This window comes from Saccopteryx leptura, chromosome 1 (genome assembly GCF_036850995.1).
Source record: "Saccopteryx leptura isolate mSacLep1 chromosome 1, mSacLep1_pri_phased_curated, whole genome shotgun sequence".
NCBI classification, from domain to species: domain Eukaryota; kingdom Metazoa; phylum Chordata; class Mammalia; order Chiroptera; family Emballonuridae; genus Saccopteryx; species Saccopteryx leptura.
Window position 1 is genome coordinate 270,714,341 of NC_089503.1, and position 72,089 is coordinate 270,786,429.

Here is a 72,089-nt window from a genome sequence, read left to right on the forward strand (position 1 = left end):
GTGTTGGGCTGGTTGGAGACCTGAGGCTTTCAGAGCTCTCTTTTCTTTTTTTTTTCTTTCACCTGGAGTTCAGAAAGGTTGTTATCAAGGTGGCTGTTTGGAGTTACGGTCTTGGCGTCATTTGTTGGATTTTCCCTTTGTCTCACTGTGTGTTGGCTTGTTTGCTTAAATGTTTATTCTGTAGTGCTTGAGGACTTTATTCACATTTTCCTTACTTCCACTCCTGCCTGAGGCTTCCAGGGGTGCAGTGTTCATCCCTGTATCCCACCTGTGTGTACTTTGTCTTGGTCATTGAGGTGGGTTCCCTCAGCATGAGGATGTGGTTTGAGGTCCCATACACTGTGTGTGAAATATGTGTCAGCCTCTGTTTGCACTGTTGGGTGTGATTTCTTTGCCCTGGATGAGTGGATAGTGCTTTAGTGCATATGTTCTTTGTAGCTTGCTATCGATCAGAGAAGGGCAGGTGATATAGGCTTCGGAATAGAGGTTTGTTCCTGTCTTTAGGTTTCCAGCTGCTGAATGTCTTGATTCTATGTGTTTGTTTTCCCAGCTTTCCTTCAGTGTGGACGTCAAGGTGTTTTATCACTGTTCTGTGCTGGGTGCTGTGGAGTCCTTAGTTTTGGGTTAAACCTGTCTTTTGTGCAAAAATGTGTCTGACAGCTCTTGGTTTTCCTGCCACCAGTTGCATTACCACCGGACTTTCTCTCATTTTGCTCTTTGCAAGTATTGAGGAGTTTTAAGGTCGTGTCTTTTATTTGCACTTTGTTGGACTATAACCCCTTTATAGTGCACATTGGAGTATGCTGCAATAGGCTCTTTTGATAACCCCTGTAGTGAGTTTTTGGTTAAAGCACCTTTTCCATAAATGCTTGCTCCTCTCTTTATACTACTTGAGAATGACTGACCAGGGCACCTTAAGTCTTTCTCAGCTTGGGAGGTGTCACAAAGGTGTGCTGATGGGGTCCAAGGGTCATGGGAGCACAGGCAGTAATTTTTTCTTGGGAGGACATCTACCATAACTTCTGCAGTTCTGAGGTATGTGGGCGGTATCTGAACTCTCCTGTCAAACCTCTCACTACTTCTCTGAGTGCTCCCTGCCCCTCCCGGTCACGTTAGCATGAGATGCTGTTTGAGGTGCCTGTGCTCTCACCTATTACTCTGCTTTCCTCATTATGTCGGCCCTGGGTTAGTGGGAAAGGGAGTGGTGTTTTCTTGGGGGAAAATGTCCACGCTCTTTCTAGTAGTCAGAGATACACCTCCGAAGTGGTAGGGAACCCATGTTTGCATATGCTGAATGCTGGTGCGCTGAGGAAGGACCCTGTATGTCATCAGAGGTCAGGTGCTTCTGCACTTGGATCCACATTACCGTTTTCTTACTCGAGTGCCGCCACCTGCAGGACATGTTGGGGGTTGCACCTGACCTGCTCTCCTTGCTTGTGGTCCTGATCAATCATTTCACCTCCCTGGAAAGCATAGAAGGGTGTCTTCTCTGCCCAGAGAGGTTGGGATGAAGGTGCTCTGGAGGGGGACCAGTTCTCTCCTCGTAGCCAATGAGAATTACACGTGTATTGCCAGTAGTTTCAGTGCTTCATCCAGGGATTCCTCCACAGGGTGAGAGGACATAGCAGTCTAATGACAGGGAACTCCTGTATTCCCCAGAGAGGTGCATTGAAATAGTCAGCGCAGTAGGATGTGCACTGACCGCACATTCCAGGATTTCGGGGGGGGGGGTCCCTGTAGAGTTGGTGTGCCATCTCTCCCTTTAGGTCTGCCTGCCAGTACTCCTGAATGTGCCCCCTGGCCCCAGTGCTCATGTCCTAGGGCAGGTTAGCCCCTACGGTGAATCCGGGTTGGCTCCCATGTCAGACCTCCATGTTCTCTCGGTAATCCCTCAGAACTGCAGGACTGAGGTTCTGTGGCATCATCCACTACTCTGCCTTCCTGTAGTTGTCCACTCACAGTCAAAGGATGTGGTCATGATTTGTCACTGATGTTTTCCCAGGGAGCATGCTTTCCTATCCCCCTTGTGATCCAGTGACATTGTTGCAGGACGTGTCTTCTGAGTTCCTCACCTAGAGCACCCAACTCCATATATGAGAGCTGCAATTGCATGTTCACGTGGTGGTGAATTGGATAGACCGACAGACTGAGAGGCAGAGGACCCTGGGTCGAGACCCCAAGATTTCTAGCCTGAGCAATGGCTCATGCAGCTTGAGTCCTGGTTCCTCAGCTGGGGCTCTGTGGTTTGAACGTAGGGTCCTAGACATGAGTTTAAGATTGCGGGATTGTTCCCAGGGATCGTCAGCCTGAAGGTGAGGTTGCTGGCCTGAGCAGCAGGTTCCTTGCTGTACTGTAGGTCCCCGCCCTTCATGGTAGCTATGAGAAAGCAATCGATGAATAGGTAAGGTGCCTCAACAAAGAATAGATGCTTCCTATTTGTTTCCCTTTATGTTTGTCCGTATCTATTTCTTCCTCATTCTCTCTCTCTGTCTTTGTAGAAAGAAAAAGAATGGTACCATGCAACGCTCATCCTCTTTCATTCATTTCTAAGACTCAAAATGGAAGTGACAGGTGACCTGACTTTTTGGTGGGGATCACAGGTTAGATGATAGGGTTGTACACTTCCTGAGGTCATTCCTTTGTAACTACTAACATCATTCAGAAGTCCCATGACTGGGCTTTGTAGTCCTTGACAGTGTGATCTCTTCTCACTCTTTGACCTTTGCCGCCTAACTCTGTATTTTGAGAAAAGTGCCTGAGAGGAGGGCACCTGAACAAAGGAAACAGTTCTGGTGCCCTCTAGTGGACTCTTGAGAATAGCGCTCCTTCACAGAAAGTGTGCCATTTGCGGATATCCGTTCATGTGAATATGGAGATGTCCCTGAGGTTTCCCACATAGTGAAGAAATGATTATGGTGTCATTGTGTATGTTCAGATTTTGTGTACGATCCATAGTTGGACTAATAGGCTATGAGAGATTGATTGCTGTGACATAGCTACTTTCTGAAACTGCTGTAGTGCTGAAATGGAGGCTATGTTCTTGAAAAGGGAAGGAATACTTCGGGTCACTCTGTTTACTTTTCCTGTGTGGAACAGTAGAGTGTGTTGTGACCCCGGATCTTTCTGACCATTTCCTCTGTCTTAGGTCTTCGCCTTGGCTTCCTATAGGTGCCTGCTTGCAAGTATAGCTTCTTTTATTTGGTTTCCTTATTTTTTATGTAGTTATTTTTTATTCACTTTTGTACCTTTTTGTTTTCTAATGATTCATTTTCCCCTTTATTTATTTGTTTTCCCTTTATTCACTTATTAGATTATTTAATTAGTTAATAATTTCGATTCCCTTCCTTTGGTTGTTCCCTCACTACCCTCTTAGGTAGTAGTGAGTGTCTTGCCCCTGTGCCTGATTCAGCTGTTGCAGGGGGATCTACTCCTTGCTCTTTGTCTTTCAGTCTTTACCGTGTGGCAGACATCCTGTTCATAGCTGTGAGATCTTTGCCCAGAGCATATCCTTCTTGGGCTAAAGTGAATGGGGCAGCTTTTTTGGTGTGTGCTTTATTTTTTGGTGTGGTTCTATCTGAGGCTCTCATGAAGTTCAATTAACGTGAACTTCTATTTTTATATCTTGATGTATGGAACTAACATGAAGAGTTCCATCTCAGCGTGGGTCACCCTGTTTCTAAGTTTTAATTTCTGTGGCCAGAATCATGTACAGGGAAGAGCTTTAGCATCAAAGCCCTCGGTCCTCCGTTTGGCCTCGCAGTGCTCCCCAGAGCCTCCACTGAGCGTGTGGGGTCCTGAATTTCGCTGTGGAGCATGTTTTGTGTCAAGCCTTCTCCTGTTAGTCTGACGAACGAGAACCATCAGCTTGGGATCTTCTGTTCTGCAAGTGTAGGATCCCTTGTCGCACAGTGATGTACGCTGCCATGCATTCTGCATTTGGGGAATATCACTTGATTAGGGGTCAATGGAAAAGGATACATTTTTTTGCTGCCTCTTGTGGGGAATTGGGAACTAATAGCACTTCGCTAGAGGAAATTTTCTTTCACCCTTGCTGCTGTTTTGCAAAAATAGTTTTGAAGGGCCATTCCAACTTCCCTCTGCGGTGTCTGTGAATGTGTCAAAGGAAGGGCTCCAGCCAGAGAACATGGATTCATGTACATGATGCCATGCTGAAGCCAGTCACCGCATAGTTAAGTTGGATGAGCATTTGCCGAATCCAGTGACCTCAGGGTTTTGATGCTGGGTCTTTTTTTTTTCTTCTTCTTCTTCTTTTTTTTTCTTTTTTGTATTTTTCTGAAGCTGGAAACAGGGAGAGACAGTCAGACAGACTCCCGCATGCACCCGACCGGGATCCACCCGGCACGCCCACCAGGGGCGACGCTCTGCCCACCAGGGGGCGATGCTCTGCCCCTCCGGGGCATCGCTCTGCTGCGACCAGAGCCACTCTAGCGCCTGGGGCAGAGGCCAAGGAGCCATCCCCAGCGCCCGGGCCATCTTTGCTCCAATGGAGCCTTGGCTGCGGGAGGGGAAGAGAGAGACAGAGAGGAAGGAGGGGGGGTGGAGAAGCAAATGGGCGCTTCTCCTATGTGCCCTGGCCAGGAATCGAACCCGGGTCCCCCGCACGCCAGGCCAATGCTCTACCGCTGAGCCAACCGGCCAGGGCCGATGCTGGGTCTTCAAAGAGTCCCAGGTTCATGTACTCTTCACTGCATCACCACCTGGTCAGGCTGTTCTTCAACTTATTTCAAACGGTGAGGGGAAAATAAGACTGTGTTAGTAAACATCTTGTTGATGTTTTCATTTTTATCCCCCAAAATTTATAGACATCTTTGTGAAATTGACATCATTCTTTGTATACTTGTTTTTATGAGTTTGGTTAGATTGAAAGTTAAATCAGTAATAGTATTTTTAATATGTTCTGTGAGTTAAAGTCTGGCGGCATGGTGTTTCGAGAATGAGAAGCTTTTTGCCAGTGATATCATGTCCCCTTAGAGTCACCTGAGAGATACTGTCGGGCACTTGTTCAACATGTTAAGAACTGGGTCTGTAGACAATGGATTGTGGAAAGTAAAGGATGAAGAATGTCAGTTGTTAGTTCCATTGTAGCAACAGTAAGAAAAATTGAGTTATGAGGCAAGGACAGTTGTCTATAGGGGTTTCAGTGGGGTGAGGCATCAGATACGCTGTTCCCTAAGCAGGCAGGGGGTTTTGGATCTGCCCATTTGACCCACAGGGCACTCATGCTGCTGGTGGTCAGGGAACGCTCAGGATGGTGGTGTCCAGTCAGGTTGTTTGTGACACAGTGCTCGCTGCTTCAGACGGTCCAGTGTACAGTTGCTGAGGCAGTGAAGTGCATCTGAGCAGCCTCCCCAGAGGCGTCTGTATGGGGATGGAGCATGTGTGAATGCGGAAGAGAGGAGAAACTGAGGCAGAAAGACTGTCAGTCAGTAAGGGGCCAGTAGAGCAATGGGGCTGCACGTTAAGTTGTGTTGCTGTTGCTTATATTTCATTTATTGATTTTAGAGAGAGAGTATTGGGGGAGAGGAAAAGTAAACCAATTATTGTTCCATGTAGTTCTTTCTTGGCATTCCCATGGGTAAGGTGGATGGGACAGCGCTGTGTGCAGCCAGCCACTGTGATTTGGTTTCTGCACTTTAGGTCTCAGCCTCCAGGCCACTTCTTCCAAGACAGGCGTTCCCGGGTCATTCGCGTCTGCTCCTGACAGCATTCTGTTCTTTTCCTGCATAGTCGTTGCCTGAATGTACAGTGGTATCTTTATTTCTTTATTTTCCCCTTAGCCACTTAAGCCATGAGCCACAGGACATCCTGTGTGTGTTGTGTGCACATTCTATGCCGGTGTCTATGTCTGACCCGGACTGACCTAATTTACTGACTTAAAATATTGGCAAGTGAAGCACCTCCCTCAGCAGGGCTCCGAGTGGAAAATCCTTAAAGAAACAGTAGTGTTGCCAGCTGGTTCCAAAGTAGCTTTGGGGACAGTACTTCTTTTTTTTTTTTTTTTTTTTTAATAATTTTATTTTTTTAATGGGGCGACATCAATAAATCAGGATACATATATTCAAAGATAACATGTCCAGGTTATCTTGTCGTTCAATTATGTTGCATACCCATCACCCAAAGTCAGATTGTCCTCTGTCACCTTCTATCTAGTTTTCTTTGTGCTCCTCCCCCTCCCCCTTTCCCTCTCCCTCTCCCCCCTCCTTCCGTAACCACCACACTCTTATCAATGTCTCTTAGTCTCACTTTTATGTCCCACCTACGTATGGAATAATGCAGTTCCTATTTTTTTCTGATTTACTTATTTCACTTCGTATAATGTTATCAAGATCCCACCATTTTGCTGTAAATGATCCGATGTCATCATTTCTTATGGCTGAGTAGTATTCCATAGTGTATATGTGCCACATCTTCTTTATCCAGTCATCTATTGGCGGGCTTTTTGGTTGTTTCCATGTCCTGGCTACTGTGAACAATGCTGCAATGAACATGGGGCTGCATGTGTCTTTACATATCAATGTTTCTGAGTTTGGGGGGTATATACCCAGTAGAGGGATTGCTGGGTCATAAGGTAGTTCTATTTTCAGTTTTTTGAGGAACCACCATACTTTCTTCCATAATGGTTGTACTACTTTACATTCCCACCAACAGTGTATGAGGGTTCCTTTTTCTTGGGGACAGCACTTTTTGTCCTGCCTGGTGGAAGCTCTCCACACCCCTGGGACACCGCGGCCAGGCAGCCCTCCCCTGGAAGCTTCCTCAGCAGAGGCCTCGCTGTGGCGTGGAAATCCCCGGCTGTTTAGAGACGCTCCTCTGGACCGCTGCCCCTCCCGCGTTGCCCCCTCCCCTCGGCGCCGCGAGCCCCCCGCGCGCAGCCTGGATGTATCTACACGTCCGCTGTTGAGGGGCAGGGTCCTAAGGGCGGAACACGGGACAGCGCAGCTGGGGCGGAGATCTCGGCGATGGACACTCACATGGAGAGCACGGTGACCTGTAGCACGAGCAACTGAGGAGAAGGCAGCAAGTCCGTGACAGGTGACGGGGAGGCGGAGGAGGAGGAGGCACCGCCCGGGAAGAGGGAGGAAGGGCCGGGGCCTTGCCAGGGGAGGGTCATTAAGGAGGTGGAAGCGAACGCAGCCGAGGTCTGAGCAGGTCGGGGCGAGAGGCGCACAGGCCAAGGAGGGAGGGCAGACGGGACTGTCCTTGGGGGGCCAGGTAGACGGGGGTGCATGAGAGGTGCTGAGCGAGGAGCTCGGGGAAGAGGTTTAGGGAGCGTTCGCTCAGAGGCGAGAGGGGTCGGGGCGGATGGGAGGATTGGCTTTAAATGAGAGACAGCTCAGTCGTGTGTGCCGGGGAGATCCGACCCGAAAGAAACTCTCGTAGGGAGAAAGACGGGACACGAGATGTTGATGTGTCCACGGCGAGGGAGGTTTGAGGGTGGCAGAGTTTGGGGGTGAGTCTCCCCTCTGTTGCTGGAAAGGCCAAGAGAGCAGAGCACGCTGGGTCGCAGGTGAGTTATGGTTTTTTGGTGACAGAGACAGAGAGAGTCAGAAAGAGGGACAGACAGACAGGAATGGAGAGATGAGAAGCATCAATCATTAGTTTTTCATTGCGTGTTGCAACACCTTAGCTGTTCATTGATTGATTTCTCATATGTGCCTTGACCCGGGGGCTACAGCAGACTGAGTGACCCCTTGCCCGAGCAAGGGGCCTTGTGCTCAATCCGGCAACCTCCGGGTCTCGAACCGGGTCCTCAGCATCCCAGTCCGACGCTCTATCCACTGCGCCACCGCCTGGTCAGGCCCCGCAGGTGAGTTTAATATCCAGTCTTTCAGCTTCTCACGGGCGGGGCAGGGCAGGCACGAGGACGTGGTCAGGCAGGTCCAGGGTGTTGGCGTCTGCGGTGGCTGGGGTCCGAGACGGTGCGTAGCGAGAGGCTCCTGGCTCACCTCCACCTCAGTTTCCTTGTCCTCCGGTGTCCCTGGGGCGCGGTAGGAGGAAAGGGCTTTTCTTGTTCAGAGCTGCGTGGGAACAATTAATCCACGTCGTGTGTGTGTGTGTGTGTGTGTGTGTGTGTGTGTGTGTGAGAGAGAGAGAGAGAGAGAGAGAGAGAGAGAGAGAGAGAGAGAGAGAGACACCTGTGCCACCACTGAGGGTCCGTAGGTTTGAGGAAGGGAGCATAGGACCTGACTGCATGCAGGTGGGGAGAGTTATGAAAGGAGCTTCCTAATTCCCAGATCTTCGCTGTGCAGTTGCTGATGGTGGGAGGGGTCCCTATGTACCTCGCAAAACCTGTATTTGTTGCTACGTTTATGTCTTACCAGGTGTCACTTCAGCAAATGAGTCGTTTTCTGGGTTTATAAGGAAAGGGAAAGGCCTGAGAAGACTCCAGGGAGTTGTAGTTTCGGTTTCGGTCCATGGAAGGAGGACGCAAATCGTGGTGTTTGGATGCCGCAGGAGCCTCAGGTGTGTCTAGGGAGCTGAGGAATGAGTAAGGGATGACAGAGCAGAGATTGGTTTTTTTGTTTTTGTTTTTGCTGCTGTTTATATTTGGGAGCATTGTCACCATGATGACAATTTTGGACCTTGTTTGAGTAGGTTTTTTTTTTTTTTGTCCAAGGGCATCATGTATGAGTACACAGTATAGTGTTTTTTTCTGGTCATTTTATTTTTGCAGTGTTGAGTTGTGAGGCGACACTATTTTCATTTCCCGGAGTTTATAGTTAAAATAAATTGATGGTGCACGTGAGGCACAAGACACCCTGAGCACTCTAGGAAGGAGAAACTAGCCCATAGGTTTGGGGCGGGGGGGGGGGGGGGCGGTTAGGGAACAGGCAGGATACGGAAGAAGTTGTGGGAGTCCCGTGGGACCCGCGTATTCCCAGTCGTCTCACATGAGCGTGGCCTTGATTCCCTTTGGGTCGAGACCCCCGACGACTGGCAGTGCCCGGTCCCCACCCAGCCTAACCCCCTCCCACACAGCGGGACCTCCCCCTACACTCAGACGCACAGGCCGTGTAGCAGGTTGTCGGAGTACGGAGTGTGCAGGCGCCCCTCAGGAGCGCTTGCGTGTGCCGCCCTAAGGCGCCCCTCCCCACAGCTGGCTGCGTGAGGAGGCCACGGTTCAGGACATCCCCGTGGTCCCCTAGGCCAGCGTGGCCGACGTCGAGGCCATTGTTAGCAACTCTGCCTATGGCAAATTCCGGAAGCTCTTTCCAGAATGAACAGACGGGTGGCCTGGACCCTGTCGGGGGTTGGAGACAGGTCCGCAGGCCAGGAGTCTGTGGGAGACGGGGAGGGCGACAGGCGCTGCCTGGTCACCGCGTCACGTGGGCTGGCTCTCCTCCTGAGGTTGCAGTGGTGAAAGAAGGAGAGCCCAGTCCTCTTGGTTGAGACTGCCCTTGTGCAAAGAAAAGCAAACGTCTGGCATCGTTTCAAGAAGCAGGAAGTTGCGCCTTGGCGCAGACCCGCCACCAAGAGGGCTGCACAGGCAGACGCCCCACGACAGACCTGGGCGCACAGCTGGCGCCTCCCACGGTTAGAGACTCGCGTGCTTCCCTGGGTGGAGAACAGCACAAGATCTGCCACAAGGCCAAGGGGAGAGGTCTCCCTCCCTCACAGAGAAAGCGGTGAGGGGCTGTCCAGCAGACTTGAACCCAACAGGACAGGGGCATGGGGGGAAATAAAGTAAGCTCTGCCCCCTCATGAGCGTGCAGAGGGATGTGCGCTACCTGTCCTCACACTGCGGAGAGCTGGTTGTTCTGTGTGACTCCATGAGACTCACGCTGCCAGACAGGACCGTCACACCCCTACTCCACCCCCGAACTGTTCCTTCCCAAACCTTCCCACCCCGGCCCCCTGGCCTGGCTGTGCTGGGAAACTCGGTTTGGTAAGGTGTAGACACTGTCCCCTCAGGTGTCCCTGTCCCCACCCTCAGAACCCGAGCTGTTCACCTGAATGGGCAGGTGGACTTTGCAGATAGGATCCAGTTAGGACCCTGAGACGGGAGGTGAGTCTGCGTTCCCCGGGCAGTCCCGGTGCCAGTACCCGGGTCCTAACCAGAGGGAAGCAGCAAGACCAGGGTCAGAAATGTGCAGGTAAAGCTGGAAGCCAAGTCGGGGAAAGGTCAGGACGCCACAGGGCTGGCCTTGCCGGTGCAGGAAGGAGCCACAAGCCAAGCAACGCGGTGCTTCCAAGCTGGAATGATGGGGCCTCCGAGTGTCCCCTGCAGTGTTGGGGAACCAGCCCCACAACACTTCCCCTTCCCATGGCCTCTGGGGGAACCAGGCCTGCTACACCCTGACTTCAGCCCCGGAGACCCCTGCAGACTCCCGAACCCCAGACTGAGGGAACAGTGACATGGCTGTGTGTTACAGTGACCTCAGGACCGCTGCACACGGGGATCCTGGGTGAGGACAGACAGCACACAGGCTCCTGAGGCTATCCACCGGTGACATGGCCCCACCCTGCTATCCCTGTGAGTTTGGGCTCCTAGGGACCCTGCAGGCCGAGTGTAGAGTGGGCCGTGGTCCTGGCTGCCCAGTCCGGTCCACATGGTAGAGGTGTTGCAGGATGCCCGCGTGGCCCTCTGGCGACAGGACAGCCCCATGATCCCGGGGCCGCAGAGCATCTGCTGTCTGTGTCCATTCAGCCCAGCCCTGGGGATCAGCCCTCGGGGGTCTCTGAGCTGTTGGGGCTATGAGGAGACCCCGGGGGTGGAGGGCGTCCTCCTGGGGTGCCCTCAGGTCCTGCCTAGTGAACTGCAGCCAGCGGCCACCGGGGGGCAGCACTGTCCCTTTGCAGGCTGCCTCACGTTCTCTCCTGGCTGCTGCCCACACCCGCCCATCCAGTTCTGGGCTTCATCTGCTGCAAGCCACTTCCTCTGTGGCTCAGGGAAACGGGCCAGGTGGGGGTTCTGGTCTCGGGCTGGCTCTCCTCTTGGTACCCCGATGGCTGGCACCCCTGCCCTCACTCCTGGAGTTGAGGAGGAGAGAACTCACCCCAGGGCTGCCTCAGGCACAGCCTGGCACACTGCCCATCCCGACAACATTGCAGGGGCTCAGCACAGTGGGGTCGCAAGGAGGAGGACGAGGTTGGGGTCTTGGGGCCCCAGAGAGCAATCATTGGGCTTCATGTGGGGGAGAACAGGTGCAATACCACTCCACACCACTGACGGTCTTGTCCCCTCCAGGTTATAGGGTCCACTGGGCCCACAGGAGCTCTGACCCTGAGAACAACCACAAGTGGGAGGGAGGGAGGCTGTTGTGTCATCAGGGAAAGGCGGTCTGGGCTGGACAGACCAGGGGGTGCCCACCATATGTCTGACGAGGGAGTGTTTTAAGAGAGAGATCCCAGGTCGGCATGTGTTTGGTGGCTCCTTCACAAATATTTATTGAGCGGCTTCATAGTGGCAGTTTCTGCCCACGGCCTGGAAGTCAGTTCAGCCAGTATGTCCTGCTGGAAGAACACGTCCCTTTAACATCAAGTCTGGAGAAGTCATCTTTACAATTACATGCAGACCTTTGGTTAATGGCCCTTAGGAAGCTGAAGGTATTACGAACCTCAGAACTCTATATAAATCAAAGATAAATGGGAGGAAGGGGGGCACAATTCCATGTTTAAAAATAGCTCCCCGGGACCCAGACACAGTTCACATTTCTGAAGCTCCTTCATGTGTATTCTCAACACCTGGGTTGTCTGACCACAAAAATCTGTGTCAAAGCTGAGTTCCATGTGTTTGTTGTTCTCTGGGAGGAAGTCACTGCTGTGATGGTTCCTGGCTCAGGCACAACCGAGGGAAATGTGGGTGTGCGGGGGTGATAGTTGCTATGTCAGAGACACTGTGAACCGTCTCAGTGTGCATCCCTGACACCTGGTCTGCTGTGCCCGACCAGCAGAGCTGGGCCTGAGGTCCCAGTGTGGTTCCTGGCTCAGGATCTTAGGGCCTTTGTGACACAGCGGCATCCTGGCTGCCAAAGCGTGAGCAGGGTTGTCTTGTAGGAAATGGTTGAGTTGACCCCAAAGAGAATACAGTCCAGCAGGGGCTGAACAGGGTTTGTGCTGAGACACCCAAATCAGCAGCTGGTGTGAGCCTGGAGAATGGATCCCATGGTCCCAGTTAACTGTCCTGGCAGAGGCACCCGTGTCCATCTGGGGTCATACACACAGTCCCAAGACTTACCGCCATCTGGGTGCCATGATGCCAACTGCTGCAGCTGGGGGCGCCAAGGAGGCAGAAGGCGCTCTGGCCACATTCTCGCCCTGCTGGCTGGATGCATGCGCCAGACGGGGAGACAAGAGAGGCTGCAGGAGGACAGAGGGCACGCGGTCAGCACGCAAGCAGCCTCTCATTGAGATCAAGCAGCCTCTTGTTGAGATAGATGACGTTGTTGATGAAGGTGTTGGCGCCGATGAAGTCGCCTGCAATGATGTTGGTGCAACGCGCGCCCGGGCCTGGGCACTGGTCCCACACCCAGGCCTCGACCTGTGGCAGGCTGGGCAGCGTCAGCCTCCACAGGGACTCGGATGATGCGCCAGGATGTACTTACTGTAGGTTCTCCGTCAGGTTGATGCCGGCTACGAAAAGCCCACCTGCAATGGTGGGGGTCGCTGCCGTCCACCTGTGCCCTACCTGGTTCCCACCTGCACCCCACCTGGGTCCCACCTGGTTCCCACCTGCGGCCCACCTGGCACATCAGCTACCACCATCCCTGCCCCCGCGGTCATCCCCATGGTTCCAGCCCCTCACACCAGCACGGACATCTCTGGCCCCACAGTGCTGTCAGATCGCCATGCTCCTGCTACAGAGGACTGTGGGTGAAGAGTTACCTGACATGTCCAGGTCCTGACCCCGTGCGGTACACAGATTAATAGCCATGTGAATCCCAGGTAGCACACCAAGCGTAACACACAGCTGCCCTCTCACAGTGCTGATTGTGACAGGAGAGTGGGACCCCGGAGGCCCAAAGTAGCCACAGACACAGCCACGCACCCTGACCATGGATATGGAGCAGTTGAAACCACAAACTCCTTTTGTAAGAAAATCTCCTTCAAAACACAAACAGTGCAAAGCAGCCCCGCCTCCGAATCAACTGGGGTCATGTGTGGCTCATGTGCCCAAAAGTGCCCGTGTCCTTGCAAAGAGTCATGGGCACTAGATGAAGAGGCCCGGGCGAGAAACACGGGGGATGCTGTGCGACGTCGGAGGGGACAGAAAACCCCAGAACTTCACGTTCTCCTTGCTCAGAGCTGGCAGCTGCCACAGCAACACCCAGACCTCATGCAGCTGAGCCCTAAAACCACACATGCATGTGTGCACACATTCACACCCATGATGGATGTGTGCTCTGTGCACATATGTGTGAGTGTACCCCCATAAGATGTGCACCCACTTGGGCGGCCGCAGCTCTTCATGTGCTCCAGGTAGCGAATCAGCTTCTTGGGCTTCACCTGGTTGCCCCACCAGTAGGGTATGGCTGGCCACAGCTCCTGTGCCAGTGCATGGTGCCCTCATCATGGTGGGACAGGAGGACCTGCTGGCCCTGCGCCCAGAGCTGCTGCAGTGTCGGAACCTCCTGTGGTGTGGGGTGACGCGTCAGGGTCAGGAAGGGATATGAGTTCTGTGCGAGGACAGTGGGGCGATGGGGCATCCATGTCAGTGTTGTGGCATCTGGATTGTCACAAGGACACAGACACTCGTTTTCCTGGAACAGAGCCTGATGCCCCTCAGTGAGTGACCGGGACAGGAGGCGCACTGAGAGTCAGGCTGCACAGGAACAGAGGGGATTTAGGTACAGTGAGGTCACTAGGAAGGGTCCTGATCCCACAGGACTGGGGTCCTTATAAGAAGAGAAGGTGAGGGCACAGACACAGAGGGACAGCCACGTCAGGACACAGGGAGGAGACAACCGTGTCTCACTCAGAAGAGAGGCCTCAGGAGGAACTAGCCCTGCCCACATCTGGGTCTCAGACTCCAGCCCCAGGACAGGGTGAGAAGAAGCCCTGTGGGGCTGGTGCTCCCAGGCTGTGCACCCTGTTGGGACAGCCTAGGACACAGAGAGAGTCACCCTGCTCACGGGGAACACACAGTGCGGCAACTTCTAACAGATGCTAAGTTTGACCCAGTCTCCACAGAAGCTTCCAGAAGACCATGTCAGCAACTTCACTGACACCAGGACTACCTCAGCATCAGGTACGGTGAAGACTCACCCCCTTCCATGACCTGCGTGGGGAGGTCATGCCTGCCTCACCCATTGGGGCACCACACACCCTTCTCACCCCTCAAGGACACCGCATGCCCCTCTTACCCCTTGAGGACACAGCATGTCCCCAAAGATGTTCTTGACACAGGTGACCAGGTACTCATGCAGGTCATCTGTCATGCCCTCTGAGTTGCTGTAGGCCAAGATGACCACCTCCCAGGGTTGGTTCTCCTGCCACTCCGCGATCTCCGTGAGCATGTCCTGGGAGTGGACAGGAGTGCACAGGGCGTCATGGCCCATTGAAGGGGCTCCCTACAAAGCTCACTGGACTGGTGGCTCAGGTTGATCATGAACTAGTAAACACATAACACCCGGCTGCCCCCACGTAGCTCAGCTGCCCAGTGACGGCCGGGCCACTGCTGTGGGTGGAAGTGTGCACATGCGTGTGCATCTGTGTGAGTATACGTGTGTGTGTGTGTATACTTGTGTGCACTGTGTGCCTGCCCTCCAGAGGACACTGCATAAGCAAATGTTAAGTTCAGGGAGTGTGGCCCATGGAGTGAGCTCCTGCGGGTGGCCCTCCACACCCTGACGTCTCAGAGGACATTGGGCACCTGTGATGCAGATCGGGACCATCGTAGTCTGACTTTAGAAACACTGGTCTGGCAGCCGAGAGGAAAAGGGACTGGAGATATCTAAACTAGCCCTGGCTGGACAGCTTGGTTGGTTAGAGTGTCGTCCCGAAGCACAGGGTTTACTGGTTCAATGTCCGGTCAGGGTACATACAGGAGCAGATTGATGTTTCTGTCTCTCTCTTTCTCTGTCTTGATCAAAGTTTTTTTTTTTTTTTTTTCACAAAAGAAAAAAAAATAAACTGGAGGCAGGACAACAATGAGGGACTCAGTTTTGCAAAACTTCAGGCAGCCTGGAGGAGGCAGGGGTGTGCTGGCTCGGGGAGGGGGGCTCAGAAACACAGGAGGGTCAGCAATTCCCAGTGGCCGATCGCTGGACGTCAGCCACGTCCCGTCCCAAAGGACCGTGTGTGCACACCCTTAGCGGTGTCCGTGCCCCCTTACAGGCTGGTCGTGTCCCGTGCGGAGGGACCGTGGTGTCCGTCGCTATGCGAGGCCTCATTCTCCCCCCCCCCCCCGTGTACCTCGACCAGCCGGCCGTGCGCGTCATGTGCACAGAGTGCAGGTTCTTCTCGGCGCCTCCAGCGCGTGTGTGACCCATAGGTCCAGGTACCACACCCTGCGTCCAGCTGCTCCGTGACGTTCAGCACCTGCTGACGAAGGTGGGTCACCTCTGCCTGGGTGGCAGGCAGCTCCCACCAGCTCAGGCTGCCTTCACGTCCATGTCCGATGTGGCTGTGCCAGCCCATGCCAGCTCCTAGCAGTGTGTGGCCGCCAGGGCTCAGACTGCATTCGGGACCCACTGTGCAGGGGACAGTGGCTGCTGGGGCCACAGGTTGTACCTGGGGAGGGCCGATACTGGGAAGCACAGGGCTGGCCCCTGCCATCAGCGACCCCCCCCAGCTCTGATCTCAGATGGGCCATCCATTCAGGGTCCCCCTCACCCCCCTCCCAGGCAGCCTCTAGCCCATGGAAGGGCCCCTCCCCCCGTGCTGCAGCAGCCCTCCAGGACCCTCATAAAACAGCAGTAACACTACAGAGGTAAGAGGTAACATGCTCTGTTCACAAAGTAGGTACAGAAAAGCAAGAAGTAACGTGGAAACGGCCCCACATCTGCGTGGCCAGGAGGGAGCTGGGTTTTCCCCATGAGACCCCGCCAGTTGAGGGAAGGGGCCAATGTGTCTGGAGCAGACCTACTGTGCGTGCAGAGGGGCCTTAGAAGTGTCACCATGGTCTATGGCCCTACGCCCTGAACAGACACCCTGACAGGACTAGCAAGTCACCCGCTGCACCAAGGCCAACCTCCCCCCGACTGAGAAGAGAGTGGGCAGTACAAGTGACCCTGGGTACAGTGCACACCGACATTGCTCTGATGCTGGACCCATGGCCCAGCCAGAGCCCCTAACAGCAGGGTTAGGCCCACCAGGTGTCTGTGACCTCCCTGTTCCTGTGACTCCTGTATGGGAGCCCCCCTGGTGATGGCAAGTGTGTCCCTGAAGTCACAGGCGCCTGCCCTGCAGGATGACAAGCCTGCCCCAGTGCCCTCCCCGCAGGCTGCAGTGACTGTCCTAGCTGCATGCATTCCTAGGCACCTAACCTCGCTTAGGAATGTGGCTTCCCCATGTCCCACACTGGGCTCTCCCCCAGGCACGCCGGCTGGCCACATGGGCAACTGAAACTCAGCAAAGCAATTACAGAGGACACAGAACACAGCCCGGGGTGGAGGGTGGAGGGTGTGCTGCTTGTCCAGCTGCTTATTGTGTCCAGGGATGGAGCAGAGAACAGGCCCGGAGAGCAGAGTCCTGGGGTGAGCTGCCCCCTGGGGCCCCTCAGCTGTACCCCATGCCAAGACCACAGTCTGCGTGACGCCCTACTCACAGCCTGGGCCGCCCTGGGTGACTCAGGAGGCCCCTTCCTCTCCAGGCCCCACAGAGACCCCCTCCCCCCCTAAAACCTCCAATTCAAACAGGGAGGATGGGCTGTGGGAGACAGGGTCGTGGTCCGAACGGGATTACACAGGACAGACTTCACCTTCTCTGCAGAAAACATGGGACGAAATGTTCCTCGCTCCCCTGTTGGACCTCTCACCTGACAAGACATGTAGGACAGGGAGCTTTCCTTTTCCTGTGTGAGTGTGTGTGAGCATGTGAATGCCCTGAACGAGGCTCTGGCCAGCCCCCAGCCCTGAGTGGGTGCGACCTTTGAGTGGCTGTCAGCAGGGTACCTCATTCTGGTGCCAGCTGACTGTATAATAACCCTGCTCTTTCTCTCCTTCCTAAGGGCAGGGTTCTGGGTTGGCAGGACCTTTGTTTTCAATTCTTTTCCCCTGAAAGGTGAGGGAGAAGTCCCAGGGGAGCAGGGGACGGCTGCACAGAGGAGCTGGTGGCCTGGATGCTCACCTGGGTGACGGGCCACTTGAGCACCATGGGCCGGGTGACACAGGGCAGGGCCTTGGCCAGAAGCTGCAGGAGCGGGGACTCTGAGCGGGAGGTGGGGGACTTCTTGTTCAGGCTGTAGGTCATGATGTCATAGCTGCCTCTAATCACAGTGGATGGGGCCAGTATTGGTCCCTCCTCATGGGAACACTCAGAGAACACGCTGTCACCCATGAACATGCTGTAACGCAGTCCCGGCCTGGAACAGATGGTGGCTCCAAATGCGTGCTGTCCTGGTCCCGCTGCCTGGGCCTGTATGGAAACAGGTCTTTACAGGTGTGATGAAGTGAGTCATCCTGGGTCAGGGAGGCCCTGGACCCAGTAACAGAGACCTTAGAAGAGACAGAGGAGGAGACACAGACACAGAGGAGAAGCCACATGGGGTGGGTGGCAGAGACAGGAGGGAGGCAGCTACCAACCAGCCCAGGGATGCCTGGAACCCCAGGAGCTGGAAGAGGCAGGAGGGACCCTCCCTGGAGCCCCCGGAGGGAGTGCAGCCCTGGGACCCCTGAGTCTCAGACGTCTGCTCTCCAGGGGCGTGGGGGGGATTTATTTCTAAGTAATCAGATCTGTGGTGTTTGTTGTAGGGGCGACAGGAAATTCACGGAACTAAGCATCTTAGTTGCAGACAAGTGAAAACATCAAAATTCTATATTATTTTGACATTTATATATTGTATGGCGTATGTTTCCTGTGTAATGTATGTGGGTCCATTTGTACGGGATGGGCAGAAGTAGGGTTACAGTTGTAAGTACATAAAGGTTTATCCTTGTGTCATTATTTACTAATTCTTGTGTTATTTTCCATACAAACAGCTATAAACCTGCTTTTCCCTGTTTGTGGGTTACCCTTTATGTTTGTATGACTTTTCAAACAATGTGATCAAACTGAGGTTTTAATGAGCTGCTACAACAATGCTGGTGTTTTCTGCATGAGCTGTGACCCTGCCTCAGAGACTCCCCCTGCACTGATATTTGTGAGTGGCAGCTGTCAGTGTCCCTTCCCGGAACATGCTGCACAGCATGTCTGAGTGTGGGTGGCCCTGTCTCTGCGTGTCCAGGCTCTGACCATGTGCTGTGGACCAGGCTGAGGTTCTGACACCCAGCAGGGCCAGGAGAGAGCACCTGGCCCTCACAGCACCTGCGCTGGCCTGCCTCAGTCCTGGGCGGCCGTCCGAAGGGCACAAAGCCTGTGTCCCCAGCAGTGCCAGAGGCCAGCTCCCGCCTCCCAGCGCAGCGGCTTCCTTCTGAGGCTCGGGAGCCCTGTTCTTGCCCTCCAGTCTCCTGGGTGCCTCACAGCCCCTTTCTCTACCTGCAAAGCCAGCAGCAGCGTCCCCAAAGCTCTGTCTCTGGGCCTCTGGGCCCTGGCCTGGTAGCTCAGCTGGTTAGAGCATCGTCCCAACATGCCAGGGTCACAGGTTTGATCCCTGGTTGGGGTATATTGGGGAAGTGACCAATGGGTGCACCACTAAGTGAAATAAGAAATGATAGTTTCCCCTTTCTCCTAATCAACTGAGAAAAAAAAAAGCTTCATTCCCAGCCTGTTCTGGATCAGTGAGGGGACCTGGCAAAGCAGGCCTGACCCTGCCCCCAGGCCAGCAGGCTCACACAGGGTTAAGCGCGACAGCGCAGGTGGCCCGAGGAGGCTTCTCCCACTGCCCTCTCTGCCCTCGTCCCCCTTCACACTCTCTGATCTCTGACCCCTGGCCGGCAGTCCTCACGGCCAGGGCCCTTGTTCAGCTCTGCCAAGCGGTCCATACTCAACACCCCAGCAGGCCTGGTGCTGGGGTCCCTGGACTCACAACCTGGAAAAGACTCCTCACAGGTCGCCACACTGTGGACCCTCCAGACGCCAAGCGCAAAGGACACTGGCACACCTCAGACCGAGAGATGAGGGGCCTGGGAACCCAGGGTTTCCGCAACGGAGGGCTAGCCCAGTGGAGAGCAGCATCCCCACATCCTCCCCCAAAGCCACACTTCCCTGGGGTCCACCACACGCCTTGCAGGCTGTAGGTGGCAGAAGGAAGCAGACACTCGTATGTGAATTTGTGAATGCATGTGCAGGCATGTGGTTCTTGGAGCTTCCCCACCCTCGGGATGCACCCTGCAGCCACACCCCCCGGGGACCCCCAGGCTATCACCTGGGATGGACAGATGAGCAGGGGCACATCCCAGAGCCGGGGGTATAGCGCCGACATCCAGTTCCTGGTGCAGGACAGGCCCGGGAAACTGCTTGCCTCGCTCACCTGTGTGCCCTTCACGGGTGACCCCAGCGATCTGAGGAAGGAAGGAGCCGGTGCAAGGAACCTGTTATTACACACAGAAGCTGCGCTGAGGAAACAGACTTTTGTTCAAAGGTGGGTTGGGAGCTGGAGAGGTTAGGAGAGGGTAGAAGAGTGTGTAAGACAGAGAAAAAGGGACAGACAGACAGGGGCAGTCAAGGAGGCAGGGACAAACCCAATCAGATGTAAGACTATTTCTACAGAGGCAGAGAGACAGATCGAGAGAGACAGAGCAGAGAGACCAGAGACGTGAGGAGAGACACAGGGTGACCCAGCAGCGCCTGAGCCAGATTCTCGGGGTGGCTGAGGCACATGTCCCCTCTGCAGAGAGACCCCTCTCCCTGGGTAGCACCAACTCCCCAGAACCATGGGATGGGGCTCAGAGGTGAGCCGCCGGGTCTGAGTTGTGAGGTTCATCCTGGGGCAGTGCCGTGGGGCTCGGGTCAGTACCGCCCCTGGGCTCTGGCCCCTGTGGCAGAGTGCTGGGCTCTGATGTGGCAGCTCTGCCTGCGGGAGGCTCCTGACCGACACTCACGCCCCCAGGAGGACTGGATGTCGTAGGGCCGAGTCTGGGGACGTCACAGGCCCTGACGTGAGGGCTGCAGCCGCCACCTGAGCGTCTCCTGTCTGCCTGTGCAGTGGACGTTCCTGTGTTCTCGGGACGTGTGGAGGAGGTGAGCATGTTGCTGCCCAGGCCACACTGGTCAGGACACACCCTGATGGTTCATGGGGACACCATGGGCAGGACCGGACCCCCAGGTCCCTCTGATACCAAGGAACCTTTGTGTACCCATTGACTTGGGCCTCAGGGCCCTCTGGTACTCACAGGATGCTGCAGGACGAGGTAAAGTTCCCAGTCCCACTGACCTGACCTGCCCTGGCCGGTGAGACACCCAAGCCTCCAGCTGTGAGCCACTGTGGTGCGGGCGGTGACTGGCCCCGAGCCTCTCAGGAAATGGTTGGCAGGTGAATAAAAGGATGGATGGGTCCACATCTGCCCAACCCTGGCCTTCCTGCCCTAGTCCTCATGAGGTACCCAGATACTCACGGCACCATTAGTCCAGGAAGCCCTGCTCGCAGGCAGCAGGGACAGGGGAGCTGGGTGCTGAGTCCTCTCCCAGGTCAGCAGCCCTGAGCCCGACGGGGTTGTCACTGCCCCAGTCCCCTGGGTCAGCAGTTCTGAGCCCAGGAGGTTAACACCCTGCTGGCCACAGGGCACACGGGTTCCCCTCCCCTCTCCCTCAGGGTCCCTGGGGTCCAGGTCCAGGCAGAGCCTGAGTGACAGGAGAGGGGACCCTGCAGGAGCCATCCTGTGCCTGCTGGCTCGGCTTCCTGTGGGGCCTCCATCTCCAGACAGACCTCAGGGACTCACTCAGCTCCCCGAGCTGTCCCTCCAGCAGAGTTTCTGGGCCTCTGCTCTGCTCTCTCCTCAGTATCGGGCACTTTGGAAAACATCCCCATGGACCTCGACTGGACACTGGAAACACCCACTCCTGAGAGGACATGAGGAGGAAGAGGAGGGGCTGCCACCTGGAACCCCTAAGTCCAGAGTAGGACCCCACCGTGGGCAGTGGTCACAGGACAGGAAGGAGGCTGTCCTGCATGTGCATGACCACAGGGTCAGTAGTCAGAGGACAGGAAGTGACCTGGAGGCCCGACCCCACTCTGACTGCTGTCGCTGCTTGTGGTCCCTTGGGCCCCAGGCCACAGCAAACACGTCTTCATTTCAGCCCTCTGGTGGCTTCGTGCCCATGACCCGGGCCTGTGATCTCTGAGCAGCAGGTCAGCAAGTATCCATGTCCTTTCCTGAAGTGTCTGGCCCTCCTAGTCCTGAGTAGCCCTTGACCCAGACCCCAGCAGGGTGCCGCCTGAGTGGGGGAACTGAGTTTCCTGGGCAGACCTCGTCCTGTGGACTCGCTCAGCCCTGTTGCTGACAGAGGCAAGGTGACCAGGACCCAGCAGGGGTTCCTCATCCTCTTCCCTCTCGGTTCCTCCTCTCTGGCTCAGTGAGCTGTCTAGTCAGGAGGTACCTTGAGCCCCCATGTCCCTCTGCAACAAGAGGACAGGACCCAGCCATGGATGAGATGGGAGGGATGTTCAGGGCAGCCTGGGGGGCTGGCGTGTGGGGTACAGTCCTCGCCCCTTGGTTCCAGGCACTCCTCCTCTGAGCTGCAGGCCTCACGTGCCCCAGGGCAGCTGTGGTCTCAGGGACATACTGCTGCCTACCCGCCCCCATTAGCCTCCTATCCAGCTTTATCCATCTCAGGCCCATCAGCTACTATCCTCACCCCCCAGGTCACTCAGCCCAGCTCCCCAGGGCTGTTGGGCACTGTGAACATCTCCCCTCTGTGATGTCTGGTCCGGCTTGGACCTTCCTGTCTCTGGTGGGGAGTGGTTGGACACAGTCGTGCAGATATCCACAAACTCTGAGTGACCCTGAGGGTGCTGAGGGGAACCCTGGCCATGGTCCAGTGGAGCAGAGTGGGGACAGGCCTGCACGACCCCCATCTGGTGCAGTGATGGGGCCATGGGCCTCCATGTGGACAGGGAGGAGGGGAGTCTGATGGGGCTATGACAAGGGTTCCCTCCATCCTAGCTTTGCAGAAGGAACCTTTTGGCTCCTGGGTACAGCCGGTGACACCCACTTTGGCTGTGACCTCAGGACTGGGACAGAATCAGCCTGTGTGCCTTAGGCCACCGTGTGTGGGTGACCTTCTATCCGGGTCCTGATCCCACCCCTGCAGCCCTCAACATCATCCCCCAGACCCCCACCCCTCTAGCTGATGCTGCCTGTGGTCACTCTGGGGTGTTGAGCCCAACCCTGTAAGCGCTCACTGGCTTGTGCCGTCCCTGCCTTCTGACCTGGGACGTGAGCTTGTCCCTCAGCTCCTCTCGGGAAATCAACGCTGTCAGAGCGTCCTCCGCTGCTCCCCCTGCATGCCCAGCCAGAGTGCAGCCTCCAGCTCCCTGACACTGGCCTGGGACCCACCGCCTTGCCTGTCCTCTGTGTCAGCCTGGGCACCAGGCTGGGGTGAGGGAAGCACAGGGTTAGAAAAGGAGGTTCGTGGTTATCTCTGCGGGGATTTCCAGGGTGGGGGCCACACGCTATGTGCAGGACATTTGTGACCCTGCAGAGCTGAGGACAGAATCAAGACCCCCTCTCACACACACAGCACTCCCCTCTAGCTCAGTGTTCTTGGCTGTCGGGAAGGAGGGGTGCTCTCAGAGTTCCTACAGTAGTGGGCAGTGGCCTGTGGGTAACACTTGGGTTGTGTCCATCAGGGGCAGGCTGGGGCCCAGTGGCCGGGGCATCTAGCAAGGCCAGGTGCTTCAGTCAGCTGTACGGTGTCCCCAGCTGTCCCCAGCGTCAGCCGCCCACCACCACCACCACAGGGTTCCTGGGCTGTGCCTGCTTTTGGAAAACCCAGCACTGCCTTGTGTGGGGGCTGAGGGCGAGGCAGTCCCGGGCCTGCTGGTGCCCTGTGGACCAGGTCAGGGGCTGCGAAGGCCCTCCCACTGCGCCCCACCCGCCCCACAGTTCCTTCACTTCCTTGGCTATGATCTGCAGGGGCTTCAGGTTGTCACCCCGCCCCTCGCCCTGTCAGTCACTCATCTCTGACTGTCAGGACCTAGAGGAACTGTCCAATGGGGAGGGAGTCCAAGTGTGGTCTGTCTGCCCTCCTTCCCAGAAAAGGAGGTGGATCCTCTTCCTCAGGGGGTTCCTGACCCCCTCTCACGGCCCTCACTTCCCTGTTCGCCCCTGGGGCTCTGTCTCCCCCCAAACACTATGACAACATTTTCCCTGCCCGCCGGCTGGCTGCCTCTGTGTGAAGTCCACGAATTTCGCAGCCCTGACCTAGAGTTTGGGGGTTCGGGGACAGGAGCGGCTTTGCGAAGGAGACATGTCTGACAGTTAAAGGTTTAGGGGTGGAGGGTGCTACCTCATCCAGGAGAGCTCACTGTCGCAGATTTCAGGACTTTCAGGGTCTCTCTTGTCCCATCCCTTGGATTTATTGGGAAGGTGATCCTTTGTGCCACCTCCCCCAGCTCCCAGCTGCTCCCGTGGGCACCTCTCCCGGTGCCCCTACCACCCACGTGGCGTTTGGGGCAGGAATTTCCATGCTGAGCAAGGAGCACCCCTCAGCCCTCTTGGCCTTGTCTCTGGCCTGCTGGCCACGTGGAACCTCGGACACACGTGTCACCTTTGTCCCTAGGACCTTCATCTGACACAGCAGTGACGGCATCCCAGTGCAGGTGTGAGAGGGTGACCTACCCACCAGTGACAGTTTCCCTGGGGGCTGATTTTAACTCTGCATGTTTCCAGGGCCCCGCAATTGGGTCGTCAGGTCTACCATTCTTCTGGGGTATTAGTGGCTCATTAATTTGGCCCCAGCTGTTTCCTTACAATGTCTGAGCTCCGACTGCCTCCCACCCTCCGGCTGTGAGGCAGCAGACCACTCCACCCTTCACGGGGCGGGGCTGTGTTCGGGTGTCTGTGCTGTTGGGTGGTTGGCACTGTTTCTGCAGCAGGTTCTCAGTTTCCTCCACCCCTCCCCCAGAGGGCCCATCCCACCCATGCCGCCTGAGCTCCTCCCGGACCCAGAACCCCTCACTCATGGTGACTGCACCAGAACCTCCCCCCTGGGCCACACATCCCCTCCCCAGGCAGTCTGTCCCCAAAATCCGGGTCCAGTCCAGAGGCAAGGTGATCCATTGGCTGAAGGCAAGTATTTCTGTAGATTTTGTCTTGGGAACATCTAAACAAGAGGAGAAGGGATGAGTACAGTGACCCCTGGTGAGGACACAGGGCCACCCCTTCACCTGCATCCGCCTCCACCCCGCACCCAGGGGAGGTCATTGAACGTATCCCAAAGAGCACTTGTGTCCTCAGAAATACTGGAGTGTGGACTCCCTGTCACCCCACGATATCCTGGACACCACATGCATGTCCTGGACACCTCTCCACCACTTAGTGCCCCGTCACTGGCTTCCAGGTCCTTGCTTGTCTAACAAGCACACCAGCTCTGTGCTCACCGCTCACGTGTCCTGTGCATGCAGAAACTGTTGAACAATTTATCCTGTTAATGGGTCTAAATCTGCTTCAGTCTTGATCACAGAGACCCTCAAGGGCAGAGACAGTTTCCTCTCACTGAGCTGCAGGCTTGGGAACCCTAGCGGCCAGGGTGTGAGGCTGCAGCCCTCACAGGGGTTCCAGCTGCAGCAGCCCACATGGGCCAGGCTCCTGTGCATTCCTCCCAGCCTGGGTCCCCATTTTTGGCAAAAGAACAGTGGAAAACAGGTTTTGAAATGGCCTTGAGTAAAATATCTAAGGATAAAAAAAGTTGAAAGTGTTAAAAACAGCTCTTTATGACCAGTGGGTGGTGCAGTGGATAAAGTGATAGACTGGGATGCAGAGGACCCAAGTTCAAAACCCTGAGGTCACTAGCTTGAAGTGCAGGCTTATCTGGTTTGAGCAAGGATCACAAGCTTCAGCCGAATGTTGCCGGCTTGAGCAAGGGGTCACTGGCTTGGCTGGAGCTCCCCAGTCAAGGCACATATGAGAAAGCAATCAATGAACAACTAAAGGTGCCACAACGAATAAGTGATGCTTTTCATCTCTCCCTTCCTGGCTGTCTGTCCTTATTAGTCTCTCTCTCTCTCTCTGTCTCACAAAAACAACTTTTAGATACAGTAGTAGGGAGACTGCAGGAGAGAAGGGGGTGGAGGAGAGGATGGGGTAGGGGAATATATGGTGATGGAGGAAGACTGGATGTGGGGTGATCCCCCCTCCCCCTCCTCAGATGTAGGAAGTACTCTAAGAGGAGGGAGGATGAGAATGTTATCTGCTGATGAATTTGTGGGACCACAGTGCTGTCCATGTTCTTCATGTTTCAATGTGTTGCTACAGGGAGAATATTTGTTAACATTTTGGGGGTTTATACTCAGGACACGTTGAGTGGGTCAGCTCTGGAGCGACCTTCTCTCCTATTTGGTTGAATGTGAAACCTCCCCATCAGCTCCCCAAATGGCCAGGTGAGAAAGTGGCACCTCCCTCACTTCTGCCCACATCTCATTGTCCATAGCTGAGCCTGTTAGTCCCAATCAAACCAAAAAGGGGATCTGAAAACACAGATTTCCCAAGTGTTCAAGTGCTGGAGTCCTGCCCTGGGGGGAATCCAGGGATCCCCCAAGAATGAACAGCGTCAGCACAAAATGAGTGAGAGAGCCGAATTCTTTAGCTCATCTGCCAGGCATCTCTGCCAATGCTAGTACAGCTTTATTTTTATATACTAAGTTATAATTACATGTTATGCAGAATACATTGTTTAATAGTTATTTTTGCTTTAATGTAGATAAATATTCCAGGAAGAGGTTAGTTAGTACATTTCTTTAAGCTATAAATCAGGTGGTAAGCCATTCTAAGTATAGTTATACAATAACTTGAGCAGCAACAACAATATTGGCATAAGCTTCTAAAAGGTCAGTATTGATTAATAACTCTACCTTACCTAATGGGCCTATTGTCTAGTAAAATTATGTTTGTCTATTTTCATGTACTAGTTCTAACTTTATTTTTCTTAGAGTGTTCCACTACCGGAAGGTTAGGTATGTAGAAGGAATGGAAAGTTTTTCTATTCATAATATGAAATCTTACACATCTTATACAAGGTTTCTCTGTGGGGTTTATAGGCTTTTCTGTAGAATTCGCACCCTCTGTCTCATTTTCAGAGAAATGACTCGAATCTGCAGGGAAAGCATGGTGTGACTATCAAGGGACAGCACACACACCCAGAAAAAGGGGGAGAGAAAAATTAAATAAACCCAAGAAGTTAGAGGGAAAGTATCACTGAGCCTCTTCTTCATTGCTGTGACTGTGTCAACCAGCAGCTGTTGATAAGCTCCTGAAAACTCAAAGAGAGGAAACGTGGAGAACCTGAGTCATGGTTACCACATTGTCTCTAGACAAAGGAACGTCGTGCAGCCATTAAAAGTATGCCCCCGCCCTGGCCGGTTGGCTCAGTGGTAGAGCGTTGGCCTGGCGTGCAGAAGTCCCGAGTTCGATTCCCGGCCAGGGCACACAGGAGAAGCGCCCATCTGCTTCTCCACCCCTCCCCCTCTCCTTCCTCTCTGTCTCTCTCTTCCCCTCCCGCAGCGAGGCTCCATTGGAGCAAAGATGGCCCGGGTGCTGGGGATGGCTCCTTGGCCTCTGCCCTAGGCGCTAGAGTGGCTCTGGTCACAACAGAGCGATGCCCCAGAGGGGCAGAGCATCGCCCCCTGGTGGGCAGAGGGTAGCCCCTGGTGGGCGTGCTGGGTGGATCCCAGTCGGGCGCATGCGGGAGTCTGTCTGACTGTCTCTCCCCGTTTCCAGCTTCAGAAAAATACAAAAAAAAAAAAAAAAATTATACTCCCAAAGACTGAATGATGTGAACATCTTCACAACATCTGATGGTGAGCCAAACCAGGATGTCACAATAAGTACATGTAGGCAGTGCAGTATCCCAAGAGCATGCATGCATGCAGGTGTGTACACACTTAACACTGCATGTTAATAATTGAGTTATTTCTATGCTGAAGTAAATTTTTTCTTTATTCTTTTTTCAGCTTTTTCCTTCTCTTCAATAATCATGCATCACTCTCAAAGCAAAAACATAATAGTTGTTGATTAAAAGGATAATTAAAACATATACACATAGAATATAGCATAACAAGTAATAACAATGAAGTGGCTAGGAAGCAACTACAGCTGTAAGTATATTGACGCCCGTCCTCAGACCAAGGTGTTCCTCCAGACCCTGAGAGTCACTGCTCAAGTGAATTGTTACTGACGGGAATATGTATGTATATTAGGGGAGCAGACAATGCTCAGAATAAACTGATAATATGATTTTGGCAAAATTATGAGGTTTGGAGTTGGAAGGTGTGGGCTATTTTCCACAGTGTTGTGTACATGCTGGCTCCTGGAAGAGGGACTTCACAACTCAAAACCTAAGTGTTTTCTCCAGGGTTTTCATGAAGACAAAAAAACAGTGTTTCCAAAATATGTTCTCAAGGTATTCAGTGATAAATGCATTCCTTAATTGAGGCACAAGTAGATCAAGTCAGGATAAGCAGACTTTTCTACTGCAAGTTTGAGTTTGGAATACACTCCTGTGTCTCCTAAGTTTCCAAGTAGTAGATATAATTACTTGCCCAAGAATACTTGTTCTAGGAGCATCTTATGGCACTACAGCTCAGATAAACACTGAGCTACTGAGATTAAAGGTCTGCATGCCTATAATATAGTAGCTTTGTAAGGATTTACTTTTCCACTTAGATTCCATTAACATAAAGCTTTGTTAGTTTTCTGTAGTTTTCACTTGTAGAGTAGAATGCTACCATCATGTAGCAGGACCTTACCTCGAGCCTGTACTGCGTCCACTGGCACATCTGAGGACTATAGGGAAAGAATGTTAAAGACTGTTGGCGTGGAGTGCCACGATGCCTTCTGAGATGGGACTCATCTGAGGGAAAAGATGGTGGAAATGGGCTTATAGTGATTCTGGGCTGTGTCCTGACTAAACAGGATGAGGCAGCATGCACGCAGGCGTGAGCAACACCAACTCCAGTTGTTCAGCAGTAACTTGGATTGTGGCAAGTTGGCATCACAAGCTTCAGAAGAGATGTGCAGGCTCTAGACAGACAGGAAAGGGCAGATAGTCACAACAGCGCAGAAATGCATGAATCACACCCCGTGTTTCCCAGATTTACAGGAAAGGAGATGGAGGGAACCAGAGCTTCCACAAAGTGGGAGGGGCCAGATCCTTTCCAACAACTATCTGGAAGAAAGGGGAGGAGGAGAATAAGTAAGACATTCTTAACAAAGGTGTTCAGAATCAATGAGTGAGAACCTGCAAAGTGGTTCTAAGGATAAAGTTCTGGTCTCAGTTAAAGCACAGTGTGAGACAGCTCAGAAGGGAAGTGTCAGGAGAGGGAAATAATGATTTTCTTGGTGCGGAATTGCCTTGTTCTCATGCCACCCGATGAGTGTCCCATCACAGCTTGATGAGCTGGTAGCACTAAAGGGCCAATGATCTCCTGGGTGGAGAAAAGTGCTTTGGGCACGGCCAGGGAGTCCTGGGGCTGTCCTCATCAGGCTTTGGGTCTGAGATTATCTCACTATGAAATAAGAAAGTTGGAAACCATTAAGATTTTTTTAAATTTTAGGAACTGAATTTTACATGTGTAAGTGAGATATTTCTATTTGGAAAATGAACTCCATGAAGATTAAGCAGGTTCATTGCATTTAAGACACCTCTTGACAAGAAAATGATCACTGCATCGGATGAGCAGGACTGAATCACAATTCCTTGTTGATCCTAGGATACATTTCCCTGTAGTTTCTTAGTTAATCTGGAATCGCTCACATGTTCTCGAGGGGGCCATCGAGGCACAGACAGGCTGAGCAGGAGTTTGGTGTGGGACGGGGTAAACACACAGCTAACAGGCAGCCCCCTCCATCCTGACTGAACATGAGTGAAGCTTGGACTTGTAAGGCATAGCCTTTCAAGAGGTAGTGCTGCTGGAGAAAAATAAAATAAAAATTGCCACAATTCTACTTTTCTTCACCAAATGTGGGCTAAATACAAGCAGTCTGAAAAACAACAGGAATGACAGTCAAGTGCTAGGTGCGAATAATAAACCTGATGTCCTGTGACATATCCTATGAGCCCAGGTGGCTCCAGGCCCAAGCATTCCTTCTTCATTTACCAAACCATTATGATGGGTTAGAAAAGCCTTCCCCCAAAAGACTGACATTTGAGATTCTAAGTCATGCCCCCCTGTTACCTTTAAGAAGAACCAGCTTGAGGACAGAAGATATTCTTTGAAATTATGTCCCCTCTCCAAAGGGGCCTTTCCAGGCTTCTGTGACTACTGGGCTCATTTATTACACAACAGACTCAGATGAGGATGATGAGAGGCTTTAGTGTTGTCATCGCCTTAACCTATAAGCATATAATCATGCCCAAAGAAGATGGTTACATGAGGTTATCCCTAGATTCTGTGTGGTTCCACCTACTCTGCTTCCTGCCTTCACAACTCAGCTCTCTGTTCTTTACAAGAAGCATAACCATGTGGACTTGCTGCAAAGAAGTGATTGAGAAGTCACAATTTAATAGTTCCTAGATAACAACTGCCCCAAGGTCTTAAAATAATTACAGAGAATTAAAAAAAAGCTTGACCTGTGGTGGCGCAGTGGATCAAGCATTTGAGCTGGAATGCTGAGATTGCCGGTTCAAAACCCTGAGCATGCCCAGTCAAGGCACATATGGGAGTTGGTACTTCCTGCTCCTACCCCCTTCTCTTTCTTTCTCTCTCTCTCTCTCTCCTCTAAAATTAATAAATAAATAAACAATAAAACCAACTCTGTACTTATTAGCTGTGAACCACATAAGATAAAAAGTCTGCATGCAGTAGAGATGCACAATAGAACATCTAAATTTTGCTGGATGAGAGACTAAGACACAGGAAAAAGTAAATAAAAGTTCACCTGATTTAATCAACAGAGGAAAAATAGTCACTTCAGAGTAAAAGAAAATAGTAAACAAAATGAAAGAAGTTATTTGAATCAATGTGAATGGGCTGAATTTCCTTATCCAAATGTAAAGACATTCAGGGATAAATGAAAACTATCTAGACTGTCTAGAAGAAATACATTAAAACTAAAATGATGGAGGATTACCATTTCTATAATGATCAAGTAAATACACTTGTTCCACCTGACCTGTGTTGGTGCAGTGGATAAACATTGACCTGGAGTGCTGAGATTGCTAGTTCAAAACCCTTGGCTTGCCTGGTCAAGGCACATATTAGAAGCAACAACTATGAGTTGGTGCTTCTCTCTCTTTCCCCACTGCCTTTCTCTATCTCTTGCCTCTCTCTAAAATTAATAAATAAAATATTTTAAGATTATATATAAATATATATCTAATATATATATACTTATTTATCTTCCACCTGCTGATACAGCTAAAATGTAGGCATTAGAAAGCAAACATAAGAAGACTAAAAAGTAGAGAAAGAAGGCAGACTGGTTAGGGTCTCAGAATTTGACGTGAGGTCCTTGGGTTTTCTGCTGGCCACCCATGTCCCAAACAGGGTACTAGAAATAGCACCCAGAAACGCCAATAGGTTCAGAAAGAAATAGCCCCCTAAGAAAAGCCTGTTTTCTTTAGACAAAGAAGCAGAATTGGGGCAGCCTCACAAGATAGAAAAGTTTTGATGACACTGTTTTATTCTAACCAAACACCACCAAAAACAATGCATAACTGCCAAGTCTTAATTGTAGAAAGAAAATACATAGTGAAAAATGTGAAGCCAGACTCAGGGACATGTGAGACTAAAACTAAAGATCTAATATTCAGATTAATAGGGTCCCAGCAGGAGAGGAGAGGGAGTGGGACTGAAAAAGTATTTAAAGAATAATGGCAGAAAATTTCCTAATATGAAAAAAATATATTAACTACATATCAAGAAGTTGAGCAAACCCCAAACAAAGGAAACCAAATATATTCATATCAAGGTACATCATAGACAATTTACTGAAAATGAGAGATCAAGTCTTAAAAGCAGCCAGAGAGGGAGAATAGGGTTTGCTTTGGCCAGGTGGCTCAGTGGATAAAGCATCGACCTACTGCACCAGAGGTCACAGGTTCAGCCCCTGTCAGGGCACGCAGGAGAAAGAGTCAATGAGTAAAAAGAACAAGATTTCCCCATTCAGGAAAAATTCAAATGATGGTAGATCTCTCATCAGAAACCACTGAAGTCAGAAGGAAGGAACAAATACATAAAACCTAAGCAGTCACCAGAAAAGCTGCAGAATAGAAAATATGCTGGAAAACACTATAGATAAGTCAAAATGAAATTCTAAAAAATGTCATCACCACTGGAAGTGCGTGAAAAGAAAACAAAAACAGTCAATCAGAAAACAAAAAATAAAATGGCAGATTGAAGCCCTAACAGGAATAATTATTGTAAATGTAAATGATCTAAATGCATGAAATAAAAACAGATTTGCAGGGTAGATTAAACTGAGAATATTACCTAACTATATATCATCTACCAAACAACTCACTTCAGATACAATGACTTAGGTAGGTTGAAAGTAAGTGATATAAAAAATGTACCTTGCATATATTCATCAAAAGAAATCAGGATTAATTACACTAATATCAAACAAACTGGACTTGAGAGAAAGAAAATTACCAGGGACAGGAAGTACATTACACAATGATAAAACGGTCAGTCTTCCAAGAAGACCTAACAATCCTAAAATGTACATATAAAGCAACAGAGCTGCAAAATACATGAAGCAAAGCTTGATAAAACTCAAGGGAGAAATAGGTGTTTCTATAATTATAGTTGCAAGCTTCCACACCCTTCTCTCAAGAATTAATAGGACATTTGAAAAAATCAAAAGAATATACAACTCAACAGCCTACTCAATTACAAAACCTAGTTAACAATATAGACCATCACTTAAAAACAGCAGACTACACATTCTTCTTAAGAATTTGCAGAATGTATACTAAGATGACCATAGCCTGACCCATATAACAAACTTAACAAACTAGTTAAAAACATTTAAATTATGTAGAGGTTATTTTCTGACTCCAATGAGTCAAACTAGAACTCAATAAATGAAAGGTAATAGGAAAATCTCTAAACCCTTGGAAATTAAACAATACAGTTTTAAATAATCTATGTGTCAAACAAAACAAAACGTAATTCTAGAATAGGAGTTAGTTTAGCAAGGTCATAGAGTAAAAAGGTCAACACACAAAGTCAATCTCCCCAAAGTAAAACAATTTCATGGAAATCTAACAAATCATGAAAACTACAAAACACTAGTTAAGAAAAAATGTTGATCTAAATAAAGATATACATTATGTTTACCGATGAAAAGACTCAGCACAGTAAATATGTTAATTCTCCCCAAATTGATAAACAAGGTTAATAAAATTTCTATAAAAATTCCAACAAAAAATTTTGTAGATGTAGACCAAAACATCAAATGTTTATATAAAATGCAAAAAAACTAGATTAGAGCAGTTGTAAAAAAGAAGAATCAAGTGGGAAAAAATACTCTGAATATGATGCAGCTTTATTACTCAAGAAAATGTTGTGTTTTCAGAATGATAGACACATAGATGAATAAAACAGGATTTTTAAAAAAAGGCTTATAAAGTATAGCCAATACAGTTTCTACAAATTAGAAAGCATTTCAATGGCAGAAGGCTAGTGTTTGCAACAAATGCTGCTGGAGCAATTGGGAACCCACAGGCAAAAAATGTTAATGTGAACTTAAACCTCAGATCTACGCAAAATTAACCCCAAATGTACCACAGCTTTAAATGTAAATGTATAAAACTGTCAGAAGGCAGCATTAAAAAACAGATCCTAGAGCTGTGTGAAGTGTTTTTAGACAGGACATCAAAAGCATGATCCATTTCATAAAAATCAATAAATTGGACTTCATCATAATTAGACACGTTCCCGTGTGAAAGGACCTGTTAAGAGGGTGAAAAGACAAGCCACAGACCTAAAAAATACATGCAAACCACACGTCTGCCAAAGGCCTCATTTCTAAAATCTAAAAAACTCATAAAACAGTAATAGAAACAAACATTCCAATTAGAAAATGAGGAAAGACATTTCAGTAAAAATATGTATGGTGAGCAAACAAAGTACAAAAAAGGATATTCAACATCTCTACCCCATGAACTAACACCATGGTGAAATATGCTGCACTTCTACAAGGACAGCTAAAACAAAAAATAAAGCCAATATCAAGTGGTAGCAAGGATGTGGAGAACTAGTGTCTCCCCCATTGCTAGTCGAAATGTAAAATGGTATAGCCACTCCGGAAAATAGGTCAGCAGGTTTTTTGGTTTTTTTTTAAGTTTTTTTTTTTTTAATTTATTTATTTTTAATGGGGTGACATCAGTAAATCAAGATACATATATTCAAAGATAACATGTCGAGGTTATCTTGTCGTTCAATTATGTTGCATACCCATCACCCAAAGTCAGATTGTCCTCTGTCACCCTCTAACTAGTTCTCTTTGTGCCCCTCCCCCTCCCCTTCCCTCTCCCTCTCCCCCCTCCCCCCCTAACCACCACACTCTTATCAATGTCTCTTGGTCTCACTTTTATGTCCCATCTACGTATTGAATAATGCAGTTCCTGGTTTTTTCTGATTTACTTATTTCATTCCGTATAATGTTGTCAAGATCCCACCATTTTGCTATAAATGATTCGATGTCATCATTTCTTATGGTTGAGTAGTATTCCATAGTGTATATGTGCCACATCTTCTTTATCCAGTCATCTATTGGCGGGCTTTTTGGTTGTTTCCATGTCCTGGCTACTGTGAACAATGCTGCAATGAACATGGGGCTGCATGTGTCTTTACGAGTCAATATTTCTGAGTTTTGGGGGTATATACCCAGTAGAGGGATTGCTGGGTCATAAGGTAGTTCTATTTTCAGTTTTTTGAGGAACCACCATACTTTCTTCCATAATGGTTGTACTACTTTACATTCCCACCAACAGTGGATGAGGTTCCTTTTTCTCCACAACCTCTCCAACATTTTCAGCAGGTTTTTAAATATATATATATATAAACATGCTCTGACCATAGCACCTAGCAATTGCACTCTCAGGCATTATCCCAATGAAATGAAAACTATGTCCACACAAAAACCTATGTGACTGTTAATAGCAGCTTTATTTGTAATGGCCAAAAACTGAAAACAATTCAGATGCCCTTCAATAAACTATGGAACAACCCTACTCCTCCCTACTCCTTTCATTTCTCCTGGTCGCAGTCATAAATAAGACCGCTGCACAGTCCCTATAGGGTAGGTAGGGGTTGCACATCGAATTCTTCGCCCTTGGTGATGGAAACATCCAGGAGGGAAGCCTCCATGTATAGTGGAGTTCCTAGTAATGCCCATATCATGAAATACTACTCAGAAGAAAGAAGAACTATTAATACATGCACAACTCAAATGTTCAAATGGATCTCAAGGGAATTGCAAAAAACAAACAAACAAACAAAAAACACCCCACAATCCAAAAATGTCATTTTATTTTATATATACAACATTATTGAAACAACAAAATTATAAAAATGGAGAACAGATTAGTAGTTGCCAGCAATTAGGTATGGAGATACAGAGGGGAGTGAAGATAATTATAAAAGTTCAGTGAGAAGGTTATGTTTGTGATGATGAACCAGTTCTGTACCTGAATATGTACCTATGATAAAATGACATGGCACCACACACACACACACACACACACACACACACACACACACACACACACACGTTGTACCAATATCAGTTTCCTGATGTTGATCAGCTATGATTTAACCATATGCAAAACTGCATGAAGGGTGTAAAGAATGTTACTGTGTTATCTTTGCAGCTTTCAGTGAATTTATCATTATTTCAAAATAAAAACTTTTAAAAACACACACACATAATGACAAAAAAAGGTTGACAATGAGGGATGGGCAAAAATATAATAAGTAGACTATAATGCAAAAGAAACAGAATTAGTCAACATGAAAATCACATAGAGTGGAATTCCAGGGCAAAAATTTAAGCTGAGATAATGTTAATAGCACCAACAACAAAAGATACGATTCATAAAAACATATAATAGCCATTAATCTTTTTATACCTAAAAACTCAGGAGTAAAATATATAAAATAAAACTTTATGGAAATACTTTTACAACATTTAAACAGCAGCTGAATCATAGCAGAAGATTTTCTTTTGTTTTCTTCTGTATTTTGTTTTTGTTTTTTGTTTTTTTTTTAGAGAGAGAGGAAGGGAAAGAAATGAGAAGGATCAACTCTTAGTTGCAGCACTTTGGTTGTTCATTGATTGCTTCTCATACATGCCTTGGTGGGGGGTAGGGGACTTAAGCCAAGCTAGTGACCTCTTGCTCAAGCCAGGAATCTTAGGCTTCAAGCCAGCAACCTTTGGGTTCAAGCCAGTGACGTTGGAATCATGTTGATAATCCTGTGCTCAAACTGGCAACTTCACACTTAAGCTGGCAAGCCTGCATTCAAGCTGGATGAGCCCACAATCAAGCCGCTGACCTCAGGGTTTTGAACCTGGGACCTCAGTGTTCCAGATGAACACTCTATCCCTTGCACCACCTTCCATCAGACTGAATCATAGCAAAAAATTTACTATGTTTCTTTCAGCTCAGATATAGAAGATTCGAATAAGTAATCAGGAAAGTTAATTTATGAATATATAGAATGTTGTCTGTTAGAGCAGTCCTCCAAAGAATGTTTTTTGTCTTTGCAAAATATTTATAAAAGTAAATCATGCAATTGATCACAAAAAGATCTCAATGAATTTTCAGAAGGATTACACAGTTGTGATGATCATCATTATTCAATAAAATGAAATACACCCAAAAGATGACTAAAATATGCATTTGAAAATTATCTATTCCCTGAGTCAAAGAGAAAATTACATATAGAAGATTGACTTATAATTCAATGGAAAGGAAACTCTTTCATCTCAATATCTATGTTCTACAACTAAAACCACATTCAAAGACAATATTTCACTTTGAATACTTTTATACTTGACTAAAACTAATTAAAGCCACCAAAGAATATTATGTCTATAGGAAAATGTGTGGAAGAGAACACAGAAAAATTTAACAATGATCTCTGTAGAGGAAGCTGAAGTTGAAACGGATAGTTGAGCCTAGAATCCCCTGTGGCCCAGGCCAGGAGGCACAACTGCCTTCCCACCAGCCCTGCCCAGTGGTTATGCAGAGGCCAAAAGGGGCAAGGTACAGGGGAGCTGACATCTGGTTCTTTTTAACCTGAAAAGAAATCCAAGTGTTTTTCTTCAGGTCCCTAAGAAATGGGAAAGCCCTTATGGCCTCTACTGACACAATCAATACATTATTTAAAAGCTGGTTGCCAATCAAAGGTCTTCACTTGCTCAGTGGAATGCAAATATCCCACAAGAATATATTGATTCTCTGGGGACACCACAGTCCACCCAGCAAAGCAGGTTAGCTGCACAGCAGAGATGCAGCCACGTGGGAAGGTAAGTGGGATGTGGAATGGTGGGGTCTCCCAGAGCATGGAGAGTCAGAACCAGCACCCTTCATGATCAGACACTGGGCCATCACACCAGATGAGAATTAAGGCAGTGCCTGTGAGAGAATGCCTGTTTAAAAACCTGAACCCAGTTTCAGTATGGTGGTAACTATTCTCCTAGCATGTGTTGTCTGTATACACATATAATTTTTTAAATCATTTTTCTCATAATAGCTAATTTTGATCATGCTCCCTTCTGTATAGATATCGACTTAGCTTCTCCTGTCTTCCCTGTCAGAACTAGGAGTTCCCTGCACAGCTCAGTTGTTAGGTGGTTGTTTCCTGATTCACAGTATGGTTCAGAGTCAGCCAAGGATCCCTGTATCCCTGCTCACTTGGGCTCAGGGCTTGTAGGCACCTCTTCCTTTTCCTCTGCTCACAGAATGAGCAATGAGAAGTCCACTGGTGTTCCCACAGTCCTTCCCTCCAAAGCTATTTTCTTCTCAGCCCCTTCGCTCCCAGGCCTATGCCCTAAACTGGATAGCTAGGCTCTCTCTGGGGAGCCAGCCCCTCCTCTCCCAGGGTTGAATCCTAGGAATTGCTGGGCCAGTGCCATAAACCTCCTATCATCCCAACTGTATGTCTCTGGACTATTTATACCATTTCCAATCTTCCAAATTTTTGCAGACTTTTTTCAATTTCTTCAATTCAAAGATAAATACATGGATGCAAATTACGATTGTAAGACTGGAAAATGTGTGTTCCTAAGCAGGAGGGAAAGACAGAAGCACTTGTTCAAAGACCCAGACCCATGAAAGATCATGCTGTACCCAGAGACTTTTAGAACCTGGGTAACAGAAAGAGCAGAGGTTTGCAGTGGGAACTTTTCTTAACAAGCACAGACAGAGCACTCTCCAGGCACCAGGCTTCTGCCCAGTGGTAGGAGGAAGTGAAAGGGACAGCATAATGCCAGGAGGTGCAGGACTTTGTGTGGCTCACAGGGCATTTCTCCTGTGGTGTCAAGGTCTCCTGGAGAACTCTGACTGAGTGGCCTGGTCCAAAGGCCATCAGCGTCCCTGCCCAGAGCCGGCAGCACCACTGGGAGCAGGTGCCACCCTGGTCCAGCTTCTCAGAGCAGGAGGAGCAGGTGCAGAGGTGGAGCCCTTTGGTCAGAGGAAAAAGCTCAGACAAGTGTGAAATTGCAAAAATCTCAAATTTAAATTAAGTTATCAGAGCAGAGAGCCAAACAGTAAGTACTCAAGAGTGAGGAAGTGCTGCACTCAGCACACTTTGGATAGATGAGAAAGTGACAGCTCTGACTGTGTGCTGTTAGTGCCTGGACACAGTTATAAACAGCCTGATGAGAGGATTTCTCTTCTGCTCTTTCACACATACACATTCGCACATGTATACACACACACATTTTAACACTGTCTTCGTTTCTCTGATGGTTCTAAAATTTAAACAAATGAGTTACTTGGCTGGCGACATAAAGTGTGCCAATTTCCACCAGCAATGAGTCACACCGAGAGAGCTGAAGGTGTGAGTGTGTGAAGCAGCTTCAGGATGAACACCAGCAGCCCCTGAGAGGAGGCACCTGAGGGAGGTTCCTGTGCAGGAACCTTGCTTCACTGATTGGATGGAGCACCTGCGGCTACGGTTGTCAGTCAATGCCCCCAGCAAACTGAGAAAAACTAAAAAGCAATGAAGATCTGCACGTTAGTAAGCCTGGAAAAAATTATAGTTTTAATATAAGATTTTTGAAAAAAAACAATAACTTCTTTGACTCCATAATTAACACATAGACCAAGATTTTTTTTTTTTCAATTTTTAAATATTTGCTAAGAAACAAGATAAAAGCTTCTAAAATGTTAGGTGATTCTGAAAAAGTTTTCACAAAACCTGGCAGGGGAGGGAAGGTTCTAAAAGATTATTTTCAAACTCTGCAGAAAGAAGAATCATGAGGTCAGAAATGGATGAAGGTCCCAAGTTGGAAGAGGGCCAGTCACTGGCAATGTCTCCCACTGATCTGTGCTGGGTTCCTGCTTGGGAGGCCCAGGGCTGGCACATCCAGGGGCCAGCTGCAGAAAGCATTAGTTCAGGACCTAACAACCTTTGCTAGAGTGGTATGCTAATGAAAATCTCCTCACACCTGACCCAGATGTGGGGGTGAAGAAAAAGGAAATCTTACCTTTTGTGACAGCATGGATGGACCTGGAGATTATTCTGCTATGTGAAATAAGCCAAGCAAAAAATATATATATGTCATATGATCTCACATATATGTGGAATCTAATGGACAAAGTGAACTGAGGAATGGAATAGAGGCAGAGGTGGGGTCACAGAGACCAGAGGGACAGCAGTCAGAAGAAGGGGGAGGAAGGGATGGGGGCAGAGAGGGAAGGGGGATTGGTGAAACTATATATACACAACACAGATATACATAGCAGGACAGCAAGTCCTACAGGGAAGGGGGGAGGGAGTTGGGGGGAAGGGTGCAAAGGAGGTATAAAAAGGGACACAGGGGTGTGGGGTGAGAATGTTATGTTCAGTGGGACACTTGAATCCATGTAAACACAATAAATTACAAATTAATAAAAATTAAAAAAAATTCATGAAGGATTACACAGCAGAAGCTATATTAAAGGCCTAGAATTAAAAAGTTAAAAAAAAGAAACTTCTTATTTTTGTTTTCAGATTTTTTCCATTCTTTATTCAATTTAGAAAGGAAAAACAAAGAAAGAGACAGAAAGAGGGAGATTCAGAAAAAGCAAACGCTTAAGCCACCAATCACCCACTCAACCTGATAGAGAAAAGCCTGGCCAGGAGGTTCCTCAACATTCTGCCCTCAACACCCACACCGTTAATGCCTGGGCATGCCAGGCCCCTGTTAGGCACTCCCACAAGCTCAGTGAGCCATCTGTTTCATCCCTGTTGCTAGTGCCAGTGTCAGGTGCCTGGACAGCACTGCAGGGGTGTGTTCCCAGGACTCCCCCGTTTGCATAAGCGGCGGCCCTATGAGCCCCCAACTCTACATGGAGGTAGAAGAGAGGCCTGGCCCAGGTGAAGGCCTGCTCTCTGGAATGTGGGAGATCCTCTTCTTCCTGCTGGGCAGCCAAGTTGGCGCAGCAAGGACCAGTTTGCAGAGAAGCCAAACCAGTTTGCAGTTAGCTGCATACCGGGTGCCCAGTGATAAAGGGGAGTGGCAGGACCCGGGTCCTGGGAAGCTGGTGTGTTCTTGGGGTGGAGGAGAGGTGGGGGCAGCTCAGCACGTGCGCTCATAAGCAACAGCCCCAGGTAGGGGTGGACAACAAGGCTGGGGCAGTGGCCAGGGTCACCTCGAAGTGCTATACCTGCTTCTACCAGCATGGGGAAGTAAAGACCTGAGTGGCAGCAACGGAAGATGAAGGAAAACACAGAGACATAGATCAAGTTTGGGCCAGGAGTGACATTGTGACCTGAAATAGACACAATGACTCCAAGCCTGTTTTCAGCCTGGTGATCTCTTGCGGCTTTGAACCTGGGTCCTTTGTTATCCCAGTCTGACACTATCCGCTGTGTCCACGCTGACCCTGCTTTTGGGGTCAATGCCACGAACAGCCTTTCAGTTGTTTCAGTGAGTGACCTGGCACTCAAGGCAGAGAAGGGCCCTTCTTTGGCTCTCAGCTGCAAGTAGGCTGGACGCATTTGGATGCAGTGGCTCCCTCCTTGTGCCCCCGGCATGAGTAGGGGCACACGACCCTGTGACTAAGGCTAAAAAAACAAAAAAACACAAAAACCCTGAAAGAAAGAAAAGATGGGTGGAGGCGAAAGCCTGCAACACCCCCGTATTACCAGGCAGTCTCCTGTCCAGGTTCTAAGGGGGCCCACCCCTGCGTACCTTCACAAGATCACGTGAGATCAGGTACATTCAGTATGACTGCAGAGCCTTGATGGCAGCCTCCCGGTGGCCCAAGAAGAAACACCTGCCTCCAGGTCTCCTCAACGCTTTGTGCTCTAGGTGCCTGGGTATGCCAGGCCCTCTGTTAGGCACTCCCACAAGCTCTGCTACCATCTGTTTCATCCCTGCTGCCGCCATTTCCCGTGGCTGCCAATAAAACCTCCTCAGCGCCCGTCATTATTCCCAGGGTCCGAAGGTGTGCCCACCCACCCAGACGATGAAAACTGGAGCAAGGGTCAGGGGTCTCAATGTCACAGCAACTTGCAGAAGTGTGGTCGGGGGAGGGCTGGGAATGGGAGGCCAAGGGCCAGTGTCATCTGCCTGGGCAGCTGTGCAGGGATGTGTTCCCAGGCCTCTTTCACTTTCCTGGTAATGAGTGGTCTAAGTGGTGGCTGGGGGAGCCCCCAACTCTGTGTGGGGGCGGAAGAGACACCCTGGCCCCACGTGAGGGTGTGCTCTCTGGAATGCCAGAGATCTGCCTCTCCCTGCTGGGCGGCCAAGGTCATGCTGCAAGAACCAGTTTGCAGAGGAGTCTGGAGTTAGTTGCACACCCGGAGCCCAGTGATAAAGGGGAGTGGTAGGACCCTGCTCTTGGGCAGCTGGTGTGCTTGGTGGCATGGAGGAGAAGGGAAGCAGCTCAGCACGTGCACTCATAGGCGACAGCCCAGTTCCAGGCACCTTTGGTGCTCAGCCTGCATCTCACACTGCAGCTCTTGAGAGAGGTCAACCCCCATCTCCAGCGTTCATTCCAGTTCAAGCCGTCACTGGATCTCAGCCTCTAGCCTGACCAGCAGTTTTTGAATCTGAAACTCTTTCTCCAGTGACCTAGCTCATACTGTTGTTGGCATTCAACCTGCAGCTTATACTGGAGCTTTTGACCTCAGTCATCGCTTACAGGAAGCTCTCATTTTCTTTGTCCAGGGCTGTAAAAAGCACCCAGCCAATGGCACCCAAAAATACAGTCACGGAGATCCATATGCTGGAGAACAAAGATCACTCCTCTACCCCACCCTTCACTCCATACTGATCTGATCCAAATCTTGCCCACTATGCCAAATGTAAGGCTGTTGGTTGAAGCCAAGCAGGTTTGTACTGAATTCAGGTAGAAGGTAGAAAAACTGTGGACTCAAAAAGTGTCAGGCCATACCCAATTATTGGAGTCCTACAGAGACAGGAGAGCAAATAAACAAGGAAAATCCTGCCTTTTTTAGTGGAGGGGAAGGGATCAGAAAAACTGCTCCTCATGGTGGCAGCTGAGGGAATCAGGAAACCAAACCTCACAGTGGTAGGAAAGCAATCTAGCCGAATCACCCCTGAGGGAAGGCACCCATACCTCTTTATAGACACACACGTGGCTTTTTTCCACATGCTAGTGCAATAATTGTGTAAAGTGTTTGTGAGGCATTGCCATGGAACTGAGAAAAAAAGGTAAGACCGAAAAGAGTCAATATACAGAGGACCAGCAGAGAAATGTTCTGGTATGTAACATTATGGGTTTTTTAAAAGATTTTTTTGTGGTGTAAGGCAGTGAGAGTTTGAGTGAGAATTAGAATTATAAGTTTATTTATGCTTTGCTTTATATTACTAAGAAACTAAGCATATTTGTGACAATTAGTAAATATGTCTTGTAAAATATTAAAAATAATTGTGCTACTAGTAAATACAGCTCAACCAACAACTAGATTGAATTTGTTTATGAATATTAATTTAAAGAATACTGGCGTAACAGATACAATTACTTAATTTTGGTTTTTATCAGAATTAAAATTTTCTTAAAGGTTTAGAATACTTATATATCAGTAAAGCTACAGAAAAATCAATAACAAAATGAACTCTATATAAAATAAAACAAAGATATGTCCTGATTGAATTAAAATGTATGATATACTGGGATAAGTTTTTGAGAGAAAGGGAATTAGTTTTGTCTTAAAGTAAGGATTGTTGTTATACATGCAAATTTGGTTCTATTTTACTTTGTTAAAAAAACAAACTTTTCCTGTATTGTGTAGCACCAGATAAGATATTATAAATTTTTTTCTGCCTATAAAGCAAAGATACTATGTTTTTTTAAATTATGTTACTGATTTCTATTTTTTCAAAGTGGTCTTTGATTACTATAGGAACAATCTCCTCAATCCTAAGAACCAGAGATCTGATAATCATATATCAATCCAGTGCTGATGTGACAAGACCCTTTACCCAACACTCAGAAATAAAAGCTTTGGTGATTGCATGCCCCACTCTTTCATGTGTGATGGTAGAAAGGGTCATGCCTAAAAGAGAGGGGTGTCCAGTCACTACAGCTTTTATTTATGTCACTCTCTGTGATGATTGAGAGCTAACATCACAGGACCCCCAAATGACTCAGGGTGGACACCTTTGCACAGGTACATGACTAAAAGATGGTGTAGAAGTAAACCATAATCTCTGATGGGTCCACATCTCACTACAAGGACCCTGAGCTGATGTGAAAAGGTCCCCAACTCTAACATAAGAGAACCAGGCCATATACTCAGAGAACTCAAACCAGACATGACAGGACTCCCTCCTCTCTCAAGTGGGACATATCCTCACAATCACAAGGACCAGATACAAAAAAAAGATAGTTACAAACACTCAGAGAATCCAGAGTTAATGAGACAATCACTCAATCAGGGGCTTTCTACTCGTGTGGGACCAACACCTATATATGTCTCCCTACTAATTGGACAAAAACCTGTACCCTAATCTATCTCACCCCAAATATCAACCTAATTCCACCCCATGAGCTTCTTCCAGTTCCTAATACACTACCCATCAATCTAAGGACCAAACGAGCTATACAGGTAATCCCTCTTCTTGTTGCTTTAGGAATCTCTATAAAAATAGGTCTAGGGGCAGGGGAACTGGCCACTGCCCTATCTTATTCCCACTCTCTCTCTCTCTCTCTCTCTCTCTCTCTGAAGCCCAGCGAATTTGTAAACATGAAATCAGTGGTTTCACACAAACTGGGCATCTTGACTATTGCCTTTCATTGGCCCACTCACTCTCCTATTTATTTTTCTAACTTTTGGACCCTGCCTCTTATGTTTGTTCACTAGTTTCTTACAGAACCGCATGCAGACCTTCGCCAATCAGAAAATTGGAAAAATCTACCTAACCCTATACACCAACCCTGAAACCTGCCCTCGCGAAACAGAAAAATCTGAAACCCTATATCAGCAAACCTCCTAAATCCTATCTTTGAACCCCTACAGGTTCTCTAACCCTAAAGCTCTCCCATATCCCTGAAGAACTAGGAGAATGAATAGCATTGACCTTTTAACACTTCTCAGTCTTTTTACCCTTCACATAGTAAGTGGACAAGATCGCTGGGTCTTCTTGGCTGAAAAAGATCCTACAAATGGACATGAAACATTTCTTTTCACTCAAGCTAACTGCTCTCTCCAGGGCTGCCAGGAAAGAATATTTCTAACTTTACCATGGAAGAATTTTCACCCCCACTATACAACCCTCCTTATCTCTGCATTCCTAATCTCCAAATACTTGCCTCTTTCTTTATCAAGTTCCTACAGGCCCGGATGAGAGAAATCTCTAGGATTACCTACAATCAAATGCTCCTACACTCCTATTCCCCAATACCCCAAAGAGAACTTAACGAGAGAAATATCAAATAGGTAGGGATGACAGCAGGAAGAAGCCACCCCTCAGCCCGAGAAGTTCCCTCCTCAGTGTTCTCCAAACCCCCTTCCTTTTGAACCACACATACTCAGTCCTTCAAAAACTTACACCAACAGGTTTCCTGTCTCTAAACATCTCCACATGTCCTTCCATTTGAGAGGAACCAGACCAGCACGTTTTATGAGGCTCATCCAGGAGACCATGTATCACCATGTCACTCTGCCCACTTGGCACTTGCAGCAAGCAATTCACAATTATTACCTCGCAAAATTTTTTTAGTTCCTCACTCAGGTTTTCAAAGACATCGCCTGGTTCAGACCTCACAGCACGGAAATTGATGACCTCCTTAACTGGATGAGGGACTTGGCTTGGCAAGGTTCTTTTCTTGAGTTCTCTCCAGAAGAAGCAATAATTTTCCAATTTTTTCTCCTCTTTCTCTTTGTCATCCCTCACCGTATATTATAAAATTAATAACTGCCTTTCTTTTATATATAACCACAGAGTTGAGAAATGATAGATACGTGAATTTACCAGGAATTTCAAACTGCCCTCTTGATGTTCCGCTGAGACAGAGGAATTCCAAAAAGTTGGCAAGCTGCCCCAAGAGAAGCATTCCGACATACCAGGACTTTTAATTCAACACCCACATGCTCGAAATTCTTCCTTGCCCTATAAAATTCACCCCTAATCTGTAATCGGTGCTCTTCTCCCTGGAGAAGTGCCTGGCAGGGCTCCTTTCTTCCTTCAATAAAGCCTGTTACTCTGGTCTTTTCGGACTCTCATGGATTCCAACAAAATATAATTGGCTTCTGCCAGAATAGGACAAAATGGGATAATATAAATTTAACAATGTGGGTTTTTTTCCTTTTAAGATTCTAATATGATAATTGTGACTATTTCATAAATGTGAGATGTTGGGAAGGTATTTCTCTGGACTAAGGATAAAATGGGGATAATACTACCTTCAGAGGGCTGGTTTGACAATTAACTGATTTAATAATGCAAAATTCCCAGTACAAAGTTAACATTTGATAAATGTTATCCATCATCATCAACAAAATATTTATTATAAATGTCCATCACAAACTACATACTCAATAATTATTAGCTATCATCATTTTCATCATTATTATTTATTCTTAGCACTTAATTGTTGAAAGAAGTTCACTAGTAAGGGAAACACTTCAGAAAAAATGAATCTAAATCTCTTTATTGGGAAATTCATTCATTCCATAGATATTTACTGAGCAGCTACTATGTGCCAGGCATTGTTCTAAGAGCTAACAAAACCAAGACTCTTGCAGGGCAGAGTGGAGAGGATACAAATAATAAACAATAGGCATAATAAATCCATAAATTACACAACATGTTAAGGGACAGATGTTATAGACAAAAGGGAAACAGACAACAAGATGGTAAAAGACTTAACGGAGGTGAGAGGCATGGAGTGGAACTGCATTCCAGGCAGAGGAACAGCCAGTGCAAAGGCCCTACAGTGGGAACATGCTTGCCATGTTGGAGGACCTGCAGGGAAATCAGCATGGCTGATGGAAGTAAGAAGGTGACAGGTTGGAAAGGAGGTCAGAATGGGTCAGGGAATGGAAGAGCTAGATCCTAAAGGACCTCGTATGTCATAGTGAAGACTCTGATGACAATGACATAGGAACCACAAAAAGGTTTAGAGCAGAGAAGAGTCAGCACGGTCTGGCTTATGTATAACAAGACCCCTCTGGTTGCGGGGCTGAGAACGGACTGGTGGGAGCGAGGCAGGGAGCACAGCCCGGTTTGGAGACTCGCACAGTAATCCAGGTGAGAAATGGGAAGGTCCATAAATGTGTTCCGTTCGAACTATCTGTCTCCGAACTAAGGAGAAAGGCAGGAAAATTCAGGAGAGATATAAACAGCTACTGTCTCTTTAAGGGCTATTATTTTGATTTGGGGCTGAAATTATATATATTATTTATATTTTATTTACCATATCGTATTACAGCAATTAGTATTGATAGCAACACAGTAATTATCATAATTATCATAAATAAGGTGCAGTTAAGTAGTTCAAAGTCAAAAACCTACATAGTGTCTGGCACCTAGTAAACACTTAATAATCACTTAATTCAGTAAATTAATTTATTCAACCTCTTGGTGAAATGTTATTCAAACATGATTTTAATAGGAAAAAAATGGCATAAGTATGCTGCTCATGAAGCACACTATTAAACATTAATTTACAGTCATGTCCCGCTTTACAATAGGGATACGTTCATTAGGCAATTTCATCCTTGTGCCAACAACGTTGAGTATACTTAGATACACACTTGGGCAATATGGTATAGCCTATTGATCCTAGGCTACAAATCTATACAAGATGTTACTATTCTGAGTACTGTAAGCAATTGTAACACCACAGTATTTGCATATCTAAACATAGAAAAGGTACAGTAAAAATATGGTGTAAAAGATCCAAAATGCTACACTTGTATAGGGTATTTGGAACTTGCAGGGCAGGAATTTGCTCTGGGTGAGTCAGCGAGTGAGTGATGAGTGCTTGTGAAGGCCAAGGACATTACATGCACTACTGCAAACTTTAGAAAAACTGTATACTTAAGCTATACTAAATTGATTACCATATTTTCTTTCTTCAATAATAAATTAACCTTAGTTTACTGTAACATTTTTCCTTTCTAGACTTTAATTTTTTTTTTACTTTTCACTCTTATAAGAACACACTTTAAAATACACACAAACACATTGTGTAATTATACAAAAGTATTTTATGTCCTTATTCTATCAGCTTTTTTCTACTTTTAAATTACTTTTTACTTTTTGTTAAGAACTAATAAACACACAGTAGCCTAGGCCTAGCCAGGGTCAGGATCATCAATATCTCTGTTTTCTGCCTCTGTATCTTGTTCCACTGGAAGGTCTTCAGGGGCAGGAACAAGCATGGAGCTGTCATCTCCTGTAACAACAACGCCTTCTTCTGGAACCCCTTCTGAAGGACTGCCCAAGGCTCTTCTTGACGAGGTGTCACTCTTTTCAGAAATATGTCCATGGTGGTTTGCTCAGTTTAGTCCTTTTTTCATCATCGATTTGCTCTTAAGTAGATTCTGTATCACAAATACTCCCATCTATTAATGAAAACGTTTTGGTGTTGGGGGATCCATGTTTTAAACATTTAATGAGCTTGGGAAGGTCTGCAAAAGCTTCTGCTATACCCTTCACTGCAGATTTTCTTAGGGTTCTTTTTCTCCTGCAGTTTCCTGTTCTCTTGCCTCTTCCTCAGCAATGCGCTCCTGTTCCAGTTCCAACAGCTCCTCCTTCGTCAACTGCACAGGAACCACTTCTAGGAGCTCAATGCCACCCTCATCCACACCCACATTAAAGTTGATTGCCATCTCAACCACAGCCTTGTTGATTTTTTTCAGCCTTTTAGCTACAACATTACAACAGCCACCATGTCACCGAGGCGACAGGAATTTTTCGACTCCTTCATAAGCTGTGGGGCCACCGTCACACATGTGGCTGCTGTTGACCTAAATGTTACCTGTACATGACTATATATGAAAGATGCCTGAGACGTATGTTACTTTTCATTCTGCCCTTACCCATTTAGAAGCCTCCCTTTCCCACTTAGAGCTCCTGATATGGCATGGTTAAGGAACAGTGGAATCTCCCTACCAGTCGGGGGAGGGTAACAGACCTAGACTGGCCCTCTGTCCCCCATCACCCCAGACAGAGGGCTTGGTCCGGACGAGAGTGCCAGCCCAAGCAGGGCCCAAGTGCCTTTATAGAAGCAGATATGAAAATGAAAGAAAAAGAGAGGGCTCTATCTCTCTGTAAGATCAAGCAGTATCAGAGAAAGTGTAGGTCGAGAACTGCCAGAAACCATTTCCCTCACCGTGGGTGGAAAAAGCCTTCCAGAGAAGGAAAAAAGTGAAGAAAGAAAAACATTGGTCTTATCAACTGAAGCCTTGATTCTAGCTGCATCTGACCCAGAATCCATTCTTGGGCTTCCCCATAATGCAAATCAAAAAGCCTCCAGTTCATTTTAAATAACTGGGTTTCTGCTCCTTGCAAAAGAACTAAATGAAGGTACACAGCTAGTGGAGAGCTGATCAAGTATAAGCAACCAGAAAATCCAGACTAGCCACATACCAAAAAGTAACATGTGTTCATTTTGTCATTGATTCATTCACTCAACAAATATTTATTGTGTGCTAATTATGAGCCAGGCCCTGTCTTAGGCACTGAGGACACAGCAGAATACACGGCAGACCAAACCCAGAGCTTACGTTTCAATGTAAGCACCATGACTGCATGTTAGCACGAGTACTCCTGGGTTTGGGTCCAAGGAGGGGACTTGAGAATGTCTTGTACACCCTCAAATATATGTACAATTTTTTTGTCAGTGTATATTCATGGGAAGCTGCAACATAAATTTTCTCTCAGTCTCAAAGGGACACATGTACCTCAACAAGATTAAGAAAAACTCTTAGAGCGTAAGCATACTTAAAGACTGAGTGTCTCAAAGTTCTTATGGAAATTCTCATATCTTAACCTTAGCATAGTTTTGGTCAAAGAAGACACACTCTTCTCAGCAGTAATTTCAAAGACATATCACTCTCCTCTAAAATATATTATGAAGCTAACTCCTTTAATAATTCCTTTTTTCTATGGAAACAAAACAAACAGGCAATAACTGGTTGCCTTTACCCCAAATAAGCATCTCAAATGTTAGCACTATAACTAAGGGCTGTATGAAGAAGAGGATGAAATAGATGCTCTCCTCTAGATCACAGTCATGTCTTCCAAGGATGCCGCCCATGGCCAAGATATAATTACGTAATTTTGTAATTGATGGAAAAGCAAAGAAATTGCACATATCTCTTCAAAAGTAGGATACCCAAAATTAAGTTTTAAAGTGTCCCATATACAAATGTTGCTATCATCAATGGCCAATTTCTTTTTCTTTTCCCTTTGCAACTTAATTTAAATTTGGCGGTCTCTGTGTTTTAATTTAACAATGAAAGAGCAATCAAGTACCAGCAACCCAAATGTCAGTAACTCAGAAAGTCATAAGGAAATTAACATTATATTGTAGAAGATTCCCTTGAAGTTATGTGTCTCATCTTCAGAATTTTAAATGAGGGGAAAAGAATTTTACAAAGACAAGCTTCAGGAAGGTATCACCTTCCAGTTTCTGCCCTTCGTTTGAATAGGTGGGAATATCTCAGTCCCTGTTTTCTAATTCCTTTCAAAGCCGAGATGCAGCCTACGTTTCACACTTGCATTTCCTGGACCCAACAGAAAAAGTATCTCCTTTCATTGGCAAATGGTTTTCTTCTAAACTGATGCTGATCAGATTCCTATCTGGTAAAAAAAGAAAACCAGGAGCCAGAGTCACCGCTTTCCCTATTCGAAGAAAGGTCTTCTGCAGAGAGTGAAACAGCAGCTGACTCATGATCATTATTTTCTCACCCAAACTTCCTCTAAAATTGTAATTTGGTGCCTTTCTTTTTAGCTATTCCTACTTCTGGGCTACCAAAAGCAGATTCCTTTTCAAGGCAAGAGAACATATGGCTCAACCTGCTGCCATGCTAAGGAATGAAACTGAGACCAAGCAATCAAGTATTCACTATATTAATTATTTTTATCCTATCTAAATAACTCACTAATTTATATTCACCGGGTACCAACTACCTTTACTCTTGTCTAAAACATGTCTCCCTAGGGATAGGCCATCTCATTTAACATTTTGGTGAGATTTTTCCCAATTCCCTCCAAGAAGGTATAACTAACTCTCTTGCCTCCTGGTCAGGTGGGAGAAAGACAATGTCACCTGCAGCCATCTGGCCCCATGAATAAAACCCACTACTGTCTTCCAGCAGCATACGTTCTCAGTGTTTCTCTATTTCTCTCTCTCTCATTCTTTCTCTCTTATAATGTCAAGCGTTGTATACATTTTGAGTAAAACTTCTCCAAAGTATTTCTTAAACTGTCTTTTTGAGCAACTCTTTTTAGGATCTCATCATCTTGCCAAACTGATGATTTCCAAGCAAACTTCAATCACGAAGAAAAAGACAAGCCTCACAATTACCCTACCTTCGGGGACAAGTTATAACAACCAAATGTGAATTTAGTAATAATGCACCCTCTCCCATAAACCAATACAACTTTCAGCTTTTTAAAAAAGTCCTTTTAGCTCTGCACATGTAAGTTATACTGTCGTTCCTACTAAATTAGATGGAAGAAATACAGCCACATTTGGAGAAAGACAATTCTTCAACTGTGTTGTTTCTGGATTGCACACTTAGGTCTTTGTCACCAAAAAGCTACATCCATGCAGGATGATGGCATCAGCTGCTGGGATAAGTTGAAATTACCCTAACTCATAAAAAATAAAAATAAAAAACCTTCACAATCCCACTGGGCCTTGTTTTTTGTCCTATCTGAGGTGGTCTGTAAAGGGCACATGATGCACTCGGGGCTGAGATTTAGTATTATTACCAATAGAACCACCCTGATCCTGGTTTTGGTTTTCACTCTAAAAGTGATCTCATGGATAGTCCCTACAGTTAATGGTCTCCAAAAATCCTGATGGCCTTTTTTTCTCATAGTGTCCTGTATTTCAATGTTAAATTAGTGAAATGGCATCTCTTTAGGTACCTGCTTTATTCAACATTCTAAACCACTACACTCTCCCTGAATGTAGAAAGCAGTCAAGTTGGGACTTGCCACTTTGCTCTGTGTCTGCCGCTTAAATTCTTCCCTTCTCCTCGAAACAGCACCTCAGGGATACTCACCTCCCTTCCTTTCACACACCCACTCAAAGCCTCTTCCCTGTCTTTACAAAATCTCAACTCCAAGAATTTGGATGTTCAGGGGCTGTTACCGGGCCAGAGTCCCAAACATTTCAAATGTGGCCTAAAGAATTGCTAAGAAGTTAAAAGTTTTCCTTAAAGAGTTAGAAATTTAAAAACGGGGGCTGGGGGTGGGGGAGTGGATAGAAAAGATTTTATTTTTTCTCAGAGTGTTACATTTTCTATAATTTGTGGATATCGAATATCTTGATTTATATCCAAAGTGTACTAGGAACTTCACCCTTTAAACTTCCCTGAACACTGGAGTTCAAAAAAACAGCTTGAGAAGATATTTTTCTAACAATCAACAAGTCTTTTATATCTGTTTCACACTCTCGTGTTTCACATTTAAAAAAAAAAGTAATAAGGTAGATTAACTTAATGACACTCCAAAAATCATGTTGAATTATAACCAGATGATATTTGAAGTATAGTCTTTTTTTAATTTAGAAAAGTAAATTTAATGGGGTGACATGGATCAATAATAAGAGTACATAGGTTTCAGGGAAACATCTCTACAGCATTTAAACTGTTGACTGTGTTGTGTGCCCATCACCCAAAACCAAATCATTTTCTGTCACCATGGACTGTAGTCTTAATACTACTGCCTAAAACAAGATATTTAATTTTGTATATAACTAAAATAAATTCTTTCTCTTTTCCAAATCTGTACCTTAAGCAATAAAATCAAGAAAATACTAGTTGCCTGACCTGTGGTGACGCAGTGGATAAAGCGTCGACCTGGAAATGCTGAGGTCGCCGGTTCGAAACCCTGGGCTTGCCTGGTCAAGGCACATATGGGAGTTGATGCTTCCAGCTCCTCCCCCTTCTCTCTCTCTGTCTCTCTCTCTTCTCTCTCTCTCCCTCTCTGTCTTCTTCTCTCTCCCTCTCTCTCTCCTCTCTAAAAATGACTAAATAAATTTAAAAAATTAATTTGCACTGTCTTAAAAAAAGAAAGAAAAAAAAAGGAAATACTGGTTATGTAACTAATCCAACATTTTCTTTTTATTACATCAGTGCTACAGGGAAAACATTCTTGCTTTTCAAATGATAGCAAATATGAATGTGACATGTTTCAACTCTTGCTAATACATACGTTTAGGTGACCTCCCTATAACTTTATCACTAAAATATTCACACACACAAACTTAATACTAATTTTTAAAATATCTAGCACATATCAGTATAGCTTTCCAAATACTCACACAGGTATAATGTCATTGCATACTCCCAAAGGACCACAATGAACAGAAAACAAGTGTAATTAGTACTCCCAATTTAAAGATGGGGAACTGAATTGAGAGATTGAATGATTTGCCTAAATTCTCAGAACCCCTTCAGGGTAGAATACTAGTCAAACCTCAACAGTTAAACATCTCTTTCCAATATCCACATTGCCTTTGGAAACTCATTATCAAACATCTACTTATTCAATGACTTGACTTCATCCTTGAAGTTAAATGATTTCTAGACAGTCTTATCTTTATCTACCAGAAGTTCAAGATGGACCCGTTTTAAATATTTAAAATAGGAGGAAAAAAAAGACTCAAAGGCACTGAGTCTTAAGAGTCTGAAAAACTTACTGTGCCTTTTCTAAAAGGTCACAGAAAGTCCTCATTTCAAATATTACATACTAACTAATAATTACAATCCATATATAGGTCCAGCACAAAATATATTTGTTTTACTGGGGGGGGGGAATTTTTAATCACAAAAATTTTAGCAACAAAATTTTCTTATTTTTGATATCGAAATCAATGACTTTTAATTTAAAAATCTGTATTTTACATCTTGCTCATAGTAAGCCCGGCTTTGTACACATCACCATCACAATAATTCTTCTGCGTTGTGTACTCACAATTATTCTATACAGCAGATAAGCTATCTGTACCTAAACAAAAGCTATCTAAACTAAAAGCAAATACATTCACAAAGTTACTGTGAGAAACAGAGCTGCAAATGCATATACTTTCATGCATGAGATTCGTATCCAAACATATTTATTCAGACTTACTTTTGTAAAGTTTGTTTCATACACTCCCCTCCCTTTTTTATTTTGTATCATTTAGGTACATAAACAGGTGCCTTCACTTCTTGACCCCTCACCATGACCCCCAGCTGTGATTTCCTCAGGATCCTTTCCTGCAGAAGCTGACACGAAAGGAAAGTTTAGACTAGACTAGACAACAGAGGCTTTATTTAGTACATCATGTAAAAATCCTCAGAGAGCTCGACCATGCGGTGGCGCAGTGGATAGAGCATTGGACTGGGACACAGAGGACCCAGGTTCAAGACGCCAAGGTCGCCAGCTTGAGTGCGGGCTCATCTGGTTTGAGCAAAGCTCACCAGATTGGACCCAAGGTCGCTGACTTGAGCAAGGGGTTACTCAGTTTGCTGAAGGCCCATGGTCAAGGCACATTTGAGAAAGCAATCAATTAACAACTGAGATGTCGGCAAAAATGATTGATGCTTCTCATCTCTCTCCATTCCTACCTGTCTATCCCTATCTATTCCTATCTCTGACTCTCTCTCTGTCTCTGTAAAATAAAATAAAATCCTCAGAGAATTCTCCTTTTCATGAGGAAGTAGACTCCACCTCAAACAGTGTTGGTATAGAGTCTAAAGTGGTACACTGGAGAAAGAATAGTCTTAGATAAGTACCAAAAAGCAATTAAACGCTTCACATTTTAAAACATGATCGTAAGGACATAAGAGATGTGGCTTAGTGATGGCTGGGGCTTGGTTCTGTTGGGCCACAGTGGACACATGTTGTCATGTCCTTTCCAGTGTCCATTGCCTTTCTCCCTTCCGCAACAGAGACCTGACAGGAGGATGAACACAGGTTCTTCTTCTGCAGCTCAAAGCATGGCATCATCTCCGTACTCAGAACATTTCATACCTTGGCCACGGTGTTTGGCTAAACATGAAACTGTCCTAGTGCTTGCAACAGTGATGACTGTAGTAGTGCTTCTAGAGTCTGAGGAAACAAGCTGCTGTGTTTTCAGCTCTGGGTGTAAGGGAATAAGGTGCAGTAATGCTGAAGCCTACAACCATGCTGCTACCAGCAGCAGAGGTATGCCTGAGCTTGGGACTAATATGATGATGAAACAGAATCAAGGATAAAGAGAGTCTGTAACAATGTTATGCCTAGACTTTCAGTTACCTTGATAGCAAAGTTCCCTTTTTTTGCTGACAATCGTTCCAAGTGCGTTTTCAGTTACTTAAAACCAAAAAACATCCTAATTAAGAAACTGTCTCCGGATTCACTCATTCTACGTCATAATGTGTCATTTTCCAAGCTTTTTCCCATTACCAGTTACTCCAGTATAACTCCAAATAGCAAAATGCCATAAACTGCACCATAAGGAATTTACGTTAGCTGAAAAGAAATATTTTGTCACAAAGAACTTTTCAAACAAGGGTTTGCAAAGTGCTTTAAAGTGTTTTTAATGCTTTAATTTCCAATGGTTCATACACATCAATACACACTCACATAATTCCAGAAAATAGTAAGATCTCCTTTTACAGCATAACTAAAAGAAGGCTAAAGCCTGAATAATTTTTGTTCATTAGTTCTAGCTGAGAGGCAGGAGCAAGATACATTTTCTCTGCCTCTTAGATCCTTGTAGTTTTATCTAGAAATCATTAGTATTCCCAAGAGAAGTAGCCATCATAACTTGATTAGTCACTGTTACAGAGGTCCCCAAACTTTTTACACAGGGGGCCAGTTCACTGTCCCTCAGACCGTTGGAGGGCCACCACATATAGTGCTCCTCTCACTGACCACCAATGAAAGAGGTATCCCTTCCGGAAGTGCAGCAGGGGCCGGATAAATGGCCTCAGGGGGCCGCATGCGGCCCGCGGGACCGTAGTTTGGGGATGCCTGGTATGCAAGCTGTACTAAACAAATTTGTAAACTGATTAATTATCCAAATTAGATCAATGTTTTGCAAATCCCTCAACAGTCACAGAAGCTCAACAGGAATTCTGGGCCAATAGTAAACTTCAGAGAAAGAACAGTAGAACCAGCTGCCCAGTAGAAACTCGAGAAAAACCTCTATTCTCAGATGGCTCCAAAGCAAACATTTGTTTTGTCTTAATAATAAAACAAAATTGTTTTCTTTTACCTTTATGTTCTAGTAGGAAAGAAATGTTAGCAACTAAAATAACATGTTGGCTTTGAAATGAAACAAGACTTGAAAATTCTAGTCAAGGATCACACACACACACACACACACACACACACACACACTGCGCCAAGCAATTCTAAACTTATTACTATGTTGATACAGTTCAGGTGTTTGCATTACATCAAAGGATAGCACTCATCAAGTCATTAATAAAAGATAAATACAAGTGCCTGCATTATCAAAGTAAGGAAATGGGGGGGGAAAGGGCCTAAACCAAAATAAACAACAGATAAGGCACTGTGCCTTTGGCAACCTACTAAACAAACACCACTTAAAAACTGGCTTACTGCAAAATTTTATAAGCATAATAGAGCAGAACTTTTAACATCAATGCAATATGAACTCAGCCAATATTCCAAACAGATAAATGCAAATTTTTTCAGGTACAATAATAGTTTTAGTAATAGCAGTAGTAATAGTAATAGTAATAGTAATAGTAATAGTAATGGTTTCCACCTATTTTACACTTAGGCACCTGATGCTTACTGTTTTAAATATGTTAATTGCCATCAGCAATCCTGGCACAAAGAAATAGGGAATCATTTATAGATGAGAAAACTGAGGTTCTTAGTATAAACTTCCGAAGATCAGACCATGAGAAAAAATGGAGCTGTAATTTGAAACTAGGTTTGTCCGAATCAAACCTATCCTCTTAAACCACTGTGCAAAAACAGTGGTCACTCGTTCAACATATTTCTTGAGTACCTACTATGTGATAGATAACCTGCAATGCACTGGGGACATATCTGTGAGCAATACAGTCACTAAGCATACAGAGTTTAATGTGCAGTGGGAGAAACTATCCAATAATCACAGAAATAAAAGTAAAATTAAAATAACAACTGCAATAAAATTTCTGAAAGAAAAAAAATGGTTGCGTGTGAGCACATATAAGGCAAAGGGAACTGACACAGTCTGGGGGATCAGGAGACATTTACTGCAGGTGAGTCTTGGGGCCGCCGTCTGCGTGATACATCGGTATTACTTAGGGGAAAAGCGTGGAGACTGAGAGGGGAACCCTACCAGACAGGAAAACTGATGTGAAAAGGCCCTGTGGTAAGAGGGAGCTCAGAATGACTGTCCCAATACACTGCTCGCAAAAATTAAGGAATATTTTATAGTTTCATATTCATTTTGAAAATATACCCTAATTTTTGTGAGTAGTATAAAAAAGAGGGGGGGCCATCATTTGTGCCTGGAGCAGAGATCCAGACGAAGGGAGCACGAGATGACGCTTGTGTCTCAGAACCCTGGAAAGCAGGAAGTTACCGTGGGCTTAATGATGTTTTATTTAAATGTAAGCAAATAAGAGATACACTTTTTTCAAATACAGTTTCTTAAAAGTACTGAAGCCTCAAAAGTAACAGTGAATTTTTTTTGTGTGTGTGGGCCATTAGCTTTAATTCTAGCTTGCACCCGGTGGGCAAGAAATACACACAGTGGGAAAACCCTTCCCTTTCCATTCAGGGCTCTCAAAGCCACTGACTTATCCGAGTTTCCTAGGATCAAAGGTTTGTACCTCACCAGCCTTATTCACCTCTGTTCCCCATCTCCTTCTCTGCACAAACTCTGCACAAACTGGCTTCTCCTTCAGCACTCTGCCATCTTGGCTGCTTCTCCTCTCCTCCACGTGGCCTTTCTCTGCTCTCTTCCAGCATGGGCTCCTCTGCCCCATTTTATAGTGTAGAAATCAAAACCTTTAACAGTGAATATTTTAATTCTTAAATCTTTTCAGGTCTAATGTGAAACACTAAACAAAGATATCATTCCTTCGCTGATTCTGACGACCCCACTGCAGCTGCTCACTCAGACAGCTCTCACGGTCCACCGCTTCCTGGGCTGACCACTGGCTGCCTTTTTCCACATTCTTCCTTTTACCACTGTCAGATCTTCCTAGAGCAAAACCTGCTAAGTTTATTCTCCTGCTTAAAAACCCTTCAATTTGTTCACGTTGCTGAATGGGGAATCTATGACCTGGCCCTGTCTACCCAACTAGTGTCACCTTCTGTTAGAATATACTAGAGCCAGGACTTGGGGATGTCCAGAAAACAGGTTCATTTATTGATGCTTTGTTATTCCTAACAAATTGACCTCATCAGCATGGCTCAAAATGGCCTCTTCCCTGCCCATATTACAAGTAGCAAAATGGGGGTGGGCAGTTCAGGGGGAAGACAAGAGGGCAGTAAAAAGCCGCCTTTGAGTAAAGCCTGACCACGGAGTCTAGTCCCTAGCACACCTGGCTGCAAGGGGAGGCTGGGAAATGTGATTTTAATTCTGGGCACCCATAAACTCAAGTACTTCTGTTAGTATGGAAGAAGGGAAAAATGAATGTGAAGAAATAAATATACATCTAGAAATTAAAGTTCATGTGCATTTTTCTAAATTAAATAGGATTCAAACTAAATGATGCAATTGATATTAACTCTTTAGAGATTACTGTATTATATTATAACTTCCCTTTTGAAAAAAAAGGTGCATGTGAATGTTGATCAACCTTTTTTATTTTAATTCATTTTAGAGAAGAGAGGCAGAGAGAGAGAGAGAGAGAGAGAGCAAGAGAGTAGGGAAGGAGCAGGAAGCATCAACTCCCATATGTGCCTTGACCAGGCAAGCCCAGGGTTTTGAACCGGCAACCTCAGCATTCCACGTCGACACTTTATCCACTGTGCCACCACAGGTCAGGCCCAGGCTGATCTACTCTTTAGAAAATATTTATGGTATAATTTTAGGAATATCTATTGCCACACTAATTACTGCCTCTCAAAACTTCTACATGATATTTACCTAATATTTTATTAGGAATAAATAAAATCTGATATTTTATTCAGATTCTCCAATAATAGACATTGTTTTTATATTTGCAATTTCATAATATTTTTAAAGACTGTGAGTGATTCTCTAGCAGCTAAGACTTTAGCAATAAGCACTTGGTTTCACCCTAACAGATAACAACGACTTCATTTGTACTGATCAGGAAAGGAGGCTCACTTTTCACACAGGGACTTAGAATTGGAACGCATCTATTAAATCATGTCCTGCCAGGTAAATAGGGAAGTAAGGTAAATAAAGGCCCTTTTTAAGTTTCCCATCAATCCTAGAGCTGGATGAACTTAGTAAAGTTTTAAAAAACACTTCCACCGGCAATGACTCTTAATTTGACTTAAAATGTCACAATATTTACCATTCCTGGTCACAGGTACATAACCCTGAATACAACAAAATTCATTTCTTTACCTTCCCTGATTTTTTTTTTAACCAACCAGGGCAGAAATTACACTCTTTGAAAACATGGTTGAAATAAAAAATTTACTTGACTTGCAAATGTTTAAGTAGTTGTGTCCCTGATATTAGCAATGACCTTGAACACTTTAGCCAAACATAAGTAACTAGCCCTTAAATCATTAACTTATTTTGTATTCCTAATGTAACTGTGTCTGGTGATTTAGGTAACAGATTTTTTAAGTCACTGTCTTTACTTGGTATGGCACACTCCAACTGGATTAATTTGGATTTTTACAGAACTAAAACAAAACTCTGATAATATTTTATATCATTCACCTCAATTACTTTTCTAACAATAATACATTTTTACACATCTATCACAGAGGATCATAATAGCATGTTAGAATTAGAGGATAAATGATGACATTGTTTTACTTTTTTAAACTTTTTTATTGATTTTAGAGAGACAAAGAGAGGAAGAGAGAGAGAGAGAAAGAGAGAGAGAAGCATTTATTTGTTGTTCCACTTTGTACATTTATTGGTCACTTCCCATATGTGCCCTGACCAGGTATTGAACCTGCAACCTTGGTGTTTCAGGATAATACCCTGACATTATTTTATTTTTTTTAATTATTTTATAATTTGTACATTTTTTTTATCGGTACTATATGCAAATACACTCCCAAAGAAGTTCTCATATGTATACCCCTACCAGTGAGGAATCCAAAAATAAGAGTAAATGACAACACTGGAGAATTACAAATTCTTAAAGAGAATGGCCAAACATGTATCTTTTGGACTAAGCTTGAGGCAAAGCACATTATAACAGACTTAGTCAATAGAGTAAAAATTAATGAACCACAAAATCACTGACCACTTTTTCACCTGTTTTTATATACCTATCTTTTTCCAGGCACATTCCTAAATTTCAAAAATAAAAATTACAAGTTGTCATATGCCCTCTTGTATTTTTCTAAAATTCTATAAATTCATCAACTACTCTCTGGTTTCATATTAGCAAATTATTTCCAACTAAACTTTCTTTCCAATAGTAGTTAAAGCACTGGATGCAGTATTTATTATCCATTGAGAGGAAGAGTCTATCTAAATTAAGAAATGGTCTCGTAAAATGCTTACAAATTCACTCTATGCACATGTAAAAACAGAGCTAACCTTTCAGAAATATCAATTTTTCTTTATTGTGACTATAACATGCAAGCCATTAAATAAAGCATTATATAATTACTTTTTCTAGACTGTAAGTTGTGTCAGCTGTTGGGCTAAGCAAGTGCAGATAAATGATCCAAGAGATTATTAAAGTATCTATTATAGCAAGATTTAATGGCATCATAAATCCAATGACAACTTTCATCAGTTTTAAAAGAATTACCTGCATGGCTTCTCAAAATATTTAATAAGAACGAACAAATACATTGGCTTTTTTCCAGAGAGGAACTGATGTTAACAGTTACTTAGAGATTTGAGGACATGAATATTCTAATTCAACAAGCAGTCATTCAATAAATATTTATGAAGCCAAGTCCTTGAGAAACTCAGTGACAAAACAAAAGAGCCCTGTCTTCAAAGAGCTTACATTGTACCAAGAGTAGACAGATGATAAACACTGGATACAATAAATAACATATATTCTGTGTAATAAGAATGTGAAGAAAATGTAAAGCAGTATAAGTAGAATAGGAAAGCCTGAGGCAAAGTGGAAAATATGTTACTATATGACTCAGCAATTCCACTATTAGATATACCCCAAAAATTATGAACATATGTTCACACAGAAACTTGTACACAAATATCCATAACATCATTATATATAATAGTAAAAAAACAGAAGCAACCCAAATGTCCATCAACTGATGGATAAACACAATGTGATATACCCTTATGATGGAATATTATTCAGTAATAAAAAGGAATGGAATCCTGATACATGCCACAACATGGATACATCTTAAAAACCATTAGGTTAAGTATTTTAAGCCAGACACAAAAGGCCAAACACAGTGTGACTCCACTTATATAAGGCACCTAGAATAGGCAAACTCATAGACAAAAAGTAGACCAAAAGGTACAAAGGGGGTGGGGGCAAAAGAGAGAAAACGGAGTTATTGTCAAAAGGGTACAGAATTTCTGTTTGGGATGATGAAAAAGTCCTTGAAATGGACAGTGGTAATGGTTACCCAATACTGTGAATGCACTTAATGCCACTAAATTTTACACATAAAAATGGATAAGAGGGTAAATTTTATGTTATATATATTTTAGCACAATTTCTTTCAAAAGGTGCTATAATAGAGGATATGGATAAAGAAGATGTGGTATATGCAATGGAATACTACTCAGTCATAAGTAATGATGAAATATTGCCATTTGCAACAACATCAAAGAGCCTTGAGAATATTAAGTGAAATAACTAAATCAGGAAAAGTTAAGAACTATATGAGTTCACACATAGGTGGGACATAAAACAGACTCATGAACATAGACAAAAGTGAAGTGGTTACCAAAGGGAGTGGGTTGTGGGGGAGGAAAGTAAAGAGGACCAAATGTACTGTGACAGAAAATTATCTGACTTGGGGTGATGGGCACACAATGCAATGAATAGTTCAGTTCACATGCTATCGATGTGTATATCTGAAACCTGTGTGTTTCTGTGGACCAACGTCACCCCATTAAATTTAATTTCTAAATTTAAAAAAATGACATTATGAAGTCACTGTTAATTAAGTGATGACATCTAAGCTCCTGCAAGGCCCTTTTTGTTCTCCTTCCCCAATACCACCCTTCCTTAGAAGCACACAAATAAGAGCCCTGCTCACAGTGATCAGATCTTGTGACTTGCTTTCGTAGACAGAAGTGAATAATCCAATGGGGTCAAATTCTAGCATTCTGTAATTTGAAATTTAAGAACAGAGACACACAGTATAGAAATTGTTGCATCTGAGTCATGTAAATGGCAGGACCCAGAGAGATGTTTCTGCTATTGAGATTCCCACAGAAGCCATGGGTATCTGCCCTCTTAATACTATTGTTGAGCTCATCATTCAATTTCTTGGACCTCCCCCAATACCCTTCTAATAAATTGCCTTCTTTGCTTAAGTTAGCCAGAGATGGTTTCTGCTCCTTACAAACAAAAAAACCTTATTTCTAAAATAATATAACTACTCAATTCCTAATCTTAATCCATCTAGGCAAAGTTGATAATATAAGTAGCCTTTCCCTTCCAAATCCTTTGGGCTTTTGAGATCAGATAGTAAGAATTATGATAGCAAGGGAATACCTATAGCTTGTTTTTCAAAAGTTCCAAGACAAATCAATACAAGAATTGCAAATTTAACTAAACATGAATTGAAACATGAGATGAAGAGCACACTAGTCTCTGAAATTTTTACAAATAATACACTTTGATTTCCCACTAGTGAAGTTAATTAACAATTTTTAAATCCAGTTTTGTTTTTGTTTTTCTTTGGTTTTTATTTGTTCAGGCTCTTCTATTTAGTTCTAACGATCTATATAGCTCCTAAAAAATAATCTGAAGAATCCTCTTTTCAACACAAGATAATAATATGTAGAGTGGTAGTATCCGCTCTTAGTGACTGTTTCATATTTAGTCATTACCACAAGATCTTAAGAGAGCTAGGTAGCTAAGAATTAATTGACACCCTAAGTTCCAGGACCCAATTCAGTATACCACACTGTATTTAGTCATCACGCCTCTTGAGTCTACAATGTGACAGTTTATCAGTCTTCCTTGTTTTGTGTCTTTGTTTTTGGTTTGTTCATTTTTAATCATTTTGACAGTTTTGAAGAATACTAGTCAGATATTTTGCAGAATATTCCTCAATTTAGATTTTTCCCCATAATTATACCAGGGTGAAGTGTTTTGGGGGAGAGCACCACAAAGAGGAAGGGTCCCTCTCATCACATTACACCAGCTAGTGACCAAAACCTTCATCGCTTGATTAAAGCAGTTTCTCTAATTTGTCCACTGTAAATAATTTTACTTATTTTTAATTAAGGGTTGGAGATCTGTAGTATAAACTACTGCTCACAAAAATTAGGGGATCAGGGAACGTGCAGATACTCCAGTACTTTCAGCCTTTTGTATAGTGCATTTTCACCAATGAAATAAAAGTTGGTTTTGCATCTCATTTGCATAATCGAACAACTTTCTATGACTTGTTGTTTGCTTTTCTGATGTTCTTATTTAAGAAAAAAATCAAATGCTTTTTTTATTGCTTCATATTCATTTTGAAATATCCCCTAATTTTTGTGAGCATTATATAAAATACCTATTGTTAACCAATCATTGATTTGAATTTTGAGAGAGCTAATCATTTTAAAGATAAACAATAAAAACATTTAAAAAGTTGATATCTCTCTCTCTCTCTCTCTCTCTCTCTCTCTCTCACACACACACACACACACACACACAGACAAATACCTATAGAAACTGACTAAGGCAATAAAAGTTTCAAAATGAGTACTAAGATTACTAAAATGACCAAGTTAGCCATGCTAAAGTGCATACTCCTTACACATGTAAACACTTTTTCTAAAATTAAATGTACTGTATATTTACTGTATAAATCAAGTCAACCATTCGTAATTACTCAGCATTACTTGCCAGACAAACATTGCTGCATAATACATTTTAATGTACAATACCAATAATAACAATGTACAAAAACACTGTATGGTAAACATATGACCATCTATTTCAGCAACATGCAATTTCCTAGTTTGTGGTTTTCCTCCACTAACCAAGACCAGGAAAATGCTTTATTTATGCTTTTCAAAATAAATATTGTCAATTAATAGTAATAAGAAACTGAAGAAGTCTTTGAAACATTATTTTCATTTTTAGTGAACTTACCTGACTATAATACTAATAGGTATGTGATTAATGAAATATATATAGAATCTAAGAAATATTTAAGATATAAAAATTGTTCTTCTCCTGCAAACTTCTACCTTCTTTTATTTGATCCAGCTAATAACACTGTTTTGTCTTTTTCTAAATAGCTCCAGATATACGGAAAAGGTTTATATAGGCGGATGGGGATCCTCAAACCCCTCAGCAAGATCTTCTGAGCATGGCTTTTAAGATACCTAGAGGCAGAAAAAGCCCAATAGAGATCAGGGGAACTACCAGCTTTTCGGATACACCCTTAAAGGCTCCAATGCCCCAAAGGGGTCTCATAGGAATCCATCTCGGTCCTGCTTCAATAGTGGAAAGGAAGGTTATTGAGCTAAAGCCTGCCAGGCTTACATGCCTCTGCTGTGAGGAAAAAGGGACACTGGAAGGTAGGCTTCCTCCTCGCTCCTCTAAGGGAGGGTTCAGTCTCTTCCAGCCTTGCTCCAGCCACCTAAGACCTAACCTTGCCCAGAATGCTGGGGTTTGCCACTGAAGGCTGAAGGTGCCCAGGGCCATCGGCCCCATCTACGACACTGTGGACGAGCTTAGGGTATTTATTCCAAGAAGCAGGTAAACTGATCTCACTTGCACAAGGGCCACTTAACTATGTCTTGCCTGAATAGTCAGGTTTTTAATTCTTCCCTCGAAGATCTCTGTTGTGGGTGTTGATAGTCCTATTTTCTGCTGCTTTGTTTAATATATAGTGTTTCCCTTATTCCTCCTACCTCAATGCTCCACTCATGTTTCAGGCTGGGACCTACTCCTAATTTAGAGCTCTCTCTCCCCCTTTTGCCAACTTCTATTGTGAATTTACCTTTGCCACCCAGCTTAGTGTACCCCAAGGTTCTCTTGACCATGCCACAGTTGCAGAGCTCCAGGGAAAAGCACCCTGGTCTCATCTCTCCAGGCAGAGGAGAACAGAGGCTCCATCTCCACACATGCTGCAGATGGCTTTTCCAGTCTACCTGAATCATTACCAGCTAGAAGCAGCGGTCATTGGGACTTGGACATGAGCTGCAAAGTATAGAATTGTGACAACAATTCCAGTGCCATGCGGACTTTTCCTGGATGTGGACTTTTTCTGGATTCCTGATTTTTCTGATAGTTCCTAACGGACTGAACTGGGGTTGGGTTGCATTCGCAGGGATTTGGAATGGTGTTGGTGCCAACTTGGACTTGGTGAACATGTTAAGGACAATATTCTTTTATGGATTCTTGTTGTATTGGCCAAGAGTTTGCTTAAAGGCTTTAATCACTGTAAAAAAAAAATAGAAGACTGGATAAAGAAGTTGTGGTACATAGACACTATGGTATACTACTCAGCCATAAGAAATGATGACATCGGATCATTTACAACAAAATGGTGGGATCTTAATAACATTATATGGAGTGAAATAAGTAAATCAGAAAAAAACAGGAACTGCAGGATTCCATACATTGGTGGGACATAAAAACGAGACTAAGAGACATGGACAAGAGTGTGGTGGTTATGGGGGGGGGGAAGAAGAGAGAGGGCAAGGGAGACAGAGAGGGGCACAAAGAAAACTAGATAGAAGGTGACAGAGGACAATCTGACTTTGGGGGATGGGTATGCAACATAACTGAATGACGAGATAACCTGGACATGTTTTCTTTGAATATATGTACCTTGATTTATTGATGTCACCCCATTAAAATTAATAAAAATTTATTTATAAAAAAAAGAAAAAAAAAGATATAAAAATTAAAATCACTGGCCCTAGCCAGTTGGCTCAGTGGTAGAGCATTGGCTCAGCATGTGGATGCCCCAGATTTGATTTCTGGTCAGAGCACACAGGAGAAGCAACCATCTCCATCCCTCCCCTTCTCCCTTCTTTCTCTTACTCTCTCTTCCCCTCCCACAGCCATGGCTCAACCCGTGGTTCCAGCACATCAGCAGGGGTGCTGAGGATGGCTCCAAGGAGGCTTAGCTTCAAGGGCTAAAAATAGCTCTGTTGCTAGCATGGCCCCAGATGGGCAGAGCATCAACCCCAGACTCAGGCTGCAAGGTGGATCCTGGTTTGGGTGCACGTGGAAGTCTGTCTATCGCCCTTTCTCTCACTTGGAAAAGAAAAATTTTTTTAAATAAAAAATAAATTAAAATCACCAATCCATTCATCATGCAGTGTCAACATTATTTGATTTTCTTTCTCTATTTTCCATATATCATATATTATATAGTTTAATTAGAATTACGGTTTTCTAAAGGCATATGTTAAAAACTTTCCCACCTAAATCTGCATGAGAGTAGAAAGATAATCACACACAAAAAATAATGTATCAGTACATTAGAAAAGCTCAGTTTTTATACATTAAATAAATGAATGAGTGAAGATCATTAAAATTTCACTACTTTAATTATAATCTGGTGATTCTGTAACCATATTTTGATATTTAAAAAAGTAAAATTCATTGTTATTATGCTCTAAATTTGTCATAAAAGTCTACTTTTGTTTTTTCTTTTATATTTATATATGAAGCCACACCCTGTGCCTAGAATTTAAGTTTTAAGTTTGAGTCTATGGTATTCTCTCTATTCTGTAAGTTATCTACATACAATCTGTATAAGAACAATTCCAAAGACAGAATCTGATTATCAGAAGTCTGATTTATGAAAAAAAAAACCCACAAAAAACCTCCTGTTAGACCTAGAAGGAAGCCACACAGTTGCCTCTGAATTCTGTTCTACTAAAGTCAAGCATCAGGGACATCTGAAGAGTGGTGGCAGTTTACCTGAGCTCTCCAAGACAGGGTCTAAAAGCTGCAGTGTTATTTATGAAATGACTTCCAAGTTTAAGAAATAGTTAACTTTTCAGCTTAAAATAGGCTTTATGTGCACCACTTCAGAAACTGTCTTTGTACTCGAGCTGATTTCAAGTCCTATAACAGGACACTACTAATCCTTAGACTTCCCAAAACAACTCAGTATTTCAAGATTATGTTGTTTTCTTCTTCCCCACTAAACACACATGCAAGTGTCCAATGGATTTTTAGATATTTTTATCACATTAACAGATGCCTTAGTCAAAACAAAACTAAGTTTACATACCTAGTTTTATCAGGAAATAATGGTTGTTACTTGGAAGGGTTCTATCTGGAAGATATTAAAGATAACTTGCAAATTATACAAAAATAAAAGTTGACTATAACTATTTCTTGTTCTACTCATCAAACAGTCCTACTAAGAGAGTTTTAAAAATATAATAACAGTAGCATAATTGAGTAAAAGAAAAAAAATAAATCAAATCTGTAAGCATTTAAATATAAAAAGTTTAAGCAAGAAAAAGATCAGGCAGGGAAATTTAAGGAACTATAATTGAGGACAATAAAATGTACTCATTTATACAGTTTTGCTTATTTAAGGAACTAAGTCAAAATTACAAACTGTGTGTCCTGCCATTACCCTACCTGACTGACCTCCATCGTTGAACATGGAAGCAAAGGAACTGAAAAGTTCACTGAATTGACCAAAATCAAGCCAGAAATAAAAATAAGGGCCCCAATGTCTCTAAGAGACTACAGCGATTCACCTTTGAATGACAGGGATACTTCTAAGAAATGTGTCCTCAGGTGATTTTCTAATGTGAAGACCATAGGCTGCTCTTAAATAAACCTTGATGGTACTGTAATTGCATGTACTGTACTTTTATACAATGGACTGTGCAGTAGGTTCACTCACACCAGCATTGTCACCACAAACACATGAGTAATATTTTACACTAAGGTATTACCATGGTTAAGAAGTCACTAGGCCAGTGTTTCTCAAAGTGTGTGCCAGGGTGCCCTGGCAGATGCATCCTATGGTATTTCAGTGAAATATGTGCCTGTTGGGGACCAAAACACTAACAAGGTTTTTGGAGTTTAGATTTTTTGGGTAAAGAGGTGTGGGGAATTGGCTGTAAGCTGACAGTCTGCCCAACACCCCACCTCACTTGCCTGATTAGGTTGCAAAAGGCTGTTAAACTGTAGTGCTGGATTATTTACACTACCCCCCATGTTCCCCGGAAAGACTGGAGGCAAGTTTCTTCTATCCTTTGTTTGGTGTAAAGTTAAGATGATATGTATGGTGGGGGTTTTCTGCACTTGGTAAAATTCTTGGATTGCCTTAGAAACATGATCAAAGATCTCATTGATTTGCTAATGGCCCACTTTGCCCTATAAATAAAGCAAGATGTGGTTTTTGGGCACTTTGTTCTTGCCAGCAGCAACTACAGGGCCCTCCCGACACCATATTTTCTTAATTCCACACCATTCCCACTTGAGACCTGGAATTACTAGCTGCGCTGGTTTGCGGAATGTGCCCAGATATAAAAATAAATATAGTTACTCTATTATACCATTGCATTACAGAAATACTGCTCTTTTTGTTAACACATCATTATTATATTTATTATTAACACATCATTATATTATTTTTAGATAAATACACCCAAATAAAATGGATAGATTTCTCAAAAAGAAGTGTGAAGTGTGATATTGAAGAATCTGATTCTGGAAGTGAGTAAAAGTTAAGTGTAAATAAAATAGGAATTGAAGGTTGATGGGGCAGAATTGAATTTATAGCATTTTCCATCACTTAACATTGAACAATATGATTGGATTAGAACCCATTTATGGAAGCTTCAAGTGATTTTGGCTTAACATTAACCGAAGAACTGGCAGCTATATCCACTGATTGTGGATTGATGATTAAACATAGGAATTGTCTCTTGAAGCCTTTTGGAATTCTATAAAAGAAGAATACGTGGCAATATCTAAAAAAACTTTGAACATTTTACTACAATTTTCAACATCCTATCTATGTGAATTAGTATTTTCTACCCTCAACACAATTAAGAGTAAAAAGAGAGGAATTCTTCAATGTATTGACGAGAAAATGAGAGTTTGCCTTTCAAATATATGCCCAAACATTGAAGAAATCGCTAGGACACATCAGGCTCATCTTTCTCATAAACACAAGAATGATAAAACTTAACACATTCGCACGGGGACCTGCTGAATTTACTAAATCTTACTAAGAATGTATCTATATATATAAAAAGATAACTTTTTTGTCTTTTTTTAAATTATTTTTAACCCCTTTTTTACGAATTCTAAAAAGTATGACTCAAAAAATGTAACATAAAAATGTTTTTTAATGTCAGAATAAATTTAATTTTGTCATATTTATTTCGTTTAATTACCATAAAAACACGCTTGGACTTTACATTTTTTTCTTTAATATTTGACTTAATTACTATAACATATTTCTCAGAAATTTGTATATAGTGCACCTACAATTATTTTTAGGATTTTAAGTGCAACCTGACTTCAAAGAGTTTGAGAACCACTGCTCTAGGCAATAGAAATGTTTAAGCTCCATTATGATCTTATGGAACCACTGTTGTATATGTGGCTGACCAAAGCCTTCTTAAGCTTCACGGGATTAGGATGCTTTGCAGTCACTACCTCAATGCGTGGTCACCTTAGAGTTTTCTGAAACCTTAACTAGTGGGTGTTGATGACTCTTGGTAGATACTGAGGAAAGAATATCAAGCCAAAGGCAGCAACCACTTAAGCATGAATATAGATACATACACACACCCCAACACATATATGCACACTTGTCACTTACTAACCTGTCAACTATGCAGAGACTAGACAATAAAGGAATTATATACCTTTCACTGCTTCTACTACCCCACCCACCCTAGAAATTCTGCTATGTCTACTCCCACTGTGTGGTTCCTGATCATGGATCAAACTGATGTACCCAGAAATATAGTGTCTGGTGCGGCAACAACCAGGGTAGTATATCTCAGTATAAAGAAAACGGAGAAAGGGAAAAGGGACAAGTAATAGTGCACCTGAAATTGTGGAGCACATTCCAAAACTGCCAACTTCCCTTTTAAAAGAAAAAATAAAATCTATAGCCCCCAAAAATTCATTTATTTTAAAGAAATTCAATATCTTTATTCAATAAGATTTAAAGCAGTTTTCCTTAAGTCAGAATAAGAGTGCTTCCGCAATAGATCTTAAGATGAATAATTAAGTTAGAAAAACCAAAGCAGGCCCCTTTTACAGTGGGAGAATACTTCAGTTTGCAACAATTCAGGATTCAGAAACAGTAGGTAAATACTGGTTAAAGAATAACTAGAGAAAAGGGGGAAATGCAAATCTTTGTAACTGAGGCGTTCTAATTTCTCAGACTGAGAAATCAAATTTATAAGCTGCCTCACAGACCCTAACAAAATCCTTTCATGTTTCCAGTGGAAGGGCCTCTAAGAAGGGCGGGCTAAATTCTAATATAGTGAAACTGTGATTTTTTCAGCTAGAAAATGTGTTACCCTATTGCAAAAACTCCCAAAGTTAAATAATAACAACGTATGTCCTCTCAAATTTATTTACACCTTAAATGTTAAAAATCAGGCAAAATTTATTCCCAGATAAATATTAATTATCTTGAAATGCTGTATAAACTCAACTCTCATTAACTACCCTCCTAAATTGAATTTTTAAAAAAAAATCCTGCCTCCTAAGTGTCTGATTGCCTGACCTATGTTGGCACAGTGGGTAGAACATCAACCTGGAACGCTGAGGTTGCCAGTTCAAAACCCAGGGTTTGCCTGGTCAAGGCACATACGGGAGTTGATGTTTCCTGCTCCTCCCTCCATTCATTCTCCCTCTCTCTCTCTCTCTCTCTCTCTCTCTCTCTCTCTCTCTCTCCCTTCCCTCTAAAAATGAATAAATAAAATTCTTTTTAAAAAAGTGTCTGATAAAGAGCTAAAATACAAATCAGAAACTTCAAGCCTAATTTTTAGCTCTTTCATTAAGTTTTTAACATTAAGTAGAACTGTTTCGGCTAGATACAATGCCAGTGTCTCCAATCCATCTCCAGATACACTTTGGCTATACACACCCCTTTTGAGGAAATTGAAGGGCCACAAAAATATATGCATACGATTTTCCTAACAACTTTCTAAAAAATTGGACTCTTTCATTTCCATCTCTGTCATTCAATTTTATAACAGGCACAGCATAAACTCTCCTCGGTCTCCAAAGACAAGCTGACACAAAAAAAGAATAAATGACATGAACAAGGTCACACGGTTAATTAGCAGAACTACAATAAGATCTTAAACTCATAGAAGAGCATGGAAATTCAACTAGAAGCATGAACTCAGCCTTTGATACAGAAAGTGTATAAATAACAACCCTACAGCAATATAATGAAAAACTATAACTACCACTCTGCTTTGATTTCATAGCCCTAAAACCAACTTGCAAAATAAATCTCTACTAATTGTATTCCAAGCGAGTCAAGTCAGCAATGCTACTCTGCCTAGAGAGCATTTCATGTGGCACAGACACAAGCTTCTGCTGGCTTCATAACTCCTAAAATCCAAGGTTGATAAGGTTCCACCGATTAAAGAAAAATAATATTCAATCAAAACACCACGCTTCACCAACAGCACCGTTTCTCAAGGTCCTTCCTCACTTTAGAATCACCTGCTCAAAGGTCTTGTCCTGTTAACTACAACAAGACTCAGTTTGTTAATAGAAACACAATACTGCACAAGCAGTCTAAGGAAACTCAGTTTTCAAAACACCAGCAAGAAACACTGAATACAAATAAGAAATATTTATACAAACATATATGCTAATGCAAGGGCATGCTTATTTTTCACTCCAGGCTCAAAGAAGATGATGTTTGGTTGCTGGCTGCAACCAAAGCAACCATCACTCAAGAAGGAATCTGGGGACAGGGTTACAGTTTCAGCTTTGACATTAATGTCTTCCGTTTCTTGGGCAGGTCTCTTCATTTCTCTTCCCCTCAGTTTCTATATCTCTCAATAGAGTAGGGCAGACTCCAAAACTGCTGTGTAGTAGCTTCCTGATTTCCCATTGAAACCCCTCCATGCATATAGTTAACCAGACACTATAAAAACATGACCTTTCGTTTGTCTAGGTTTTACACTTTATTCCTAATCCATTTTTATTATTTTGTCCACAACTGTAGCTATTGCTCATGGTTACAACAGTTAACATTTATCTAAGTGCTTATTAATTGACAGGTACCATGCTAAGCACTTCACATATATTAACACCCTTCTTCCTCACAACAGCCCTCTGAGACAGAAATCATTATAGTTCCCATGTTTTTTAAACGTGAGAAAACTGAGATACAGAGCGATTATGTGACTTCCCTAAACTCATAAGGTTCACCGGAAAAGCTAGGATTTGACCTCAAGCATTCTGCCCCTGGAGCACCCAAGTAGAGAGTCTTCGGAGGGTAACTGTGAAATGCAGCAGAGTTCATCAGCGAAATATTGTTGGGGGGTGGCAAAAACTGAACTTACACTATGGATTCTCTCAGAAACAAATAGTAGCTCAAGGCTTACAAAACGAGCATGAGCACTGGCCACGCCACCCACGCTTCAGTGTCACAAGTAAATTAACATTGATCTTAAAGTGATTAAATTAAATTTACCTTCTTTCTTTCACCCATGGGGCGAGGGGTGCACAAACAACAGAAACTGTGTAAGTTCTAGGGACTTGAAAGTCACCTGTAGAACAGGCACTACTCCATTATAATATG

The 72,089-nt window shown here is 44.8% G+C and overlaps 1 pseudogene; it reads right to left on the bottom strand.

Annotated features, from left to right (window-relative positions):
* Window positions 1-12,346: 12,346 nt before the first annotated feature.
* On the bottom strand, window positions 12,347-22,096 carry LOC136388332 (PI-PLC X domain-containing protein 1-like; annotated as a pseudogene).
* Window positions 22,097-72,089: the final 49,993 nt, after the last annotated feature.